The 71,917-nt window shown below is 49.0% G+C and overlaps 2 long non-coding RNA genes across 2 annotated transcripts; both read right to left on the reverse strand.

Annotated features, from left to right (window-relative positions):
• Positions 1 to 4,572: 4,572 nt before the first annotated feature.
• Positions 4,573 to 33,229, reverse strand: LOC105606453 (uncharacterized). The gene is made up of 3 exons (XR_001044015.4): positions 11,777 to 33,229; positions 11,086 to 11,143; positions 4,573 to 9,623 (listed from the first exon to the last, which is right to left on the reverse strand). It is a non-coding gene; the product is annotated as an uncharacterized LOC105606453 (long non-coding RNA).
• A 22,544-nt stretch (positions 33,230 to 55,773) lies between these two features.
• Positions 55,774 to 60,274, reverse strand: LOC132657468 (uncharacterized). Its single transcript, XR_009595691.1, has 2 exons — positions 59,706 to 60,274; positions 55,774 to 59,589 (listed from the first exon to the last, which is right to left on the reverse strand). It is a non-coding gene; the product is annotated as an uncharacterized LOC132657468 (long non-coding RNA).
• Positions 60,275 to 71,917: the final 11,643 nt, after the last annotated feature.

The following is a 71,917-nucleotide window of genomic DNA, read 5'->3' on the forward strand; positions in this document are numbered from 1 at the left end:
GTGGGCCGGAGTCCTCCACATGATGGATTGGAGACAAGGTACCACTTCTCTCCCTTCCGGAGCCTCTGGGGTCCCAGGTTGCCTCCTATCCCTCCTCCCATGACGAGACATGATACAGTGGGTTAAAGGCTATGAACAGTCCTGCAGACAAGACACTTGTTTACTTTTTACATCACCAACATTTCCCAGCCTCATTTCTAAATTTTGAAAGTGAAAAATACTACTCTAACTTCCCTAGTGGCACAGAAGGTAAAGTCTGCCTACAATGTGGGAGATCCGGGTTCAATCCCTGAGTCGGGAAGATCCCCTGGAGAAGGAAATGGCAACCCACTCCAGTATTCTTGCCTGGAAAATCCCATGGACAGAGGAGCCTGGCAGGTTACAGTCCATGGGATCACAAAGAGTCAGACACAACTCAGCAACTGAGCACCCATGAAGTATAAATAAAACCTAGCTATCCATCTAAATGGCAACCTGGATACGTGCAAGCTATGAGCCCTTTGCCAATCTGAGCCACCAGGAAATGGAGAGCATATGAGACTACCCAACACACAGGACTCGTTGATGGATTACACAGGGTGCTCTGTGTGTGTGTGTGTGTGTGTGTGTGTGTGTGTGTGTGTGTGTGTGTGTGTGTGTGTGTGACTTAGCTGGTGGTTTAGAAAACACAACTCCTCTGCCTCTTCCCCAAGGCTCCATGTCCCCAGGGAAGACCCCAAACTTCCATCCTAGTGATGTTATCAGAACTCTGTGACCTGCTGCCTTTCCTGGATCAGAAGGTTCAACTTGGCCATTTTTGCTGACAGCTGGAACCACCCAGAGCTCCGAGACAAAACTGGAGTTTCACCCCTTCCCTCATTCTCCAGAAGCCAGAAACACAGCTGTCACTCAGCCTCCAGCCCTGTGGACCAGTTCCCATCTCTGGTCTCTCACCCACTCCCAACAGTGTGGGCAGGAAGCTTGATTTCCACAGGCTCTCCTGGCTCAGTGCCCTGATTACGGCAGCCGCTGAAGATGGCCTGCTGACAGTTTGATTACCGGCGACCTTCGGAGCCAGCTGGGTTGGAAATATGATTTATAATCAAATTACAGGGAATTCTATTGCAAACAGCCTGGAGGACTGCAGCAGCCACCCTCCAAGGCAGTCTCCACCCCACTCCCACCATCTGTAGCTGGCTTCCCCAGCAGGGAAATGGGGGCATTGAGAGACTTGAAAGAGTTCAGACCAGCTCAGATTAAATCTGAGCTCTGGCTTTTACTGGCTGTGTGATCTTGGGCAAGGGACCTAACTCCTCTGAGCTCAACATTCCCATCTGTAAAATGGGAATGAAAATAGTACTACCTCAGACAGTTATGTGGGGATTATATGCAATCGTATGTGCAAAGTGCTTGGCACAGTGGAGTCACGCACTCAATAAATAGGATTTCTTATTAGTAGTAAGAGAAGCAGAGACCAGGGACAGTCGAGCTGCCCTAGTGTCAGGGTTTCCTGGGACTTAGGCCTGCTCCCACCTTATCTTTCTGCAGATGATTATTTATGGGCCTTGCAAGCAGAGGGTGGGGGACCAGAAAAGGTTGGCTATCCATCAAGCATGGAATCCATTCTGTATGGTTGGTACCAGGCCAAACTGCTTGTGAATTCTTTTAAATATCAGCTGTATCATGAGCCCAGGGGACAATGAGTCTTATAAACCCTGAGGTTAGCCACTGATGAAGTAGGTCTCCCCATCTCATGACAGAGGGGGCCTTGTGCCCCTCATCCTGGGTGGTTAAGTTCAGGCTTCTGGCTGGGTGTAAAATGGAGCACATCTGAGCAGGTGCTGAAATGAGTGGGTCACGGTGACCCCAATAACTGTCCTAAGCCAGGAATAAAAAGTCTTCTTGAGTAAGGGCAGAAAAACCCCAGGAGCTGAACAGGAAGGCTATCTCACCTGGCCCTGAGAGCACCCTTGTGCACAGGACCCAGTTAGGGAGCTTAGGGGTTCCCCATCTGGGAATGGACTGGGGTGGGGGAGGAGGCAGGGAGCACGGGATGGGGAGGTGCTCCAAGGGCCGCTGTTAGTGCATCTCATGGCAGCCACGCTGCTGCCTGGAGCACCCGGACTTGATGGTGGGAAAGCAGGTGGGGTGGGGGTGCCAGGCACACACACAGAAACACACGCATACACACATACACACACACCTCCCCCATACCCGTGCACACCCTGTCACACCTATCAATATACACACCCACACCCCAAACATCCATACACACACAACACACACATTCATGCACAGTCCCTCCACATACACACCCATCTTTACACACATTGACACACTACACCACAAAACTCTTACACACACACACTGACACACACCCCCACTTACACACATTCACACACACACATTCAGAGAGGTGTTGATTGGCCAAGAATACCTTAAAAAGGTCACCAAGACTTTTCTGGTTGGTGTGATAATTAATAAAGATAACCCTCGGTCAGTTGTATCTCAATAAATTATAGTTACTATTAAACATGAACTAAAGAGGCTTATCACAATAATATATATGTATATATTTACAATCTTTTCCCAAATTCAAAAAGTATGGTGTTCATTATCTAATATCTAATTGGTCCTCTTTAAATTTTATAGAAAGCCAGGTAGGGCATGTATAAATAAATATGCATATCCATCACAAATGTCAATTTCCCTTTGGAAATATTATTTCTGTTCCATGAGTTCAGTGGTGAAAGGCTGGTTTAGCAGTCCTTTTAAATCTCCAGCTTGACCCTGGTATACCCAACAGCTTTTCCAGCCTCCTCTCCAGCCCCCTGCCTGCCCTCACAGGCAGCCAGTGACCTCCATTCCTGCTCACAATTCCTTCTTCCCGGAGGATGAGACCTCTGGCTCTCACCCCAGATTTTATGCTTAGCCCAACCTCAGCTCATCAAATCAAATTAACAACTTCATTGTGAGCACTCCTTTGGGTCAGGCTTTTATTTCTCTCTCACCACCTTGTTCCTAGCCTTCCTCCTGATCCCAGGGAAGACAGTCTTCCTCCACCAGCACTCCTCATCTGCTTCCTTTGCAAGCCCCTCTTTTGTCACCAATCCTCCTTGTAACTGGAAGCTTCCCACCAAAGCTGAGCCCTCCACACACACTCCCTTTTTATCTTTCAGTGGTCAGCCAGCCCCCTAGCTCTTTTTTCCCTGGCTGCACTAGGTCTTCGTTGCTGCATGCAGGCTTTTCTCTAGATGCGATGAGTGAGGGATACTCCCCAGTTGTCATGCTCGGGCTCAGTAGATGTGGTGTAGGGGCTTGGTTGCCCTGCAGCATGTGGAATCTTCCTGGACCAGGTCTCAAAACCAAGTCGCCTGCATTGGCAGGTGGATTCCTAACCACTGGACCACCAGGGAAGTCCCTTCTAGCTTTTTAAGCCTCGTAAAAAAAATTTTTTTTTAAACACTACATTTTAAAGATATGAGATAAATCATTCCAAATGGTAGAAGTGACTTAAGCAGAAGCACACAGCAAATTGATGGCAAAACATAAGTTACCTAACAATCCCCCTCCTAGGTATAGACCCAAAAGAAGAAAAAAGGGACTCAAGAGATACTTGGATATTCACAGCTACATTATTCACAATAGCCAAGGGGTGGGGCGGGGGGACAACCAAGTGTCCATCAACAGATAAATAGGTAAACAAAATGTGGTATCACCATATGATAGAATATTATTCAGTCATGAAAAAAGTTCTGACACATGCTACAATGTGAATAAACCTTGAAAACGTTAAGGTAAGTGAAATAGGCCGGATACCTAGACACAAAAGGACAAATACAGCGTGACTCCACTTATTTGAAATACTTAGAGACAAATATCTCTATTTGAAATCCATAGAGACAAGGTAAAATAGAGGTTCTCAGTGTCGTGGAGGGAACGAATGGGCAGTCATTGTTTGATGGGTACAGAGCTTCTGTCTGGGGTCGTGAAGTTCTGGAAATGAATAGTGATGATGGTCGCACAATCATGTGAATGTACTTAATGCTACTAAAGTATCCACTTAAGAATAATTAAAAAGCTAATTTTTATATTACATGTTTTACCATAATAAAAAAATTTTTTAACAACATAGTTAGATGACCTGGATACAATTACTACTCTGCCATTAAGTAGATCATAAGTCACCTGCTTCCAGACTGAAGTGCATAAGAAATGCCAGTCACTGACTATTGATTCCCAGACCCTTGCGTCCAGACCTCAGTAGCCACATTTCACCTTGCATCATCAGGTAATCCCAGGCTCAGCTCAAAGAAGGTTATGCTCAATCTCTTTAAACTTGGAGCTCAAGTTCCCTTCTGCTCTTTCAGTAGGTTCATGTCCTCATTCTTTTAAATACCTGCCCTATTCACCCCATTTCTCTCGTTATTACCTCCTCCTACTCCAGCTCACATAACTTCTGCTTCAGCCCCTCAGTTGTTTCTCCACCCCCATCTACAGCTGCTATGGGCACCGTTGTCAACCCAATCAGCAAATCTCAGAGCTAGACAGAATCTTTCCCTTGTTAACCAACAACAATAAAATAGCCAGTAATTTTACCAGCAAAAAATGGTTTATTTGGGAGCAGTAAAGAATTGCAATTTAAGGCATGCAGCTATAGTGAACCACGTGCAAGCTGTTAGGCACTGGAGAGGAAATTCTTTTATAGAGGAGGAGGGGAGATGAGGAGGGACTGTTATAAACAAAAAGTCCATTGGAAGCTAATTACTTTACAATATTGTATTGGTTTTGCCATACATCAGCATGAATCCGCCACAGGTATACACATGTTCCCCATTCTGAACCCCCCTCCCACCTCCCACCCCGTATCATTCCTCTGGGTCGTCCCAGTGCACCAGCCCCAAGCATCCTGTATCCTGCATAGAACCTGGCCTGGCGATTCGTTTCTTATATGATATTAAACATGTTTCAATGCCATTCTCCCAAATCATCCCACCCTCTCCCTCTCCCAGTTAAAAAAAAAAAAAAAAAGACACTACCAACCCCCTCCCCCGAAAAAAGTCCATTGGAGGAAATTGGGAGTTTGACCTATAGTGTCTTTTCATTGGCTGAATTGTGACTGTCTTTCCTTGGCTGAGTTTTCAACAGGCAAGGGGAAATTTTTCCTTCTCCTGCTGGTACTTAGTAGAGTCACTTTCTGCTGGAAACCCAAATTACTTGTCATCCTGTTGGGATCTGTATTGACCTCGAATGGTGCTTGCATGATAGCTCCCCTTTCTGGCCTTCTGATTGCATTTTAGTGAGGTTTCCCCTTATTAATTTTCATATTTCCCCCTTTTGATCAAGATATTTCTCCAAAAGCATCAATAGTGAAGAGCCAGGATTTTTTGTCTCGTTTTTTGCTTTGTTTTGTTTGTTACCAGCGTTCAGTGGCCTTTTGTCCCTCATGGTCTCTGAATTTACAAATATTGACCAAACGTTTGGTTCTAAACAGTTTCTGAAACTGTTGAAACATTGGAACATTTGTCCCTGGCCTTTTGTGCCAGGAAGGACCATTCCTGGGCTCCATGTCCCACATCAGAAGGAACAAATGCAGACTGGAAAGCTATGGTGGTCACATTTGGGTAACAAGAAGGGATGGAAGAGAGACATCTCAGGCATTTCCCATCTAAAGTCTGTATCTTAAAAAAAGTGACTACAGCAAAGTGAAGTGAAGTCGCTCAGTCGTGTCCGACTCTTTGTGACCCCATGGACTGTAGCCTACCAGGCTCCTCTGTCCATGGGATTTTCCAGGCAATACTACTGGAGTGGATTTCTACAGCAAGGGCACACTTAAAACTGAAGGAATTAAGTCTTTATGAAGACACACTATAGGAATAAACAAGAAGTAATTAAACAGTTTGTTATCTCAAAAGAAACTGTTTAGAACCAAATGTTTTGTCAATATTTGTAAATTCAGAGACCATGAATTTGGATAGAAATCCAGAGTTTATTTACAGTCTACATGAAAGAAAGAGACTTCTGTGAATTCTAAACCTTCTCGCAGGCCTTGTCCAGACATCTTGGGAAAGCTATCTTATCAGATGTCTGCTTCAGTTCTGGGAAATCCTTACCTTCAAGTCACCAGATGGTATATAAGCCCAGTCTCAGGGTCTGGTGCTTTTTTTAGATGTTTCGTGTGCATCCAGGAATCTATCCCTGCAGTTTGTTGGCACAAGGGTAGGTTCTCAGTGCCTGATAGGGGCCATTTCAGTGAGTTTAAAGAGAGTCCTTCTGGAGGTGTCTTTTCCAATAGATGAAATCTCCAGGTTGAAAAGTGTGATGCTTAAGGTTCTCCTCTCCTGAGAGTGCACTGTGAAAAGATTGCTCTTTTAATGCACGGCTATTTTGAATTAAAGCAATTAAGCCTTTACAATATTGAGTTTTATCTTCTTTTATCAGCTGTATATCAAAAGAGGCAGGGGCCAGGATCATTGGGTGATCTGTGACTAAAAGGTGAGCGTTCCAAAGGGGATGGGTTTGAGATTGAGAAGGACTAACAGCAACACTTTGGGCCAGGGTATTTGGAGGATCTTTATACATTTTGCCAATCGGGTCTTAACAGTGAGATGAGTACATTCGGCTAACCCTGAGAATTGAAGATAGTAAGCACAGTAAAAAAAATTTATAAAACCAGACAAACAGCACAGACTTGTTGAAGCATCTGACCAGTAAAATAAGTTCCACGATCAGTGTAAAGTTCAAGATGGTTTCCCACGGTAGGGATAATCTTTTCTAAAAGATTGCCTCTTCCAAAACTGTAGCCACAGAAGAAGCAATGGCCTGTCTGCAAGGAAGGCTTCAGTCCAGTGAGAAAATATACAGACCATGACTAAAACATATTTATATCCATGAGATGGAGACAGCTATATGAATTCCATCTGCCAAACCTCAAATGGCTCATTAAGCAATTCAAGATGTCTGGGAGGAGTGCAAACAGGTTTCTCTGGCTTATATTTTGGACAGATGGGACAAGAGGGCAAATACTTGTTACGGTCTTATTAGTATTTTCCCACCAGTATTGGTTCATGGATGCTGTCTTTTTGATAGTGTCAGGCAGTGCTGGGGTGTTTTGTAGTGAAGGAGGGGAGAAGAGGAGCAGGGCTGAAGTTAGCAAATGTGAAAGGCTTATGTGAGGAGCAGTTAGCAAAAGGATTTCGTACGAGGTGAGGCAACTGACTGAAAAGCGTTGGGTGAATGAGAATTCAGGAGGGCTTCCATCCCTTTGTATACCCCATGTATACCTCTCTGTATACATGGGGTACAAAGGTGGTTGAATGGAATCCCATGATTATCTCTTCAGTGGCCTTAACCAGAGGGCAGTAGCAGGAAAGGCTCTGAGGCAAGAGAGATCCCTGTGCCATAGGGTTCAGCTGTTGGCTATAATACCCTACAGGTTGATGATGGTCCCCATGTTTTGGGGTGAGTGCTCTGAGGACATTCCCTTTCTTCTCATATACAAAGAGGCAAAAGGGAAGCTGGTAATTAGGATGTCCAAGGGCAGGTGGTCTCATTAAGTTTTTCTTTAGGTCTTCAAAGTCTGTGTCATCTTGCTCTCCTTAATTAATGGGGTTGAGTTTTCTGGGTTTTTAATAAGCATATAGGGGTGACCATAAGAGTGAAATTTGGAGTCCCATTTCAACAGTAGCCAGATAGTCTGAGACAATTTCATAATTGGCGCTTAGCCTTCGTTTTGCTTTCTCAGTGTGTGAGCTCCACTTTTTGTGGATTCATTCATTCATTCATTCATTCTTCTCTCATTTTTGACTGTGCTGGGTCTTTGTCGCTGCACAGGCTTCTCTCGAGTTTGGCAAGTGGGGACTGCTCTCTTGTTGTGGTGTGCGTGCTCCTCACTGTTGTGGCTTTTCTTGTTGGGGAGCACTCTGGAGCGAGTGCTTCAGTGCTTGCGGCATGTGAGATCAGTAACTCTGGCTCCCAGGCTCCAGAGCACAGGCTCAGTAGTTGTGGCGCGTGGGCTTAGTTGCTCCACGGCTTGTGGGATCATCCCAGACCAGGGATCGAATCCGTGTCTCCTGCAGTAGCAGGCAGATTCTTTACCACGGAGCCACGAGGGAAGCCTGGTGCTTAGTTTTTGATTTGGGGAAGTTCAGGATGCTAGGAAGCCTATCTGGGTCCGAACTCAGTCCCTGTTCTGAGATCAGGTGCCCCATATACCAAACCTGAATTTAAGCAAACCAAAATTTTCTTTGGAGATTTTAGGTCCCTTTAAGGCCAAATTCTTAGCAGGTAGATGCTGTCTTCTGTGAGGAGGTCTGAGAAGCAGAGCATAGGAGCAAATCATCTATATATTGTAAGAAAGTAGAACCTGTAGAAAACTTTACATCAGCCTAATCAGCTTTCAAGATTTGAGAAAAGTAAGGACTTGCTGTGAAACCCTGGGGCATCACTGTACAAGTGTATTGTCTGTCCCAGGTGAAGGCAAAAAGATATTGGCTAACCTTATCAAGTAGAATACTGAAAAATACACTGCATAGATTAACTACAGTGAAAATTTTAGCTTCCAGTGGGAACAGATGTCAGTAGCATGTGGGCATTAGGAACAACAGGGTGTCAGAGGATGCATGTTAAGTCGCTTTAGTCGTGTCCAACTCTTAGCAACCCTGTGGATTACAGCCCACCAGGCTTCTCTGTCCATGGGATTCTCCAGCAAGAATACTGGAGTGGGTTGCCATGCTCTCCTTCAGGGGATCTTCCCGACCCAGAGATCGAACCTGCATCTCTTAAGTCGCCTGCATTGGCAGGCAGGTTTCTTACCACTGGCGTCACCTGGGAACCCTGTCACAAGATAAGAGTGCTTTTATTGCTCGGAGGTCATCCCTTGGGTTTTCTCATAGGTAAAACAGGGGTATTAGAGGGATTCAGTTCAGTTCAGTCACTCAGTCGTGTCCAGCTCTTTGCGACCCCATGAACCGCAGCACGCCAGGCCTCCCTATCTATCACCAACTTCCAGAGTCTACCCAAACCCATGTCCATTGAGTCGGTGATGCCATCCAACCATCTCATCCTCTGTCGTCCCTTTCTTCTCCTGCCCTCAATCTTTACCAGCATCAGGGTCTTTTCAAATGAGTTAGCTCTTCATATCAGGTGGCCGAAGTACTGGAGTTTCAGCTGCAACATCAGTCCTTCCATTGAACACCCAGGACTGATCTCCTTTAGGATGGACTGGTTGGATCTCCTTGCAGTCCAAGGGACTCTCAAGAGTCTTCTCCACACCACAGTTAGTGCAAGGGATAATGAGGCCATGAGCCTTGAGATCCTCTCTCATAGGCTTTATACATTGAAGGAACTCCTTTACTTACTGTTGTTGTTGTTTAGTCACTAAGTCATGTCCAACTCTTTATGACCCCATTGACCGTAGCCTGCCAGGTTCCTCTGTCCATGGGACTTCCCAGGCAAGAATACTGGAGTGGGTTGATAGGAAATTGATTAATTCTTGGGAGGGGTTTGAAGTGATCTATTTGAAACTTGATGGAAGGTGCACTGTGGATTTCACCAATACCAGTTGGAGATTTTTGCCAGCTGAGGAGTGTGATAGCTGATTCAACAGGGACAAATAATCAGTGTTTCAAGAATCAGCTCCAGGACTGTTGGAAACAGAAAAAAAGATGTCAAAAGATCATTTAATTCACCTGCCTGGGTATTTTGATGGGTACTATCAAATTTAAAATTATTTCCCCCTTTTGGGAGAAAGAAATTCTTGCATAACACTCTTCCAAGAAGACTTAACCTAATAATGAATGGAGGCAAAGGAGCTAAGGAAAAAGGGTGTGTATTTCTCAAAGGGCCCAAACAAAAGGGAGAAGGCTGAGAGACAGGAGCCTGTTGAGGGTTATTAGAGATCCCCTATCTGAACTGTATTAGTTCTCTGCAGTGGGATTGAGCACCGAGAGTGTGGCTCTGCTCTCAGTAAAGACAGAAGTTCCTTCCTAATTTGGAGAGATGTTTCTTCTAGCTGATTAAGAGAGAAAATTGTGAAAAGCCTCATAGTTCCTTGGAGCCCCCTCATTGGGCCTTAGGAGGACATTGGAAAAGCTGATGAAAGGGCTGAATGTTTGAATTTGTAGCAGTCTTTTTTCCAATGCCCTGGCTCTTTGCAACAGTGGAAACTAGAAGGTTTTTTACTTTGTTTGCTAAGTCGCTTCAGTCATGTCCGACTCCGTCCGACCCCATAGATGGCAGCCTACCAGGCTCCCCCATCCCTGAGATTCTCCAGGCAAAAATACTTGAGTGGGGAGCCATTTCCCTCTCCAATGCATGAAAGTGAAAAGTGAAAGTGAAGTCGCTCAGTCGTGTCCGACTCAGCGACCCCATGGACTGCAGCCTACCAAGCTCCCGCCATCCATGGGAATTTCCAGGCAAGAGTACTGGAGTGGGGTGCCATTGCCTTCTCCTTTTACTTTGTTTAGGGACCTTCATTTGCTGGAGATGAAGATTAAGAATTTTAGTGGTCTTTCTCTTTGGTGACTTTTTGGTGCAAGTGAGCTGACTTGCCAAATTTACTAAATCTGGAATGGACATAGTTCCCCATTCCATCCAGGCCCTTTTAACAAAAGATCCCAGTTCTGTATGTTAATAAACATAGAGGTAACAGTTACCCTAATGGACTCAACATCTGAAGGAAGATCAAAGTTTTCTTCAAAAATAACCTGAAGTTGATTAGAAAAGGGTCATCAGATTTTGGTGTGCAAGGCTGAATTTCGTTCTGATCAACAGGCTTAGGAAAGGCTACTGGAATTGCCTGGTGGAGGTTTCATCGAGTGTTCCCACCTCTTGCCAAAAGTCAGGGATTTGCACTTCTAAATCCCCTCCAGGATGTTCCCACGGGGCTAGTTTCATCCAGTGTTTGCTTGACTCTCACCAACAAGCACATAAACTATTTGATATAAATCTGAGAAACCAGACTGGCTGGTTTGAACAACTATGTGAAAATCTTCAGCAAACCCATGAGGGTCCTCGGTAACTTTAAGAAATTCCTTAACTGTGGTTCACAATTCATCCAGGGAATATAGGTAACCTGGGCTTTACTTGGATGCTCTGAAGATTTACCTTTGAAGGGTCAGGTTCTGATAGGCCCAGAGGAGTAAGATGACACTAGGGCTGGAGCCTGAAACAAAGAAAAGGAAAGATGAACACGAGGCTTTGGATACCATTTTGTTTTTCTTTAATCATTTGTTTCCCTCTTAATTTAATTATTGTGTTTTTCAAAGAGGTCATATTAGGCTCCTGATAAAGTTTGGAAGCTTCAAAATACCAATTAAAATAGGTGTCCAATTCCGTTTTGATGATTTCAGAGCCATGACTGTTTAATAGAATTTTGAGAAATATAAGTTTGGGGAATTCAAAAGTTCCCTATAATGGCCATCAATTTTTTAAATTACTTTTGATTAGTCAGTCCATTTAGTTAGAAATACACATGAGGAAGGACGTTGGTTTTTAAACATAAAATCACCTAGCATTCCTGAAAGGAAGGTGCCCCAAAAACATTTGGATAACTGGGTCCCATTTTTCAGAGGTTTTTCTCAAGAGCAAAAGAATCATTCCTAAAAAGCACGCAAGTCAAATATCCGCAGAGTTTCAGTAGGAAAAGTCTGATTTCAAAAGTCTGAGGCCAAAATTCCAACTGAGTGCTCATAGACAAAACAAAAAAAGGACAAAGCCTTTAAATAGATGCCAAATAAAGCCTGGAAAGGTTCAGAATGCAAAAAGAGTGGAGCTCAGATTCAGGAGGAAAACTTACCCTTAAACTCCGGGATCAGCTAGAAAGCAGTGAACTCAGTGGGCTCCGTGGGTACCAGGATGTTTGCTCACCAGCCTCAGAGTTGTCCAGCTGGGGAGGGGGTTGGGGGGCGATCTTCTCCACATTTTAATGGAACCTCCGTGTAATATCAACCTAAAACAATGAAACTGCCAGCTATTTTACCATCAGGATGGGTTTATTTGGGAGCAGCAAAGAATTGCAGCTCAAGACATGCAACTACAGTGAATCACTTGCAAATCCTGTTAAGTAAAGGAGAGGGAACTCTTTCACAGAGAAGGGAAAAGCTGGGTGGGGCTGTTATAAGCAAAAAGTCCTTAGGAGGAAACTGGGAGTTTGAAGTATACTGTCTTTCCATTAGCTAAACTGTGATAGTCTCTCATTGGCTGAGCTGTTTCCAGGCAAGGAGAAAATCTCTTCCTCCTTCTAGTTTCATTCCTGCCAGAAATGCAAGGTACATCTTCCTGTAGGGATATATATTGACTTTGATTGGTACAAGCCTGAGAGCTCCCATTCTGGCCTCTTGACTCCATTTCAGTAAGGTTTCCCCTTATTAATCTGCATAACTTCTGCCCTCTTCTGATGCATAAATACTCTTAACACAATCTTAGGAAAGTGCCTGTAGTGTCAGCTCAAACACTTCCAGGATTAGGCAATCGACTCCTCCCCATGACCTGTAGGTGGAGTCCAAGCTCCTTAGCTTGGCATTCGGGGATCAGACCATTACCCCCTCCTCCAGCTGACCTCCAGACAGTTCCTCCACACACATTATGTTTCAACCAACCTGGATAACCCACAAAGTCCAGCAGCCACCATGCATTTAAACCTCCCTGCTTTTCCTTGGTTGTTCTCTCTGCTAGGGATTGCCTTCTAAATCAGAGTAAATCAGAGATTTTCTCTACTCTTCCTTCAAGTCCCAACTATTTATCTCCTCTGTGAAACCCCTAATGCACCTCCCTGACAGCCGAATAAATGATTCATCTTTGTGCCCCACTGCTCTCTATACCTTGCTCACCCTTTAGCTACTTCCATCATAATCTTGGTGTCTAAGAGAGGGTGAAATGCCTTATTTCTAGGTCCCAAAACATAACCAGTGCTGGCATTTAACAATTAACTCACTTATATTTAACAGGATGTTACTGTTATTGATCAGTATACTGTGAGAACAAAAAAGATACATTCCCTGCCCTCACAGAGCTGAATGTCTAGCAAGGGGGATAGAAAACCACCATAGAAAAAGACACATATAAACAACAGTTATTGATAACTGCTAAGGGGAAGATAGGGATATCATGAGAAAAAATAATGCGGAAACCAAATATCTATGTTTGATGAATTAACAAGTCAAAGAACGAATTAATTAAATCATCCAATCAAAGAATGGTGAAGAACTCTGATTTTATAAGGACTAGTGTGTGTGTGGTGGTTGCAAGCGTGTACGTTGGAGCCAGGCTGCTCGAGTTTATATCTTAGATCGGCCACAAACTAGCTGTGTGACCTTGGACAAGTACTTAAGCTCTCTGTGTCTCACTTCCTTCACTGATAAAATGTGAGATAATAATATTATCTCAATTAACTGCTTATTAGTTTTGGCTGCATAACAAACAATCCCAAAATCTCAATGGCTTACAATCTCTACATTCCCTTTCTTTGTCATGGGTTTTTTCAGTCAGCTGAAGTTCTGCTGAGTTGGGTGATGATCAGCAAGTCTTGGCTGAGGCTGCAGATTGTGGGTTGAGTTCAGGTTGGTTCTGTGTTTTTTCTCCTTCTCCATGGACCAGCAGTTTTCCAGGTTTATCTCTCTCATAAGGAGTCATAGGCACATAGGCAGGCAAGCCAAGTCCTCCAAACACACGAAAGCCATACTAAAGAGGCAAACTGCTGACATATCACTGGCCAAGGTCAGTCACTCTCACCAGAGTGATGTTATTAGTCTGCTTGGGCTGCCGTAACAAAACAGCACAAGCTGGATGGCTTAATGACAGAACTCTATTTTCTTGCATTCTGGTGGCTGGAAATTCAGCTCAAGGTGTTAGCAGGATGGGTTTCTGGTGAGATTTCTCTTCCTGGCCTGCAGACGGCCACCTTCTCCCTGTGTCCTCACATGGCCTTTCCTCTGTGTGCATTCCCCTGCTAGCTCTTCCTCTTTCTATAAAGACACCAGTCCTGTTGGATTAGGCCCCCACCCATATGGCTTCATTTAACTTTATCCCCTGAAAGGCTTTATCTCCAAGAACAGTCACATTGGGGGTCAGTGCTTCAAGACAAGGATTTGGACGGACACAGTTCAGTCCATAATAGGTGGAAAATATACTCCCCTTATTCTAGAGGGAGCCCCTGTCATATCACACAGCAAAGGGCATAGGGGCATAATTCTATAACAAGGAATAAAGAAATGGCAGCAGTAATCTGATCTACCACAAACTGTTGCAAGGGTTAAATATGTTTATTCATGTAAAGTGTTTAAGATAATGTTTGGCATTTCGTAAACTCTAAATACGGAGAAGGCAATGGCACCCCACTCCAGTACTCTTCCCTGGAAAATCCCATGGACGGAGGAGACTGGTGGGCTGCAGCCCATGGGGTCGCTAAAAGTTGCACACGACTGAGCGACTTCACTTTCACTTTTCACTTTCATGCATTGGAGAAGGAAATGGCAACCCACTCCAGTGTTTTTGCCTGGAGAATCCCAGGGACAGGGGAGCCTGGTGGGCTGCTGTCTGTGGGGTCGCCCAGAGTCAGACATGACTGAAGTGACTTAAAGACTTAAAAAAAAAACTCTAAATAAGCTTGGCTATTTGTTACTTTATGGTTCATATCTATCATGTGATGGTTTCACAAATATATACAAATGTTAGACTTGTCCAAGGGATGACAGAGAGTGAGATGGTTGGATGGCATCACTAACTCAATGGACATGAGTTTGAATAAACTCCGGGAGTTGGTGATGGACAGGGAGGCCTGGCATGCTGTAGTCCATTGGGTCGCAAAGAGTTGAACATGACTGAGCGACTGAACTGAATATTTTATATGCACTAATTCACCATATATCAATTTTACCTCAATGTATCTATAGGTAGTTGGATGACTGATAGATGAGTAGATGGATAGATAGATTTATTTATTAAAAATCAAGTATTTTCTTGGAACAGAAAAAGGACATCAGTGGAAAGACAGATGAAATCCAAATAAAGTCCAAAAGATTAGTTAACAGATTGTACCAGGCTTAATTTGTTAACTTTAATAAATGTACTATAATTAGGTAAAATTATCATTAGAGGAACAGGGTGAAGTGTGTACGGGAACTCTCTGTATCATCTTTATAACTTCTCTGTAAATCTAAAATTACCCCCCAAAATTAAAAAACAAACAGTAAGCCCCATGACTTCCTTTTGCCTGCCAGGGGTGAGGAATTTCTGACCTTGAGACCTTGCCTTCCAGATCTATGGGCTAACTACCAAGATCCCACCACAGCTCCAAAGTAAGGAACACATAATAGCATTTTAGGGCAAATGAGAAACTGAGCTGAAATGAAGACACTGAAATCACCCAAGCTTTTGCAGGCAGCAAGCTGCTTTCCTGCACAAGGGAGGGATCAAGAGCTACACTGTCCAGCCCAATGATCACCAGCTATGTGTGGCTACTGAGCCCTTGAAATGTGGCTGGTCCAAATGGGCATGTCCTGTGAGAGTGAAGACTTAGTATGAAAATAGAATATAAAACGTTCATGCATGCATGCTAAGTCGCTTCAGTCGTGTCTGACTCTGTGTGACTCTATGGACTATAGCTTGTCAGGCTCCTCTGTCCACGGGATTCTCCAGGCAAGAATACTTGAGTGGGTTGCCATGCCCTCCTCCAGGGGATCTTCCTGACCCAGGGATTGAACCTGTGTCTCTTATGTCTCTTGCATTGGCAGGTGGGTTCTTTACCATTAGCACCACCTAGGAAGCCTAGAATATAAAATATCTCATTAATAATCTGTACATCAATTATATGTTGAAATAATAATAATTTAGATACACTGTATTAAATAAAATAATTTTAAATTAATTTAATCTGTTTCTTTTTATATTATTTTAATATGGCTGCTAGAAAATTTGAAATTGCCACATGGCTCATATTATGTTGCCACTGGACAGTGCTGGTCTAGAAGAGGGAGTTGCTCTAAGGCCAGAGGAGGGTCCTGCCATGAAGTCGGGAGAGCAGGGTGGAGGTCAGGCTCAGGCCCAGTGGAAGAGAAGAGACCAGGCAGCTTAACACCCTGTGTTTCAACCAGTCCCCAACTTGTGACGTCAGAGGCGAGGAATGGTAATGGAAAAGCAGTGGGATTTACACAGGCCTCTTCATGCAAATCTAACCTTTGTACCTGCAAAGCAGTCGGGCTTTGTTTATGATGGCCAGGCTGCCTAAATTAGAACAGGCAGCCAATCATTATGGCATATTGAAAAGGCCAGAGGAGGCTGCCCCAACAGAGTCTCCAGACAGGAGTTCAGGGTCCTAGCTGGGTTCATCCTGAAGTGACAAACCACCATACAGCTGGAAGTTTGTTCCCCCAGGAGCTTGTTCCCCTTTCCCTTCTGTCTGGGTGGCCACTTCACCTGGAAAGACATGGCCACTGGACCTCAGGGATCACCCTCCAATCCAAAGTCTGGGCTGGAAGGAAAGGCTTCTCTTTCTCCAAGCGTCCATGTGTACAGTCTCAGGGAAGGATTCTGATTGGCCCAGCTTGAGTCATGTGCCCATTCCTGAGCCAATCACTGTGGCTGGATCATGTGGTCACAAGGTAATGTGATTGGCAGCCCCTTCAGAAGCACATGGAGTGAGGAAGGAGTGAGGAGGCACCAATTCTCCCAAAGGAGAGGGCATTGTCACAGTAAGGGGAGAAGCAGGACAGACACAAAAACTGCAGACAAACCCTCTACCCTCCCAGTGGCACCTGCGCCTTTACAACCCCAACACCAGCTTAGGTTGCATTTTCCCTATGGGTCAAGGTCAACTGAGTATTAGCCCTTTAAGAGATCATTATCCCAGAGCTGGTGAAGGGATCCAGGGGTTACATCCCCAGGGATGTTTCTGGGCATCCCTGGACTTGCCCATGTAGGTGACCAGGCAGGAAGCCTTTCTAGGTCCTGCACACATCCTGACTCCTGCCCCCTCCAAGCATTTGTTTTCTCCACAACATATATTTCCTGAGCCCCATGTTGTGTTCTGGGCAGGACACTGGGAACCAAGAAATGTACAATCAGGGTCCCTTTTCTCAGGAACTCACAGCCTAGGGGAGGAGAGTAGGGAGTGGAGAAAGGTGTCTGTGAGACTGGCATCAGTACAGGGAGCTCTAGATCCCGTTCCTCTAAGGTTGCACTCCTCCCAGCATGACTCGATAAGCAGGGCACAGCAGCCTCTGTAGCTTTGGGACTCAGGGCTGCATCCCCAGAGCCTAACTCGGGTGGTAGCTACAGCTGCAAACGATGGTTCTGTGAGGACTCAGGTGCCTCGGCTGGCAGCCTCCTGTCTTCATGCACTGCAGATCAAAGACCTTTTCAGGCAAATGCTGCCCAGAAATAAGGGGAGCAGACACCCCCAGCGCAACCGGCAGCCAATGGGGAGGGAGCCAATGGATGAATGCTGGGACCCCCTCTCCCTCAGGCGGGCATTCTGGGAGATGTTCTGCCTTCTTCTGAAGTCCTGTGGAATAAGCATCTATTAGGCATAGCAGCAACCTCCACATGCGCCTTGTGTGGCTTTCCCTCCCTCCATGACTCTCCTCCCCACTCACTCCTGCTTCCCAATGAAATTGCCTGCACCCAGGAATTCCCTGGTAGTCCATTGGTTAGGACTCTGAGCTTCCATGGGCCTGTACTCGATCTCTAGTAAGGGAACTAAGATCCTGCACGCTGCTTGGCTTGATCAAAACTTTTTTAATTAAAAAAAAAACAAAAAAACAAAAAACACCTGCACCCAAGACCTTGCTTCAGGCTCTGCTTCCTGTAGGGGCCAATCCCAACTAAGATAAACAGGTACTCACCGATCCCACAAGAATGCGGGGATGAAATAGGCCATCATCGTCTGCTCTTGACACATCAATTTAGTAACCTGAAGAAAGATCCTACGGCACAGGACACAGGACAGCCAAGGCCATGTCAAGGAGCTTCCAGGGAGAGGCTAGAGGACAGCCCTCGGGCCACTGAGCCCTAAGCCCCCACCCCAGAGGGATTCCCTATCCAAAGCCATACCACCTGGTCCTCACCACAGCCCTGCAGAAGCCCCAGGGAATGGCAGCAGCTCAGTCACCGGAGCCAAACACACAGAGAAAAAGTAATTTTCCATTCTTGACTAATTGCTTTTCAGAGTCTGGCCTGTCCCTCCCACCGCCCCTCCTTCTCCTCCTCCCCCTCTCCTTTCCCCACCTTCCAAGGACAAGGACACAGAGATACGGCTCCCCTGGGCCCAGCTTGTCTCTCTCAAAATGAGTTTCTGAAATGTAATCCCAGAAGTGGCAGGTAGACTGTAGCCAGCACAGCCCCCAGGGGAGGGATGGCTCTGTGTGGCTACCAGGACCTTGGGGCTCTGGCCTGGCCTGAGAGGGCTCCCAGGCTGGGACACCAGCGCTCACTCACACCCTCTGCTTGCTCGTTCATTCATTCACTCCTTGCTTCATTCACTTCTTCACTTGGATGTTCTATCCCTCCCTCTCCCCTCACTCAGTCACTGCGGCAGCGGTGTTTGCAGAACCCACCAAAAACCTACCTTCTCCTCCAATTTACCACACTCTGTGGCTTGTTCTGGCCACAGGGGTATAAGAGAAAGTCACATGATTCTCTCCCAGGCTGAAACATTTAAGAGTCAGTGTGTGATCTTCACTTCTCTCATCCCCTGAGATGGCACCCATGGCGATCTCACTTCCAAATATTGCACCTCAAGATGGTGGCACCTCCATCAGTCTGGGTCCTTGAGTGACTGTACTGGGCAGAGCATTCCCCCATCCCCTCTAAACCACAATGGACATATAAAGTGAGAAATAAACCTTTCTTGTGCTAAGCCCAAGGTTTGGAGGTTCATTTGTTACGCAGCATAACCTGCACTGTGCTAATACACATGATTACTATGCAATCTTCTTGCTTCTCTTCCTCCCCTCTATTACCTCCTCCTGTACCCACCAGAGAGTGAAAGCCTGAACTCCTTCCCTTAGATGTACTGAGTGGTCACAGTGGGCTGATCGATGCAAATGTTTTCTGGAACACCTACAAGATACACAGAGACTGAGGGCAGTGGCTGGACACACAAATGCAGACAGAATAGCCTTCCTGTAGCTTGATAGACTTATTAAAAGAATCTATTACTGATCCAGTAGTTGCCATGAGGTAACAATTTCCCAGGATATCACTGGTGGCCAAGGAGGAAAAACAGAACAGGGCATGTAGATAAGCTGACACTATGTCAGCATGGAGTGGGGCTCCCACAGAGTATCCTGCTTCAAAGAACCTCACCCTGTCTCACAGATGAGGAAACTGTGGCCAGACAGGTTTGCAGACTTAGCCAAGCTCCCATGCTCCCAGAGCCCCCAATTCCCACAAGAACACCTACCTCTTAGGGTGTCCTGAGGATATTTTGGGGGAGTGTGAATGCCAAAGGTACATTTTCTGAAAATCCAAGTCCCATTTATTAAGCACTTCCTCTGTGGAGAGCCTAAATAAGCTATTTTAATAAAAACAAAAGGACTTCCCTGGTGGTCCAGCGGTTGAGAATCTGCCTTGCAATGCAGGGGATGCAGGTTCAATTCCTGGTTGGGGATCTAAGATCCCACATGCTGGGGGCAACTAAACCCACGTGCTGCAACTACTGAGCCTGTGCGCAATCTGGAGCCTGTGTGCCACAACTGGAGAGCCTGTGCATCGTGACAAAAGATCCCATAAAATGCAACGAAGGTCCCACGTGCTGCAACTAAGACCCGAAGCAACCAAACAAATAAATATGATTTTTAAAAGATAAATTAAAAATATAAGGAACAGAAGGCCCGACACTATTCAACCAGCCAACTTAGGGGAGCTGAGGATAAATACCCGCAAATAAGGGACAGCAACAGAACAGCCACATTTTGTCATAACAAGTATAAGGGATCAAATCAAAGTGCGTACCTGGTGGTGGCATTTCCTTTCCTTCCCTCTTCCCGGCCTTGTTCCCTCCCTGCTGAAGCCCAGAGAAGTTACCAAGATCCCTTAGAGAAGGGAATGGCAACCCACTCCAGGATTTGTGCCTGGAAAATCCCATGGGCAGAGGAACCCAGCAGGCTACCATCCACGGAGTGCAAAGAATTAGACATGACTGAGTGACTGAGCATGCACCCACATCTTTATGTGACACAGAGCTCAGGCCTCTGGATCCACCACAGACAGCCTCTCCCCTCCACTCTCAAGTGCTCTCAGGAGAGTTTCCATGATACTCACACCCCAAGTGGCAGCTGAGAAAACCACGTGCCAGGGACACCTCACTGTACCTTTACCCAGGCCCCACCTTTGACTGAAACACCACCCATCACCCAACCCGTTTGCTAAGTGGGCTCCTATTAAAGCTTCAATGTCCACCTGTGAAATCACCTCTTTCAGGAAGCTTTCCCTGCCCTCCACAAGGCTGGCCTTCAACAATGCTTGGTGGTCCCTGACAACATTCCAGCACAGGCCTCATTCAGGCTTGGCTGCATTTTGTTTGCCTGTTATTAAGTCTTCTTTCTCCAGCTAAGAGCAAGTTCTACGATGCTGAGCAGGGACTAGGTTTCGTTCATTTCTGATCCTCCGTGCCTGACGCAGAACTTGGTACTTCAGAGCGGCTCAATAGGTGTCTGTTGAAAGCATTCATGTATGCAAGGGGGCTTGAATGTGTGAATAAACCACAAAGGAATGAGTCTCTGATGGTGAAATTCCAGGTATCATGAGCTAAGTTGGGAGTGGGTTTAGGGCGGGGGCGGGGGCGCTGTTGTTGGTGGGGGCCCATGTCATTCAGCCCCTTTGGCCACACCACATGAATACAACCCTCTACGTGTGTGTTTGCAATTTTCACCTGAACTTCTTGTCCTATTGCCAAATCATGCACTCAACCATGTGTTCGGGTTTAGGGTTCATAAACTTCACTCCCTGGATTTGTAGGTAATTGAGCCGGCTCGTGGCAGTGGACCAAAGCCTTCAAAACATTTCAGAAGCCAGGACATCATGTAGGAGGTGGAGGGAAGAAAGCAGTCTTTGGGGGACCCCTGCGTCTCCTCATCAGTCTTGACCTGAGAAGACATCGGCGGCTCTGGGACTGGCAGTACACCTGCTCCTGGCATGTGAGGCCACACGGCACTGTAACCATGGGAGCGGAAATTAGCTGCTCGCATAATAACCTTTGTTCCCCAAAGGTATCCTTGGAACAGGTGGAGTAGAGAGGCCAAGAAGGCGAGGCAGGTTTGGCCCCATACTTCCCAGAAGGGAAGGCTTCCCAGCTCAGAGGAACCTCTGAACCCTCACCTTTTTTTTAATCAAAGTATATTTGTTTTATTTATTTTTTTATTGAAGTATAGTTGATTTGCAGCGGTGTTAGTTTCAGGTGTCCAGCACAGTAATTCAGTTTTATATATATATCGATCTATTATATTCTTTTTCAGATTCTTTTCCCTTACAGGTTATTATAAAATATTGAGTATAGTTTCCTGTGCTATACAATAGCACAGGAATAGTTACCTATTTTATGTGTGTGTGTGTGTGTGTGTGTATTTAGTCACTCAGTCGTGTCTGACTCTCTGCGACCCCGGAGGCTACAGCCCACTGGGTTCCTCTGCACTTTGGATTTTTTCAGGCAGTACTGAAAAATACAGAATACTGGAGTGGATTGCCACTTCCTCCTCCAGGGGATCTTCCTGAGGCAGGGATAGAAACCAGATTTCCTACGCCTCCTGCATTACAAGCAGATTCTTCACCCGCTGCGCCACTGGGGAAGTCCATTTTACACTAGCAGCGTGTGTATGTTAATCCCAAGCTTCTAATTTCTCTCTCCCCTGCTTCCCCTTTCGTAACCCCAGCCCTCACTTTCGGGGTCAGCTGTCTAGCCCCAGACCCTCCTCTGTAAGTAAGATTGCCCGGTCCTCCTTGGTCGTATCCCTGGCCAGGAGCTCTGCTCTAACCTCTCTCACAGCTCTACCTTATTTGACTGTGCGTCTGTGGGCCTGTTTCCCTCACTGGTGTGCAAAGCCCCTTGTTGTAGGAACTGTTCCCTAATCATTCTAGATGTCTGGCAATCAAAGTCTGATGGGTTCACTGATGGGTGGATGGATGGATGGACAGACAGAAAGAGATCTGCTCAGGAGACACTCTGTGATACTAGCCACCATTTTTGAATTTTGTGCAAAGAGCTGTACTAAGTCCTTTAGACGTGCATTTTTCTCATTTAATTCTTACAGCAACCATGTGAGTTAAGTAATCATAAGCCCATTTATGACAAGAAGACCAGGGTTGAGGGTGTGTGTGCACATGATGTCCCACAGTCAGGAAATACCAAGCTGAGCAGTGTGAGTGACTCCGGAATCCATACTCTTAACCTCTTTGGCTTTCAGCCTCCTTGTGGATATATGGCTACTTCTCTGAGCCTTGGTTTATTCATCCATAAGATGGGAATGATAGTACCCACTTCACAGGTTGCACATGTAAGGGTCAGGCTGGGTCCATTGTAGCTGCCAGCTTCCTGGGGATTTGGGGTTTCTGAGTTCTGCAGCTTAATGCCCATGGGGACCCCTATCCACAAATCCCTTTCTGGGTCACTCCCCTCTCCCACAGTGTCTCCTTGACTTTGTCGCCCATCGCCCTGGTCTTGTGCAATGATGCAGATTAAGCACAAGTCGTATTTTCTTTAGCTAGGGGTTGGGATGCTTGCTCACCTCCTGAGGATGAAGCATACCTGTGTTTGTGTGGAACCAATCAAAATGCTGCATTGACTCCTATTCCCAAACTTGCCAGGGCAATTGAGGTCCCTTTCGGCATCCCTCCCTGACTGCCTTTTCTCTGCTTTCCACCTCTCCCCCTTTAATCCACCAGGCCATAAAGACGGAACATATCAATCTCACTTTTCTGCAAGGAGTAGGAGAACCTTCCCAACCACTGTGGAAGAGGCCTGATGGCTCCACTCATGCACCTGAGCACTTGAGGCCTCACAATGAGCTAAGTGCTCTCAGAATCTGAGAGACCCAGGATCAAGGCAAAACCCAAAGGCACCAACACTGGAGGCCACCTTCCACACTGCTTTTTAAATGCTTATTTTTGGCTCCCCAGGAGATTTCTCTAGTTGCAGTGCACAGGCTTCTCATTGCAGTGGCTTCTCTTATTGCAGAGCATGGGCTCTAGGCACTTGGGCCTAGCAGTTGTGACGCATGGGTTTAGTTGTTCTGCAGCATGTGGGATATTTCTGGACCAGGGATCGAACCTGTGTCCAAATCCGGGTGGATTCTCAACCACTGGACCACCAGGGAAGTCCCAAATTTCACATTTCTGATGATTTTGGAGGGTGGATTCTTCCAGTTTTTCTGGTTGATAAACCAGAGGATAAACTGACAAGGAGGCTTCCTAGAAGTATGGTTGAACGGGAAGCAAGTGAAAATTCTTCACTGGCCTAACCCAATTCTATCAGGTGGACTTCTTGGAAGAGGAGGGATTCAAACTAACTGAGAGTAGGAATGGTGAGGAAGTCTGGCTGGGGGAGAAGTGGAGAAAATGAAGAATTCTACTGGAAAGGAGAGAAGGAGATGGTTAGGGAAGGAGGAGCTAGACCAAGGGTATTTTCTCAGCTGTGGAAGAGGGGAGGGGCCTGTGAGGGTCACCTGGATGCAGATGAGTCACAACAGGAACCAAAGGCAAGGATGGAAGGGGCAGAGAGTGGAGGTGGGGAGAAGGGACCTCAGGCAGTTGACAGAGGCACTAGCCTTGTGCCTAGAGAATGGCACTCTCCAAAATGAAACAGCCAAGACCTGGGGAATGAATGGCCTTGCTAATTGGCCATTTTGTTTTTTATGCATTTTCATTAGCAAGATAAAATAACAACTAATCATGTAACTGTCTCCTCGTCTGGGAAATAAATGCTCATTAACTACCTGAGTGTTCTCAGCTGGCGAATGAGTCACAGCTTCTCAGCCCAGAGTGTGATGGGGGACGGGGCACCGGGGCAAGGGGCGAGGAGGTGACCAGTCAGACTCCTGACTCCGTACCCCAGGCAAATGCCATGAGTGACATTTCTAGAAGAATCGAGAAGAGAATGGTGACCATAGGTCCACCTTCTTCTATGGTCAGAAGAAGAGTCCTAATTATTTCTCTCCTTACCCAGTAGACTCCTCATCCTTTGCTGGATGAGGATCTCACCCAGACACCCTTCCCAATAGCCATCTCGAGACAGGTGCTCTGGAAAGGGGCAGAGGCAGCCAAGCCAGGTCTTCATGGTGACCCTGTCCACTCACCCTCTCAGCACTAACTGGGGGGAAGGGCTGAGGAGCTTTAGCTGGTGGGGAAGTGGGGCAAGAGAGCCTGGTTACCCAGGCAACTCCCTGGAGGTCCCAGCCAAGGGCTCCACTCCCACAGGTGGGGGTTGATGTTGTCATGGAAACTCCTTGGCAGCATTGCCAAGGCTGGAGGCCTGGTTCCCTTCTCAACCCAAGGGGCACAGGGCATAGGAGGCAAAGGGATCAGAAGCCTCTTAGAATAATGTGACTATCGGAATGGCAGTTTGCTGGGGAAAAAAGTTCCAGAAGACACTTAGTTTCTCCCTACTGGCGCGCACACGCGCACACACACACACACACACACACACACACACACACACACACCCTGCCCCTGTTCTCGATCTGCCTCTAGAAATTTGCTGGCCCCCAGATCTTACTCTGTAGCATGTCCTCCTCTCTCTCCCTCTCTTGGCCCTCTTTTTCAATGACGTTGATCATTTCAAGCAAAGAGCCTACCCCAGGGTCGCCATGACGACTAAACAAACCTTTGGTCTCCATGGCGACAAGCCCTCAAAGTTATTTTTATTTATTTATTGGAAATTTCAAAGAACTTTCCATTCCCCTGCCCAGGCCTAGCATTTAAGAGACTGAGTTGAACCATCCTTCTCCCCTGGGCCTGGAAAAGGAGAATAAACGTGACAGCTGAGATGAGGCTGTTGTTCAGGCACTACGTCGTGTCCAACTCTTTGTGACCCCATGGACTGCAGCACGCCAGGCTCCTCTGTCCTTCACTGTCTCCTAGAGTTCATGTCCACTGAATCAGTGATACTATCTAACCATCTCATCCTCTGCCAGCTCCTTCTTCTTTTGCCTTTAATCTTTCCCAGCATTAGGGTCTTTTCCAATGAGTTGGCTCTTCACATGAGGTAGCCAAAGTATTGGAGCTTCAGCTTCAGCGTTGGTTCTTCTAATGAATATTCAGGGTTGATTTCCTTTAGGACTGATTGGTTTGATCTCCTTGCTGTCCAAGGGACTCTTAACAGTCTTCTCCAGCACCACAGTTCAAAAACATCAGTTAAGGAGGCCAATAAATACCTCCTTGAAGCTGCAGAGAGAGCGATCTTGTGGGCTCCTCCTCAGTCTGCCAGATGCCTGGGGCAGACTCTCAAAAGCCACCTGGCAGCCCCCATCCTCAGGGAAGTTCCGGCGCAGCTTCAGGTGGGGAATGGGCTGATTGAGATACATCCTGCTTCACACTAAAGCACGACTCACAGGATTTACAGACGTGTACAGAGCCTAACAGAATAAATGCAAATAGATGAGGGACACAGGGTAAAGGGAAAATAAGATAGTGCCTGGCTGAGGGGAGAACACAACCATGCATCTGCAAGGTCCTAACCAGGAGCGAGGTGTGCCACAAATCCAGCTCCAAGCTTCCTGGGGGCCACAGCAAAGAAGGAAACAAGAGCCCATAAAGAAAAAAAATAGAGATGATTCAGGAGAAGTGCTGGATGTTGGGAGAATTCTATGAGGTTACAACTCTAGGCTACCTGGAGTCCTCCCCACTCAGCACCTGACACTTTGCCTTCACTTTTTCGCTTTATGACCCTTTTTTGTTAGTTTTCTCTTTCTCCAATAAAGCCTAGTCCTTAACCATGCCATGTGATATTGTTTTGTTGTTGTTCTGACTCTGCGGCCCCATGGACTACAGCACAGCAGGCTCCTCTGTCCTCCACTATATCCTGGAGTTTGCTCAAGGAGATATTGTTTAATTTATCCCAAACCTGGTGCATCTCTATTCTCCCAAACAGAAAACCCAGATGAGGCCCACCTACTGAATACACAGAGACTTGGAAGGGGCCCCTCTTACACAATAGCTATCATCATCTAAAATCACAGCCATTGAGATGTTTTTGGTTGCAAATCACAACAGACCTGATGCAAAATAGTTCCACAAATACGGGATTTGTTATTTCATAGAATCATTCTGATGTTGACTGACTCCACTGGTGAATTCTGAGCTTCACTATGTTGACTTAAAATATAGTCACAACCTAAAATGTGGGTGTTATGTTTTATCAGGACTTCAAGCCCAGGAGACAGCAGCTCAAGTAACCTTAAAAGAACTGCTTCGAGGAGGCAGGGGACGGCGAAGAGTCAGTTTATATAGAAGTTCGCAACAAAAGGCAAGTTGTCTGACCATCAAAAGTGTTTTTGTGAATCAAAGAAAACCAGAAATCTCAAGTTAAGAATTCAGCACTTTTCTGTGTATGGGAAGATGCAGGAGTCTGGGCTCATTGAAATCATTCTTTTCATATGCATCTCAGCTACGGGGGAGTTGGGGGGCAGTATCTTGTGTTTTTCACTTTCTGAGTTCTGCAGCACTCACCAGCCAGATCCCACAGGTATTCTCCTTCCTGGATGCCCTGGAGGGCTGACATCTCTGATATCTGTGACAAGCTTGTTTACTGACACAGCAGGAGATACTCCATTTCTCAGCCAGCATCATCCAGGACCACGGTGCCCTTCACCTATGAGCTGGGCCATCCTCTGAGTGTCACTTTAGCTCCCTCCACGCAGCCATGAAGGCTCCAGCACCACATATAATATGAACAGTAGGGAAGTGGGTTCTCTGCTGTGCCTCATTGTAGGGAAACCATTTCTAGAAGCCCCTGATGGATATCCCATCAAGTGTCCTTGGCCACATCTGGGTCATCTTCTCCCTGTTAACCCACTCCAGAGCAAGGCAGTAAAAGTGAGTATGACTAGTCACACTAACCAGTATTCATCTGACTCACATGGAGAGAGGAAAGAACCTGGAACAAAACTGAAAGTCAGACCCTCTCAAAAAGGAAGGGTTTCAGGTCGGTGTCTTAAGTGAGGCCCCCAGAAGCAAGATCTGAGATGAAGTCTGTGTGCTGGTGGGTGATGCAAGAAAGTGCTCCTAGAAGAAACTGTCAAGGGAGCAGGAAAGCAGACAGAGAAGCTCTTCGGGGACCTCTGGAGCAGAAATTGCATCTCAAAGGTTGTCTCAACTCCAGGCAAAGAAATGAGACTTAAATTCTCCAACTCTCATCAGTCCTTGGCTAAGGGCCACCTCTGGGGAAAATGCTGGTTCTCTGCACACGTACACACAGCAGCTCAGGTAGCCCAACGGCGGACTTCTGCAGAGACTCACAGAGGCAGTAGAAGCAAAGCACACAGAAGCTGAGAGCTGCACACACAGAAGCTGTCACCGGGATCCCAGGGGCATTTGGTCAACCAACAGCCATCTACTCCAAAAATGACCTCTTCCCCTGCTGGAATGCCAGCACCATGAGGACAGGGAACTGGACTGTCTTATTTACTGTTTCCTCAACCCCAACACAATGCCTGCAGATGCCACACTCAGTACATATGTGTCAAATAAATGAATGAATGTTCCAAGATCTGGAGCTTAGAAGGAGCTGTGGCTGGGCCTTGGGGCAGGTCTTTCCAGCCTGAAGCCCCTTGTGCCAGGGGGCAGCTCCGAGGCCCAGCCCACACTGGGATTTTCCGGGGTAACTGCTATCTCCATAGAGTTGAGGGCAGCTCCTTGGAGAGTCCCAGCAAGCCACACTGACCAGGTAAAACCTTGATGGAGAGGCACGGAAGGTGGGGGCCATGCTTGGGAACTAAATGTACCTGTGATAAACAACTCTGTGCTGTTATTATTTAAAAAAGTGTAAATGAATTCATAGCAAAGGCTTCTACAGACATTACCTCACGCATCTCTCACAACCGCCCTGTGTGTCAGGTGCTACTGTGTCACCATCATCACCCCCAAAGGAAGTGGGAGGAAACTGAGGCACAGAGAAATGAATCCCCTTGTTCACAATCAAAGCGCCCCAAGGGGTCACCCCTGGAAGCCAGATCCCACATCACCCTGCCTCCCACGCATTCCAAGAAGACCTCTCTCCTGGCACTGAGCCCCCTGGATCACCATCGACTGTGCATCTGCCTCATCCCCTTGCCCTCTGCTCTAGACCATGATTTCACGAAGAGAGAAGCCCACCCCTCTTTCTTTGTTATCTTCCAGGCCTGATGCAGCACCTGTGAGACCATCATCAGGGATGGTCACAAATATTCCTTTGTCCCCTCCTTCAGGGCATGTGGTAAGGTGATCCTTTCCTACCCACTTGAGTTTCTATGTGGCCATGTGACTTGCTTTGGCCCATGAAACAGAAGTGACATCTGTCATTTCTGAAGCTTTAGGAGGAGACAGAGCATGGAACCCACTCTGGTATTCTTACCTGGAGAATCTCATGGACAGAGGAGCCTGACAAGCTGCAGTCCATAGGGTCGCACAGAGTCAGACACAGCTGAAGCAACTTAGCAGGCACATGTGTGACAGTAATGTTCAACAGAGTGGCTGCTCCACCATCCTGTGGAGAAGGAAATGGCAACCCACTCCAGTATTCTTTCGTGGAGAATCCCAAGGACAGAAGAGCCTGGTGGGCTGCCATCTATGGGGTCACACAGAGCCGGGCACGACTGGAGCGACTTAGCAGCAGCAGCAGCCACCATCCTGATTCCTAGATTGAAGATCACATAAAGCAGAACCCAGGGATGGCCTGTGGCGACAAGGAACTTGCATGAGAAACGTGTCTGGTGATCACTGAAATTAGGGGATGTTTGCTACTTCCTACCACTACCCTACCGCTTCCTGACTGATAGGACACATATTAGTAAAGACTTCATAAATGCGTATAGAGGAAATAAGGAAGAGGGAGGAAGGGAGGGAGAGGGGAAAGGAAGAAAGGAAGATGGCAGGGATGTGAACAAGAGCCTGCAGTGCCCTCTGAGCAGAAGTTGAGACAGATCCATCAGACTCCAGCTGTATCCTCCGGGAGTAGATTAGGTAAGCGGGTTCCTGCAGCTCAGACACCCTTCTCTGCCCTCCTCACTGCGCTCCAGGACTCTGAGGTCCAGAGGTAGCCAAGAGGAAGCTGGATCTTCCAGGGCTAGTATGGAGAGGGCATCCCAAAGCTAGAGCGTAAAGAGGCTATTTCCCCCTCCAGCTGAAGACTTCTTCAGCCAAATGAATAATTCACTGTAAATGACTTTGAGATGAGCCGAGTCTCCAAGTTGCCACCCGATTATGGGTACCATAAAAGGCAATGACAGTAATTTATCTCCTTTCTCTCGAGGGGTGGGTCGTGAAGATGGAGGGCGGGAATACTTGGTGCCTGGCATGGGGTTATGAATCATTCCTCTTAGCAGTTCACCTACAAGCTGCTGACACTTTTACTGATTTGGCATTAAATAATGCCAGCCTTGGTCTGGAAACAGAGAGGGTCTGACTTCCTTTCCTGAGGGAGTGCCTAGGGGAGTGAGAGAATTAAGGCAAGGGGTCGTCCAGTGGGGAGGAGGGCAAGAATAGAGGTGGGGGTGTGTACAATTCGGCCTCATCAGTTCTTTTCTCTAAGATACAGGGACAGAGGCTGGACCCTGAGCTCTGCGTGACAAGCTCACATCCGAACAGTGTCTGCTGTGTGGGCTGCAGAGGAGGACAGGTAGCAGTGACCAACTGTTCCTGGACGCACTCATCCTTTCCAGCTCACAGGCAGCTAAGAGACAAAAACTCATCACCCTCCTTCAGCTGATCCCTGGTTTCTTTGCTGGAGGAACCCCAAGAATCTCATAGCCACAACTGCTTTCTTCTATCTTAGATAGCTACAGGAGTGAATCACCGTTCCCAATTTGCAGATGGACAAACAGAGTCTGCAGTGAGGCCATGATGAGCTCAAACAGTCAATCCTAAAGGAACTCAACCCTGAATATTCATTGGAAGGACTGATGCTGAAGCTCCAGTCCTTTGGCCACCAGATGCAAAGAGCTGACTCACTGGAAAAGAGCCTGATGCTAGGAAAGATTGAAGGCAAAAGGAAAGGGGCAGCAGGGAATGTGATGGTTAGAAATATCACAGACTCAATGGACATGAATTTGAGCAAACTCCAGGAGATAGTGGAGGACAGGGAAGCCTGGTGTTAGTCCATGGCATTGCAAAGAGTCGGACATAACTTCACGACTGAACAACCACAAGATAAAAGGTATAGTCCAAACAGAGAGAGTGGTGGGACACACATTCTCCAAAATCCAGACCAGAACATTCTCCCCAACCCATCCCTACTCTATTCATATACAAACAACATAGAAGTAATCCCAGAAAAATCTGAAGTAGCACAGACAGCTTTACACAACCCTAGGCCCCCTAGACCTACCATCATTGAGTCAGAACCTCCAAGGGAGGGGTCTGTTTGGCTGAGTTTTTTTCAAAAGCTCTCCAATAACAGCTGTAATTGTAATATCCCCAAACTATAAACCACCCAGATATACCTCAATGGGTGAATGGTTACAAAAAAACTTGTGGTCCATCCATACCATGGAATATTGCCCAGCAAGAAAAAGAATGAACTAGTGATATAGGCAACAACTAGGATGAATTTTCAGGAAATATATGCTAAGTGAAAAAAGTCAATCCCAAGAGATTTTATACTGTACAATTCTGCTTATTTAATATTCTCAAGATGATAAAATTATAGAGATGGAGAACAGATCAGTGGTTGCCAGGGGTAAGAGATGAGGTTGGGGTGTGGAGGTGATGAGCCTGGGGTAGATGTGGTTATAAACAGGAGGAATCTCATGCTGATGGAACATCTTGACAAGATATAGACACACAAATTCTACACATGTGATACAATTATATAAACACACACACACAAACTAGTCTGTATAAAACCGATGAAATCTGAGTAATACTGGTAGATTACACTCATGTCAATTTCCTGGCATGATATTATACTATAGTTTCGAAAGATGTTTACACTTGGGAGAAACAGAGAGAAGAACACATAGGGTCTCTCAATCTTATTTCTTACAACTGCCCATGAGTCTACAATTATGTCATAATCTACAATTCTATTAAAAGTTCGATTTTAAAAATTCTTGAAAGCTCCCTGTAATGATCCTGTTCAACCAGGGATAAGGAAGCTTGTCATATTTAACTTCTCTTTTATTCAACGTTTATGTAATATGAAGGATTCAATGTCCTAATCAGTAGAGTCCACACACTTTCATCTTTCAGTGGTCAGAGAGAAAACATGTACCGCTTCAAGATGTGGGTGTCTACCCAGGGCAGACCCAACAGCCAAAGAATCTCTTTTTTCATTTATAAATTGGAGGATAATTGCTCTGCAATGTTCTATTAGTTTCCGCTGTGCAACAATGTAGATCACCTATGTGTATACATACATCCCCTCCCTCTTGAGCTTCCTCTCACCCCATCCGAATCCCACCCCTCTAGGTCATCACAGAGCACAACAGACTGTTTCTTAATTGCAAAGCAGTGGAGAAAAGGGGACTTCTGGACAGGCCAAGGCTCTGCTACTCACAGCTCTGCAACTTTGGGCAAATTATTTAACCTCAGGCTTCCCTGATAGCTCAGTTGGTAAAGAATCTGCCTGCAATGCAGGAGATCCTGGTTTGATCCCTGGGTTGGGAAGATGCCCTGGAGAAGGGAAAGGCTACCCACTCCAGCATTCTGGCCTGGAGAATTCCATGGACTGTATAGTCCCTGGGGTCGCAAAGAGTCGGACACGACTAAGCGACTTTCACACAGCATCTTTGCAAAGTGGCTTACACTAATCACAGCTGCTGTAGCAGTGGCTAAAAGGTTGGCAACAGGGCAATGAGAAGCTTGGAAAACAGAAGACATTTGGGGTCAAAACTGTTGTCAACGGTTTGCTTGGTGGTTAGGAAGTGGGTCTAGGTCTTTGCTTCCACTGGGAGGGTGGGGGCTTCCACTTGGTGTGGGTACATCTGCGTACTTGCCACACCTCCACCCCAAAGACGCAGAAGCAGCCTGCATTGTACAGAGTCTAGAGGCCAAGGTGAATGGAAGGATTCACCTCTGTAAAGGATTCATCTCTGTAAAGAGCAGCTGGGTATCCAAAGGGGTCACAGGGGGAAGCACTTCATGAAAACAGTCTCCCCTCCTGAATCAGACACTGGGACACTGGTACAACAGCCCCAGAGATGAGACTGGAACTGAACTGAGCGAGGTGTGTCTGATGTTTTCCCAGCTCGTGCATAAGATAAAGCAAGGCTTTTTGTCTCTGTCTGTTGGAGCCTTTGATAGAGTCTGCAGTGTAGACAACCTGCCCAGCCCTGTGTGTGCACACCCCCTTCCCCATGTGTGCAAGTGAGAACACACGTGTGCACACACATGCCTCCTGCCCAGAAGGACTAGATTCTGATGTGAGAGGGGAGTCTGGGGACGCAGACACCGTCCCCACGGGAATGCCGATCTACCACAGAGCTGTCTCCTCCTCACCTGGTCCGGGCGGAGGGAAGCGGAGGATGCAGCTGGGACGCCGGCGCTTTCATTATTTATGAAGCTTTCGTTCTTACCCGTATAAATAATCGATGACTGCAAAGTGCGGCGGGCACCGACGCCGAATATTCATGAGCCTCCTTCGCGGGGATTTCAGCTGCCGCCGCCTCGGCCCCAGATGTGCACCGCACTCACGCAGACACGCACGCCCCCAAATAAAAATCATCATAATAAAGATTTCATCTGTCAGGCTGGGGCCTTGTCTACAAGACTGAGGCAGCCGGTGCGTTCTCGAACTCAAAGGGTTTGCCGCCCGGTGAGGGCTGGAGCCAAGTGCCCAGCCAGCTCGGGGCTGGGAGGACTGGGGCAGGGGTGGGGGGTGCCTGGTAATCCTGATACTCCACCGACGGATCCACTTCTCACCCCAGCCTCGCGAGCCCCTGGAGTTTAATCAGTATGCCCACTCAAAGATCAATAATCCTTTTTTCCATGCGTGCCCACTGAGAGCCCTGCCTGCTTGGCCCAGGAAGGGGCGAGCTATGCAGACTCGGATTCCTGTGCATTTGGAAAATATCCTTGAATTACCTCTCTGCTTGCGCCATCTGACCTCCTCCCAACCGTGGGATTTCACAGAGGGAACGGGGGTGGAGGAGCCAAAGAGAAACAGCAGGCGCCCCCTGGAGGCTGGCCCTTAACTTACCTCTCTGGCTCCACTCTGGCTCCCACGCCAGGGCGCAGCTCATCTCTGTCTTCCTGACTTTTAATGCTCTCTCTGTCCTCCCGGCCTTTGTGCCTGCTGTTTATGCTGTTGCCTTTGCTTGAAATGCTTTTCCTTTCCCCAACAACTCATGTGTGTGTGTGTGTGTGTGTGTGTGTGTGTGTGTGTGTGTGTGCACGCGCGTGTGCTCAGCCCTGTCGGCCCCATTGACTATAACTTGTCAGGTTCCTCTGTTCATGGAATTTTCCAGTCAAGAATCCTGGAGTGCGGTGCCATTTCATATTCCAGGGGAATCTTCCCAACCCAGGGATCAAACCCGAGTCTCCTGCATCTCCTGCTCTGGCAGCAGATTCTTTACACTAGCACCACCTGGGAAGCCCCCACCGATGCCTGGCTAGTGCCTACTCACCTCTCAGCAGGCGACAGGTCTGCCCCTCCTCTGGGCCATCTTCTCCAAACCCCTAAGGTGTGCTAGGCCCTTCCTCTGGACTTTAGGGACCTAGACACCCCAGGTCTGGCATTTATTCCATCATTTTCTAGCAATAGTTATTGTTGATGTCTCTCTCTGCCAAACACAGGGCTTCCCAAGTGGCTCAGTGGTAAAGAATATGCCTGCCAATGAAGGAGACGTGGGTTTGATCTCCGGGTCAGGAAGATCCCCTGGGGGAGGACATGGCAACCCACTCCAGAATTCTTGCCTGGAGAACCCCATGGACAGAGGAGCCTGGTGGGCTACAGCCCATGGGGTCACAAAAAGTTGGACACAACTGAGCAACTGAGCACAAGCACCCCCAAAAACACATACTGGATCATAAACGTGTAAGGACAGCAGACTCTGGCACACAGCAGACCTCAGCTGGAATCCAAGTTCTGCCGCTTACTAGCTGTGTGTCCTTAGGCAAGTTATTCACCCTCTCTGTGCCTGGATTTCCTCTTCTATTAAAGTTGGAATGATAAAAATAGAATCAACCTCACAGGGCTCTTATGAGGATTTAATATATTAATCGAATGTTTGGCTCAATGCCAGCACAGAGCTTGGTAAGGGGACAGTCTCCCATCCCTTCTCCACAATTCTAGCAGCACCAAAGCTCTGAAAACCAAAAAGCTTTTTAAAACTCATTTGGCAGCAAAACCTGAATTGAACTGACCTCAGAGGTATTTACGGTCTTTATTTATCCTGTTTGCTGGAACTATTCATATGTATTTTGCTACAGAAATATGAGTATATTTGACTGTTCCATAATTTATAGAACATTACATTTCTAAAATCTGGAAAAATTTCAGACTCGGAAGTGCATCTAGCCCCAAAGGTTTCTATGAGGAATCCTGAATCAACAGCATTCTTATGCTTTCTATGATCGATAGTGTAATAATATTACATGCCCCACAGCCAGCACTGTGCCTGGCACAGAGCATCCATACGTAAACACTGGGTGATGGTCAGGAAAAGGAAGGAGTTTGTCCTGCTTCGCTGACCTTCTGCGAGACTGTGTCCTGCCATAAATCCTCTCAAAGCCTCAAGCCCCAGGTCCTGACTTCCCCAAGGTCACCCCTTGCTGTTGGTGACAGAAGCAGGGTTAAATTATAAACGTCTCCTGACCGGGGTTTTCCTGGTGGCTCAGTGGTAAAGAATCCACCTGCCAGTGCAGGAGATTGGGGTTCCATCCCTGGTCCAGGAAGATCCCACATGCCGCAGAGCAGCTAAGCCCATAGGCCACAATGACTAAGCCTGTGCTCTAGAGCCAGTGAGCCACAAGTACTGAGCCCACGTGCAGCAACTCCTGAAGCCCACACATCCTAGAGCCTGGGCTCCATAACAAGAGAAGCCACGGCAATGAGGAGCCCACACACCACAATTAGAGTAACCCCCGCTCTTCACAGCTAGAGAAAAACCCATGCACAGCAAAGAAGACCCAGTACAGCCATAGATAAGTGAATAAATATTAGTTTTAAAAACCTCCTGACTTCTCTGAGGTTTTGCACAGAAAGCCAATTTCATGTACCAAATCATAGCTGAGGAGCCCAGAGCTGCCCCCATGGTGATAACTGGCCCTTTTCCTCCAGGAAAGCAGAGGACTGCCCCAGGCCCTCCCCAGCCCCTCCCCACTATAGCACCAGAGGAAGTGTCTGGAAGGGAAGGAACTGTCAAGTGAAATTAGACTGAGTTCCAATCTGTGCGGGGCCCTAGGATGTGTGGTATAGACAGTTGGAATGAAGACAGCAGTAGGGGGTATATGTATAGATAGGGATACAGATGGCTATAGAATTCCAGCACTTTCTTCATTCTTACACCAAAGCCATGGGGTGGATACTGTTAAGGTTTAATGGATTCCAGTAAAGAATCTCACTGTCTCAACACCGGAGTTCAGATCCAGTTGAGACAGAAAGGCACTGGAACCCCATAAACAAAGGTTAAATGCCAGCATTAGCATATGCCCAAAGCTCAGTTGTAGACTGTGACAGTGTGAGGGAAGGCTGGAAGCATTATATCCCTCCTTGTGAAGATGCCCATTTTGTAGATGAGGAGACTGAGGCAAGCGAGTGGAGGACAAAGATTTGAACTGAGGTCTGTCTTCCCCACATTATTCTGCCTCGGTTGTTGCTTTCAACAAATCCCACAAACAAGGGCTCAGAACCTCCAGGAGCCTGTGATAAAATGAATCCAGTGTGAAAAGACCTTAGGAGTTGGGGAGCCTGCAGCAGAGCCGTGGGATCTGGCCAAAGGCTGGTCTACAATTCCCCCCTCTTTCCACCCCTCCTGCTCCCGTCCTCTCCCTTCTTCCCTCCCCTCTCTCCCCAGCCTCATTCTTCTCTGTCAGATTACCATCACTCCTCTCCCTCTGGTTACCATGCTTGGCAAGGAAGTTCTCTGATCCGCACCTGACGCAAGGGAAGGACTTGCTTTCGGGACCAACTTCCATCTCCAGTTCATTTAGCAGCAGGTACTCTTGTCTGGGTTCACCAGTCACAAGCTTGATCCATTTCTGGCAGATGGAACAAATCCCACAGGAGATTCAAACAGTCTCAGTCACTCTGAATACCATTGGGAGGGCAGAGAACCCAGTGGCTGGAAAACCAAATATCAGGGCAGCACCCTGGAGACTGCCCTGATTCTCTCTCATATATTAGAGATGTTGTCAGTTTACCCATCAGGCAAGGAAAGTTCCCAAATCCAGAGATTCGGCTATCCTGTCCCCACCCCCAGGACAGCCTGCCCCTGCAGCAGAAATGGCAAAATATGTTTCCTTTTATAAACCAACCCTATGAGGCTTTGCAGAATTTAGAAGCTGCATCTGAGCTCAGTATGAAGGAGCCCTGTGATTGATTAGGGATGTCTGCCATGGCTGCAGCCTGGGACACAGTGGTATTCGGGTCATGTGTTCACTTTCTCAGCATTGATGATGGTTTTCACAATAGATGGCCTTTAGGGAACAGACCCAGTGATTGTGTCACTCTGGGCTTGAGAGTTCCCTGTGTGTGTGCATGTCTGTAATTTGGAAAGATACACGTTGACAACAATGATCGTAAATCAGTGGTCAATGAAATCCCTTTCTTCCACACCATATGGCTTCTACCTATGACCTCCAGCAAACACAGAAACTTCTGAAGCCTCATTGCCACATTTACAAAACAAAGATGATGCTGCAAGTTGGGACAAAGCTGGATGCATTAAATTCTTCCCTCCACTTTGGCAAAATGGATTTGCATTTTTAAAATTATTATTAAAAAGCCAGACATTCCATAGACCAGAAACAGACTGTGGTTAGCAAGGCATGGAGCCTCACACTTGCTGGTCTCCAGGTCCTGAACAGGTAGGGGCACCAGGAAGTTCAGTTCCCTCCAGGATATTGCAACCAAAGAACCTCCTGGCGCAGGTGAATTCCACTGTGAAAATCCTGTAAGAGCGTCGTGTTTCCTTGGGGCAACGGATGAAACCCTTATGGGCTGGAGTGCGCAGGAGGTAAAGAATCTGCCTGCCAATGTGGAAGACACAGAGACTAGGGTTCGATCCCTGGCTTGGGAAGATCCCCTGGAGGAGGTAATGGCAACCCACTCCAGTGTTCTTGCCTGGAAAATTTCATGGACAGAGGAGCCTGGCGGGCGGCCGTCCATGGGGCTGCAAAGAGCTGGACACGACTGAGCACGTGAACACACATGCGTGCGTGCACACACACACACACACACACACACACAACTTGAGCTCTGTTTTCTCCTCAGCGGCCTCTCCCACTGCTCTTCCCTCCTTTACTCCAGATACCTCCTCGCTGCTCCTCAAACTCACCAAGCACACTCCTGCCCCAGGACTCTTGCACCTGCTGTTCCCACTGCCTGCAGACGTCTTTGCAGCTCTCTCTCTCTCGATTCCTGTAGCTCTCTGTTTCAAATGTTACCTCATCAGAGCTGCCTGTCCTGACCAATCACCTTCTATGAAATAGCGCCTCTCCCTCCGCATCATTCTCTATCACCGTTATCCTGTCTCATTTTCTTATAGTACATATGTTTGTCTTTTGTCTGTCAACCCAACCCCCAATCCGAATGTGAGCTCCACAAGGTTAGGAATGCTGCCCTGTTGTGTGAATTGTTACATCTCCAGTGCCGAGTGCTGAGCTGGCACATAGGACTCAGTGGGTGGATGTTGAATGGGTGAGTGAGGGCTAAGCATCCGATTTTATGGAGGAACTGAGGCTTAGAAAAGTGGAGTGAAGGACTTCCCTCACTGACTCCAGAGGTCAAGATCCCACGCCTCCACTGCAGGGGCCCAGGTTCCATCCCTGGTTGGAGAACTAAGATCCTGCATGCCGTGTTGCATGAAAAAAAAAAAAAAAAAAAACAGAAAAAAAAAAATGTGGAGTGACCTGCCCAACAATTACAGCTGTGTTTTCTCTGTCGAGTACTACACACAGCCATTTACACACCTCATCCTTTAAACCTCACAGTAGCTCTACAAAGAGGAACTATCTCCACGTTACAAATGGAGACCAGCCAGGTTGAGGGACTTGGCCAAGAGCACACAGCAGGTCAGAGGGGCAGCTAGGACCTGATGCCAGGCTGCACGCCTCCTGGGCACTCACTGGTTACTTCTTGGCTCCACGACCTCCAGAGCCTGGAATCAGTCTGACCCTCAGTGTCCCCTCAAACAAAGTGAACACTCTGTGTTGAGTGGATCATTTAGTCCGCTCTCCTGTCTCCAGGCAGCACTGTATCTAAACCACCAGACAGAATCTATCTAAAATTGATAAGCTCCTTGCCAAGAGATTTCACCTTTTCCCAAGTCTCCTCTTTCTAATGATAATCCTCACCACAGTAAGTTCTTCTTTCGGTCTAACCTAAATCCCCCTTGCTTTATATTCAAACTATTTCTTCTTGTCCACCTTCCACGGAGCTGGACAAGGCCCAGCTCCCAACACAGGCACCATAACCAGGTTGCTTTGTTAGCAGAGAGAGAAGCCAGGGGGCTCTGCACCCCAGCAGTTCACTGCAAACCTGAGAACCTCAACTCCAAGGCTGGTGCTCAGTCAGCACTTGCCTCCCACTCCTCTCCCCGGCCCCGCCTGCCACAGTGATTTATGGGCCCTGTCAGCTTGAAGGCTGAGCTGTGGAGACAGCTGCAAGAAGCAGGAATCAGGAACAGCCATCCGTCTAGCCAAGCAGGGATGGGATGGGAGAGGGAGGCCCAGAGGGCGGCTAAGGGTTCATCGGGAGAGGGTTGCTGGGGCGAGAGGCCAAGGAGGTGAGGGAGCCGGACCCCCCAGATGACAGTGGAACAAAGACCTGGATGGACACCAGCACAGCAGGTCAGAGAGGACGGCGCCAGGGCCAGTAGCTGGGGGACAGACACGCACAGAACGGAGAACAATGAAACAAGAGGGCGGGAGGGAGGGAGAAAGGACCAAAGTCAGCAGCACAGAAATCCACCTGAGGAGTTTCTAATTCTCTTTCTTCTGAAGACAAAAGAGAAATGAAGACGACAGTGAGAGATGTTTAGTGGGGTTTGTTTTTCTGCAGGCACTCCGGAGGACCAGGTTGAAATGCACGCCTGCCACCAGGGATAGGGCAGGGGGTGGGGGCAGAGGAAGGGGAAGGGTGGGGGGGAGTGGAGGGGACTCAGCATCACCTGCGCCACCCAGCCCAGCCCTGCAGGGGCAGCTTGGCCTCCTCGGTCTCTCCCATCCGGGTTTTATGCCTCCTGGTCCCTGCGGTGTTTCTGGCCTTGTCACCTTAGATTTCTCTCGCTCAGTCCTTTGCGACCTGCCTCTCTCTCGGCGGGTCAGACTCCCCTGGAGTCACCTTCTCTACAAGCCTGTCTGCTTCGCTGTCTCATCTGTCTCGCTGCCCTGGGCATCTTCTACCCCTGTGTTGTCCCTCCATACTTGCCTCCCACCCTTCCCAGGTCTCAGTCTCATGCCGTCCTTGGTCCCCCATCTTTCAACTGACAATTGGTCTGTCTCTCATGTCTTAAGGCCACAGGTGCCCTGCTCTGAGCCCAGGCAGTGGGTCCAGGTGGCCTCAGAGTGGGAAGGTGGAGCCTCTTGGGCAGGGGTTGCTGTGGGGAGAGGGAGCCAAGCTGCAGGCAGCTTGGCCCGAGGCGAGGTGGTGGCCGTCGTTAGGGAAACAGAACAGGCAGCCGGTGGCTCCCTTTTATCTGGAGAGGATTTGATATTCCCGGACACGCCCTGCTGAAAGCCCAGGCACGTGCACACGCATGCACACACACACAGGCAGGGACACAGCACAGTAGACACGCACTAAGCAGCCTCAGATGGCCTTGCAGTCACACTCCAAATCCAGTCTCTTCACAGGCATCCAGGAACGAAAGACCCCCACCTGCAACCCCCAAACACAGAGAGGTACCTCCACCCCCTGAGCAGCAGGAACCCTTTGACCGAGAGAGGGCTCTCTGTACACATCCACTACCCACAAGAGAAGGACAAACAGCCCCAGATTAAACCCACCTGCACCTCGGAGACCCCAGCCTCTCCCCCACGATGGAGGCAGCAGGAGGAGGAACAGCTTTCTGGACCAGGCTCTTCAGTCGGAAGAAGGAAAAGAAGATTCCTTTCCAGCACACCACGCCAGAACCCTGCCCCCTCCCCTGGGGCAGGAACTCAAGGCCACCCAAGCCCCTCTGCTGCCTGGCTTCCATGATCTCCTTTTTTCCCTCTCTCTTTGTATCCCGCTTGATTTATGAAACTAGAGGAGATGATCTCTTATTTAACTTACTTTGAAGTTGATTCAAGTTCTTTCGATAACAAATTAGTCTCATTAAAAAGCAGTTTCCACCTGCGTCCATGGGGCATGATGGTGGCTGCTCCCCTGATGGTTTGGGCAGGGAGGTGGTGCGCCCCCTAGCGGCCAGTGTGGAGAAGGCAATGCCATGTGTCCCTCCCTCCAACCCGGAGTCGGCGGTGGAGGTGGGGAGGGAGCATTACCATTGAGCACTACGCCTGCGTGCTAAGTCGCTTCAGTCGTGTCTGACTCTTTGCAGCCCCATGGACTGTAACCTGCCAGGCTCCTCATTCCATGGGATTCTCCAGGCAAAATACTGGAATGGGTTGTCATTCCCTTCTCCAGGGGATCTTTCCCACCCAGGGACTGGACCCGTGTGCTGATAACATATACACTGCCTGTGCACTCCATGTACACCGTGTACAGTATGTATGCACTGTATGTGCACTGCACACACACAATACATACATTACATATGTCCTATATGCACATTATATGCTATAGGCCAAATGTGTCCCTCCAGGATTCACACATTGAACCTAATCTCCAAGTTGATGGTATTAGGGGGTGGAGCCTTTGGGACATGATTAGGCCATGACCAAGGAGGTTATGGTGTCTGAGCCCACAGTCAGACACATCTCTGACTCGCACCCAGGTGCGGCGGCTCTGCCACCTGGAAATACCCATTCGGGGTCTCCCGATCACGGCTCTGCCAGTGTTTAGCTCTATGGCCACATGAAAGTAGCTTGACATCTCTAAACCACTGCTTCCTGGGCTAATGATGGGGATAATATTAGGTACCCTCTTGAGAGTCATGAGGATTATTCCAGGGTCAAGTGAAGACATGGGAGCCAGTGGAGGGGCTCCAAGCAGAAATCTCAACTGAAAGGAGAGCTAAAAATGATGCCTAAGGCCACACAGGGACACCCCTAGACATGCACACCTTCAACCCAGCAGAAGGAGGCTACAGAGAAAGGTGGCAAGGGGGCTCCCGGGGGCTGAGACATTTCACAGCTACATGGGGGTCTCCAGAGTGTGACATTTCTCTGGCATGGTGCACAGGCTTTCCCGACAGCTGGGGAAGTGTGGCCCAGTTAGGAACCTGCTAATGACATTCACTGTCGGCTCAGGACTGAGTGAGCAAGCCTGCAGGCCTCCCTGCCAACTGCGGGTCTCACCCGAGAGCGGAAGTCATGGTGGTGGGCGTCGGGGGAGGCCTGTTTGGGCCATGGGACACAGGATGGGGGATCAGGGCTCAGAGAGGGGTCAAGGCTGGTTTTAGCAGGACCCAGTAAGACGGAGGGACTGGGTGTCAAGACAGACAGCAAGCTGGGGTCAAGCCTAGTGAGGAGGAGGTGGGTGGGGGATCCAGACCAGGCCGTGAACTGGGAACAGGACAGCCACAGAGCTGGGCCACCGAGGGGTCCTGTTGAGGCCTCTGGGTCGAGGGGAGAGGCTAGAGCCTCCACGTGGAGGCAGGGCTGTCTGCAGCACCCCCACTTGGCAGCTACTGGGAGCTGCTTGTCTGCTGCAGACAGAAGCTCTCCGGGAGGTGACAGGGCGCTGTGTTTCCCCTAAAAATAAGACGGACGGGAATTCGTCTTCTTGTCAGGGGAGAGAACAGCTCAACTCCGCTTCTGTCGACAGCTCTGCTGGGTCTTCAAAGCCCCCCCACACAAACCAGGGCTAAGCTGGGTGTCAGGTGGGGTCTGAATCAGGCCTTTCTGCCCTGGCCTGACTGCCACCAAGCAGCCTGCACCCTTTCTGTCTCCCCCACCCTCTCCTCCCTCCCAGTCAGCTTTATTTTTGCCTCTCAAACCCCTCTCCCTTCCCCCAGCAAGGCAGAAAGAAGTCCACCCTCCACCATCCCCCGGGCCCAGGCTCTTCCCTTCCAGCAGTGTATGGCCTCTCTTGGGCCAGCCACAGCCAGAGATGGGGAGGGAATATCCCTCTGCCTCTCCCTGGCTGGCTTGTGGGGTCCACCCACATAGAGGGGCCATCCACATGGAGGCCCCAGGATCAGCCACAAACCCATTCACAAGGCAGCCCTAATGAAAAATTACATTCTAGAAAACAGGGTCCCATTTCCCCATTTGGCTCTGGCCTATCTTGGAGGGGAAGATGGGGGAGGGGTGTGGAGGGTTGGGGTAGGGGGAGTACATTATTCCATCTCTGAGACAGCTGCCTCCTTCCCCAACACCTCCTGGCACGTGCTGCGTGTGTGCTTAGTCACTCGGTCGTGTCTGACTCTTTGCAACCCTATGGGCTGTAGCCCACCAGGCTCCTCTGGCCATGGAATTCTCCAGGCAAGAATACTAGAGTGGGTTGCTGTTGTAGCCACACGTTCTGGGAAACAAACTCACTCAGAGGGACAATGCAGATGTGGAGTGCAGTTTATTACACCGGCAGGCCCAAGGCAGATTCTCCTCTTAGCCAAGGACCCTGACTAGTTTTTGTGAAAACCTTACATACCCTAAGTGTAAGTGCTCAAACCCACCTCCCCAAATTCTCTGAAACTAGTCTGAACAAAGGAAAACAAAGATACAATCAAAGTTAATCTGTGATTCTATACCTTAAGCCTAGGTAGTTAACAGTGGACAATTATCAATAGGCCTGCGGTCACACCCCCATAAGCATAATAGAATGTATGATTCTACTTGGTTACACAGATAATTAAGGTATTCTTTTAGGCAATGGAGAGTCTAGGTACGAGCCCCGGGGCTCTTCCATCCTGGGGTCTGGTTTTCCAGTTGGCTAGTCGTTTCCATAGATACTGGGCATCTAGCTCAGAGTCCACAGTCCGGCCCAAGATGGAGTCCTGCTTTCAGGATGGAGCCTGTTCTGTCTGTTTCCTCCTTCATTGCCATCTCCTCCTCCAGGGAATCTTCCCCACCCAAGGATCAAACCTGAGCTTCCTGTGTCTCCTGCATTGCAAGTGGATTGTTTACCCCCGGAGCCATGATGGAAGCCCCAGCAAGCGCCTTTTTTTTTTGGAAAGTCGCTCAGTCATGCCTGACTCTTTGCGACCCCAGGGACTATACAGTCCATGGAGTTCTCCAGGCCAGAATACTGGAGTGGGTAGCCATTCCCTTCTCCAGGGGACCTTTCCAACCCAGGGATCGAAGCAGGGTCCAGGTGTCCATCTGCTGCCTGTGCCTCCACCTTGCTCTCTCTCGGGGCGCTCAGCCTCCACTAGCCAGCACCTGGCTGGGCGCTCCAGGCCCACCCCCACTTCCCTCCCCACCTCTCCCACTTTCCAGTACTGGCATTTCAAGTCCTGGAGCAGGAGGGAACAGAGCTGCCCACCAGGGATGCCCAAAGGAGTCCCCTTCCAGAAGTGAAAATTTGTTCATTCATTCAACAAACATTTATTGAGTACCTACTATGAGGCATTCAGTGGTCTATGGTCCAGGTTGAGAGCAGGGTTTAACAGACATCGTCACTATGCTCATGGAGCTCACACAGGTTGTAGTGAGGCAGACAGACATGAAACGAATAAGCCACGACTGAATGAGGCCAGGTTAGACTTTAAACTTGCAGTGTTAAGTGAGAAAAGAAGACTCTTGAGAGTCCCTTGGACTGCAAGGAGATCAAACCAGTCAATCCTAAAGGAAATCAACCTTGAATCACTGGAAAGACTAATGCTGAAGCTGAAGCTCCAATACTTTGGCCACCTGATATGAAGAGCCAATTCATTGGAAAAGACCCTGATGCTGGGAAAGATTGAGGGCAGGAGGAGAAGGGAGAGAATGAGATGGTTGGATGGGATCACCAACTCAATGGACATGAATCTGAGCAAACTCCAGAAGTGAAGGACAGGGGAGCCTGCAGTCCATGGGGTCTCAAAGAGTTGGACACAACTTAGCAACTGAAAAACAACAGCAATGAAACAGGAAGAGCAGCTAAGGAATGCCTGGGATCTGGAGAGACCTGTCTCGGAGATGCTGAGACCTACAGGATGAGAGGGGCCCAGCCTTGAGAGGATTCGAGGAAGAAGAGAATGGCAGGGCGAAGGTACACAGTGGGGCGGAGCTCTGGCAGGCCAGGGCCAGAGAGGACCAGGGTGGCAGGAGGCTGAGGGGGTCATGGGTGGAAGGAAGCTGAGCAAGGCACAGGGGCTAGATTAGGCGGAGGGCGCAAAGAGGACTTGGGATTTTTTGGTAACTAGAATGAAGAGCCACTGAAAGTTTTAATCAAGTTTGGTAAGAACGAATTGAAGAGAGCAGCATGGAAACATATACATTCAGTTCAGTTCAGTTGCTCAGTCATGTCTGACTCTTTGCGACCCCATGAATTGCAGCACGCCAGGCCTCCCTGTCCATCACCAACTCCCGGAGTTCACTCAGACTCACATCCATTGAGTCGGTGATGCCATCCAGCCATCTCATCCTCTGTCGTCCCCTTCTCCTCCTGCCCCCAATCCCTCCCAGCACCAGGGTCTTTTCCAACGAGTCAACTCTTCACATGAGGTGGCCGAAGTACTGGAGTTTCAGCTTTAGCGTCACTCCTTCCAAAGAACATCCAGGACTGATCTCCTTCAGAATGGACTGGTTGGATCTCCTTGCAGTCCAAGGGACTCTCAAGAGTCTTCTCCAACACCACAGTTTAAGCATCAATTCTTAAGCGCTCAGCTTTCTTCACAGTCCAACTCTCACATCCATACATGACCACAGGAAAAACCATAGCCTTGACTAGACGGACCTTTTTTGGCAAAGTAATGTCTCTGCTTTTGAATATGCTATCTAGGTTGGTCATAACTTTTCTTCCAAGGAGTAAGCGTCTTTTAATTTCATGGCTGCAATCACATTCTGCAGTGATTTTGGAGCCCCCAAAAATAAAGTCTGAAACTGTTTCCCCATCTATTTGCCATGAAGTGATGGGACCAGATGCCATGATCTTAATTTTCTAAATGTTGAGCTTTAAGCCAACTTTTTCACTCTCCACTTGCACCTTCATCAAGAGGCTTTTGAGTTCCTCTTCACTTTCTGCCATAAGGGTTGTATCGTCTGCATATCTGAGGTTATTGATATTTCCCCCAGCAATCCCAAGTGTAAAATAGGTAGCCAGTGGGAATTTGCTACATGACACTGGGAGCTCAAACCGGTGCTCTGTGATGACCTAGAAGGGTGAGATGGGGTGGGAGGCAGGAGCAAGGTTCAAGAGGGAGGGGACATATGTACACCTATGGCTGATTCCTGTTGATGTATGGCAGAAATCAATACAATATTGTAAAGCATTTATCTCCCAATTAAAAATAAATAAATTTTTTAAAGTATGAATCAAGTTTGTCTTCTGTGATCACTGTGGCTCCTGAATGGAGAGTGGCCTGCAGGGGTCAGGGAGGAGGGGAGGCTCCCTGGTATTTGCCAGGGCCAGGTGATGGGAGCTGACGCGGGTGTGTTTCCCAGGTTGAGCTGCAGCACTGGTCCATACACTAAGCTTCTCCTGCTACCTCGTCTCCCAGCAGGGATGAGGAGTGTGGCCTTTATTTCCACAGCCACCAGTCTGGGGGCTTGTCCTTCACTGTCCCAGCCAGGTTATAAATCCATGTCTATAGTTACCTGGAGGGAAGAAGAAGGAGACCTCAGACCAGAAAGGTCGCCCAGTGGCCAGGCTCCAGCTCAGAGGAGAATCCAGCTCCACTCCCAGCACCACTGAGAAGCCCAACCCATTTTGCAGGAGGGTGTGTGAAGGCTCTAGGGTTCAGGTTATTCTCAGCCTCTGTGCTGGGCCTGGGATTCAAGCTCCTCCCAGTACCAGGGGAACAAGTAAGAGCAGTAAGAGCAGAGACTGTACATGTGCAACCTGGGCGAGAACGCCAGGTCCACCAGATCCACTCTGTGTGACCCTGAGAAAATGACTTAACCTCTCTGAGCCTATTCACGTGATTAAGTCCTGCATTTATTCAACAAATATTTAATGAGTATCTACAGTGTTCCAGGTCTTATTTACCACGGATGCTAAGAATGTTACAGCAAACGAAAGAATTTATAGCCTCGAAAGGAAGACAGGCAACAAGGCGACAGTTAATACGACTTACAATCTCTGCTAAGAAGTGAAAAATAGGGGTATAGGGACTTCCCTGGTGGTCCAGTGGCTAAGATTCCACACTCCCAATGCAGGGATCCTGGGTTCAATCCCTGGTCAGGGAACTAGATCCCACATGCCACAACTAAGAGGTTCGCGTGCCTCAGTAGAAGACCTGGCACCGCCAAAGAAAGAAAGAAAAATATTTTTTTAAAAAAGAGGGGTGCAATGGGAGATAATAATTAGGATAAAGAGGTCTCTTTAGATAGGGTGAGATGTAATGAGATCATACACGTATATCCCTCAACACACAGCTGGGTACACGCTAAGTGCCAGCACCCATTAGCCACTATTGCTAGGAAAATGGAGGGGAAGATGAGGGCGTCCGAACTGGCCTTCAACTCCAAGCCCAGAGCTGGAGGCAGGAGGGGCCCCAGACAGCTGAGCTTGCCATTTCCTTCACCACGGATCAGACCCAGGCCTGGACCCTCTTACAGGTGGGCAGGAAGAGCCCAACTCCTGACTCCAGGTGTTCACTCCACTTCCAGGCGTGGCAGGAGAGGAGATCCCAGCCCCTCCTCTGATGATCTGCCCACTGGGTCCAGACGGTGGGACACCAGGGGTGGCAGGTCCTCATAGTGCTGCCCGTTGGCGATCCAGCCTTCCTGGGCTACAGACAGAATTTTCAAAACCTCTGCTGCCCCAATCACGCAGGGCTGGAAGCCCCTCTGAGATCCTTCCCAGGGACAGTCAGAGAGACACGGGCCCCTTCTAAGTGGTCTTCAGCCCTGGGTCCTGCCTTTCTTCTCTTCCTCTAGCTGTAGTCATCAAGATGGTTTATAACCTCCCAATGAGGAGGAAGCTCCAGGGCTCTAGAGCTGGGCATGGGATCTGCTCTGACCTTCTCCCGGACCAGAAGGGAGGAGCCAGCATCTTTGAGGGGTTCAGAGTTGGGATGAGAAAGGACAGCAGGAAATCAGTCTGAAATGGTCCTTCTCTGCCCACGGCCCAAGGAACAGACCATATAGATGGGTCCAGGCTCCGTTAAGAAACCCCCTCCACTCCCTGGGGACACCCAGTCCCCGCCTAGACCCACTGCTACCCTCCTCATCTCTCCCAGCATCTGCTGCTCCCCTCCTTTCTTCATCCTGGGGCAGGGGAGAGGCACATGGGCCCTTTGAAAGTCATCCCAGATCTCCAGGGGGACCCTCTGATCTTTTCTAGGCATCTCCATTTCCTGGGGTCTCCTTTGAGTTTCTCTTTAATTAATAGACTTTACTTTTGGAGCAGTTTGGAGTTTATGGAAATGTTGAGACGGCATTACAGAGACTTCCCATGCATCCCTTTCCACTGCACACAGTTTTCCATTATTAACATCTTGCATCAGTGTGGTCCTTTTCCTTTTCCAGTTCTCCATTTTGAGCACCCACGTTCTGCCCTGGTTGTGCTTCCCCCTCCCTGCTGTCCAATCTAGGGCTCACCACATGCCTGATGTGCCAGGTAGCCAATTTCATCGGGTATCTAATGCACCAGGTAACCGATGCCCCAGTTAATTAATGCACTAGGCAACCAAAGCACCAGGTAACTGATGCACCAGGTGACTGATGTGGGCGTTGCCCTCCCTGGCGCTTGCCCCTGCTCCCTGCTGTGCCTAGCTCATATCACCAAGTCTCCCAGGCTCCATCCCCCTAGAAAGACTGATTTATGAGAGGGAAGGAGGGGCGTGGGGTTGGGACACCCCAACATCTTTGATCTCCAAGGTCCCCAGTCACCTTCTCCTCCGAGGACCTCAGCCAGGTAACAGGTAAGAGACCCAGGTGAGCACTGGGATTGCGGGGACAGAGCAAACACTGGCCTCCCTCTGGTCCCTCTGACTTCTCTTAAGAAGTTAATAAAACTGCAGGCAAGGATGACCCAGAGGACATGATTTACTCAGGCTAGGGAAAAGCTTTCAATAAGGTCCCTCCATAAAAGGCCATTAAGGGAGTGGAATAACCACAGGCTAAGGGGCAAGTGTTATGGATTCCAGAGTGGTTTAAGCGGAGGAATTAAAGAGGCATTCGGAGCTGAGAGATGTTATTAATAACCGCACTGGGCCCTTGGAAAGGCTTTTCATCTCCTTGAGCTTCCCAGGCACTGATTCCTCAGCACTTGGGTCTTGGTGGATACAGAAGGAGCAAGCGAGTGGAGGGACAGGCTCACCCCACTTTCAAAATTTTATTTATTTTATTTTTGGATGTGCTGGGTCTTCATTGCCGCGCACAGGCTTTCTCTAGTTGCAGCAAGCTGGGGCTGCCCTCTAGTTGCGGTGCACAGACTTCTCATTGCAGTTCCTTCCCTTGTGCAGAGCATGGGCTCCAGGCATGCAGGCTCAGCAGTCACAGCACATGGGCTTTGTTGCTCCATGGGATGTGGAATCTTCCCAGACCGGGGATCAAACCCGTGTCCCCTGCATTGGCGGGCGGATTCTTAACCACTGGACCACCAGGGAAATCCTCACCCTTACTGAGCAGGACAAGTGGATGGGATGGGATGGGGTCTTAGAGTTCAGGGTTCCCTGGAAAACCCTGCGTGACACCCTTTCTAATGCTGAGAGATGAGACTCTGGAAGGAAGGGCCTGCCCTTCTGGGAAGCATGGGGGTGAGGGCCACGTCCAGCCTCCAGTATTTCTGCCAGGGCCAAGGATACCACGGGGAACTTACAGCGTGTGAAAGCAGAGAATCCACGTGTCCCATTTGGAGGCTCCAGGAGACGGAGTGCTGCCCTGAGGGAGAAGACGCTACCTCCCCCGGCCTCCTTTGAGCTTGCGCACAGGGACCCTTCTAGAGCCTGGACACAGGCCTGAGGAAACCTGGGTCTCACCTGTCTGTGGGCACCGCATCCTACCAGGATCTCCTGGACCAAAAGTCCACCGTCCATAAGGTTTCACCCCTTCCTCCCAACCCATCTTTCAAGGCTCAGTTCAAGTGGCACCTCCTCCATGACGTCTTCCCAGCCTGCACCCTGACTTTGCCCCTCTGAGTTGCACCCCCTCCACTGCCTACTCTCCATAATACACCCAAGGGCCCCCTACTACCACACTGTTCCAGTCCAGCAAGGCTCCAAACCTAGGTCCAGGGTCACCGCAGCCAACCCAGTGTCTGCTTTGGGTGTCCCTCAGGATCTTGTTCAGTTGCTCAGTCATGCCCGACTCTTTGCAGTCCGATGGACTGCAGCCCACCAAGCTTCCCTGTCCTTTACAATCTCCCAGAGCTTGCTCAAACTCATGTCCATTGAGTAGGTGATGCCATCCAACCATCTCATCCTGCGTTGCCCCGTTAGAGGCCTGTGCTCCTGGAAACAGTGGGCACAGCAAGGCCCCCAGAGGATCTCCTCATGGGGCTAAATTCTGAGCAGGCCCTCCTGGTACCTCCATCCCAGCACAGCCTTTCTGTGAATGTTCTCCTTCCCAGAATTTATCTCTCCCACTAAAATTAGCATTCCTTTTAAAAGTTTTCACACTCTCAAATCGTTCCTTAAATGTGCATATTAACTGGGGAAAAGACGAGCCTTAGCTACTTCACCCAGCCTCACATTAATCTTCCTACAACCCCATTACAGGTAACAAGCCTGGTTCCCTTGGCTCAGCATCATAAACTCAGGGTGACTTCAGAGCAGTCTTCCGTGCCCAAGGCTGACAGCTGCAGAGGGCAATGCCACGTGGAGGGCTCTGCCTGCTGGCTTTGTCGTCCGCAGGCAGAGACCGTTCCCTTCTGGCTTCCTCATGGTACCAGCACCTTCACCTGGGGCCAGTGACCTCCTCGTTTTGTACAAGGGGAAGCTGAGTGAGTGAGAAGCCAAGCCAGTTGCCCAAGTTTTGAAGCAGGATTTGAACTTAGGGCACCTGGGCTCCACCCCCTTGACCGCCACACTGCACTTCCCAGGAAGTGGTTTGCACGGGGACTTCCCTGGTGGTCCTCCTGCTCCCAATGCAGGAGGCCCGGGTTCAGTACTTGGTCAGGGAACTAGATCCCAGATGCCGCCAACTAAAGAGTTCACAGGCCACAGCTAAGACCCGGTACAGCCGATTAAACAAATAAAATTTTTAAAGCGGCTTGTGGAAAGATGGTGATGGGCAGAAGGTAGTCATGTCCTGTGAGCTGGCCACCTATTGACTGTGTGACCTAGGTCAGGGCAATTAGGAGATAAGGGCAGATTTTAATTTATAACTGTTCATGTATAATACATTAATCCTTATCACAATCCTATGAAGTAGATTCCATTACTACTGTTGTTGTTCAATCGCTAAGTTGTGTCCAACTCTTTGCAACCCTACAGACTGTAGCACACCAGGCTTCCCTGCCCCCCACCATCCTCTGGAGTTTGCTCAAACTCATGCCCATTGAGTTGGTGATGCCATCCAACCACCTCATACTCTGTTGCTCCCTTCTATTCCTGCCCTCAGACATTCCTAGCACCAGGGTCTTTTCCAATGAGTCGGCTCTTCACATCAGGTGGTCAAAGTATTGGACTTCAGTATTAATAAGGCTTCAGTATTAGTCCTTCCAATGAATATTCAGGGTTGATTTCCCTTAGGATTGACTGGTTTGATCTCTTTGCCGTCCAAGGGACTCTCAAGAGTCTTCTACAGCACCACAGTTTGAAAGCTTCAATTCTTTGGTGCTCAGCCTTCTTTATGGTCCAACTCTCACACCCATACATGACTACTGGAAAAGCCATAGCTTTGACTATATGGACCTTTGTTGAAAAGGTGATGTCTCTACATTTTAATATGCTGTCTAGGTTTGTCATAGCTTTTCTTCCAAGGAGCAAGCATCTTTTAATTTCATGGCTGCATTACTACTGTTCCCACTGTTCTATGTAAGGACATTGACGCACAGAGAGGTTAAGTAACTCACCTAAGGACAGCTCATACACAGCAGAGTCAGGACGCAAAGCTGAGGAGACTGTCCTCACCCTACAACCCCGTTACAGGTAACAAGCCCCCTCAGCACACCATCACTCCACTCCACTGGCAGCCTCCCAGCCATCAACAGCTGGAAACTTCTTGTCCTGATTTCAGGGTAACTTTCAGATCAGACCGCACCTCTGGAGTCTGTACAACCTCTCATTTGGACCAAGCAAAGATGTCAAAGGGAGCAGGGTCCTACTCCCTGGCTCTGCCTTGCACCCACCCAGCCAGCCACTACTTGGTGACAGTCCCAGGGGTGACGACCATCTAGCACCTGAGTGTATTTTGGGTGTGCTGAGTCTTCACTGCTGCAAGTGGGCTTTCCCCAGTTGCCTTGCTCTGGGGTTTCCCTTGTTGCAGTGCCAGGACTTCTGTACTTGCAGCATGCTGGCTTAGGTGTCCATGGTGTGTGGGATTCTAGCTCCCCAACCAGGGACTGTCATGCCATGATCTTTTCCTGCATCCCCTGCACTGGAAGGCGGATTCCTAACCACCTGATCACCAGGGAAGTCTCAATCCTGATAATTCCTCACTAGAATTTCTGGGCTTTTTCCACCAGGACTGGAACCTCCCCATGGGCAAGTCAGGACATGCTCTCTGACACAGCCTGTGTCTGGGAGGCAGGTCAGGCAGAGTCTGGAGGATTCAAACACTGGGACTCCATCCCTACCATGAAGATGCCAACAGGATAGGTGACACAGAAACACCCCCCCCCCCAACCAGGTCCCACCACTGCTGGACAAATGTCCCGAAGCCCCCACCGTCAGGCTAGACTATAAGAGTGCCTCAGTGGAGGTCTGTCCTCCAGAATCCGGAGACTGTTCCACCTTCTGCCCCTGATGAGTGTCCTCAGCCAGTTTCAAGGGGCAGGGACATCAGATTCCTGAGTTTGCTCCAGCTTTGGAGGGAAGGAGAGAGAACAGAGAGAGAACAGAGAGAGATGGGCCCGCTGGTGGGTTGCCGGGTCAGGAACCTGGTCCTCGCTACCTTGCTGGGCAATAGCAGTCCCAGGGCCTCCCCGAGGTGATTTACCAGACAATGACAACCTTTAATGTCTGTTCTGCTATAATCTCCTTTATCTTAATACAATCTTTTGCTGTTGAACTCTCCAGAGCCCCAACTGCTATTTTCAATAGAGGGATTTTTTTTTTTTATTACGACTTGATACTGTGATTACTGTCGAACTCTCAGTCTTTGTGGAGGGGAAATTAATAAGTTTTTCTTAAGCGCTCTGCACAGGCACTGCATACTAATTAGGTCAGGCTGGCTCCCCCACGGCCGGAGTCGATTATCAATCTGGCCTCTTGCCTGCTGAGACCCAGTAGCTCTCACATCTTCAGGGAGCTGGTCTTGAGGTGTCGGCTCCTCCAGCAAGTACTGGCCATCCCCCAAGGGGTCAGGGGCCACCCTGCTCCATCCCTGCATGTGTCTAGGGGGCAGGGATTAGATACAGATGGGGAATCCCAGAACCAGAAGCAACCTTTGTTTTCAGCTCATACAGACCTCCCCCTGCTGCAGCGCAGATGGAGAAACTGAGGCCAAACGAGACGTGACCTGCCCGCTCACAGCCAGCCAGGGGCTAGCCTGGGGCTGTCACTCCTGGGTTAACACGCTGGGTCTCTCCCTCACTTCCTTTCCTGGAAGGTGTGTCTTCTCTTTCCTTGCCGTCTGACTGCAATCCCTCTTGCTGCACTGTTGCCTCCGTCCTGTTCTGCTTGGGCTGCAAGATTGACAAGTGAGTTTCTTGTCACTGCCAGGAGAGGAAATGGAAACACGGCCCTGTCCCCTGAACCCCACTCTCCTCCCAGCACCAGTCATGTTTGGCTTGATCAAGGGAAGGGCTCCCTTGGGCATCCTGCCAGCCGGGGCTGCCTGCTTGGGCAAGCATGGCAGTGAGCGAACAAAACAAATAGCACCCCCTTCTCCCTTGACTGTGGCCATCCACTCAGTCAAGCTTGTCACAGCTGCCCTGGGGAGGTGGGGGAGGTGGGGAGGGACTAAGCCGATGCTACAGCTCAAAGCTACAGCCGGCTTGGCAACAAGACGATTCTGGGGCCAGAAGGAAAGGGAGGAGCCTCCTGGTCTCAGGATTGGCCTGGAAAGTGGAAGAAAGCTCCAAGGTTGCCCCCGAGAAGACAGCCTGTCCTTACCCCCCAAGCCAACTACAATGATGAAGAGCAGTTACTGGGGGCAAAGGGAGGGAGTCAGATGAGACAGCAGAAGACTCCGATCACAAGGAAGTTTTGGCCCCCGACCCTGAACAGAAAAGAAAATGATCGCAATCAAAGGAAGCTCTATTTGGAGGCTTGAAACCATCCCCTAGAAATGGACACCTGGGCTTCAGTGAACGCTCTGGTCCTGATGTCCCCACTCTAGAGGACAACATGTTCAGCTCATCAGGCTTCGGCTCCTGCTCAGCCTCTGTGCTGCGTGATCTTGCATTTCTCAGGCAGCAGAATGAAGACACTGGGCCACTTGTCACCTATAGACATCACCTGGGAGGGGTGCTGAGGAGGGATTGGGGGAAGGAAAACACCAGATCCAAGTCATCTTGTTACAAAGACTGAGGCTCATGCAATGGGGGAGTAAGACCCTTATGTAGTCATTCATTTGTTTGGCAAATGGAGCACCTGAGAGGGTCCCTGTCCTCAAAGGCCCGCGTGCTCTGGAGCCAGAGGGTGGTCATGAAACAGGAAACCACATAAAATGACTTTAGCTAGGGTGAATGCTCCCCAGGGATAAGAGAGAGCTGGGGACAGGGGGATCAACTAGAGACCAGAGGTTCTCTGGGCCCTGTGCAGAGGTGACATGGAGGGCTGGGGAGGACTCAACCAGCTATGTCCCCAGAGAGACTGTGGCCCCTCTACAGTGGAGAGAGGTAAGGATTCTCCTCCCCTTGCCACCAGGGGGCAGCAGACAGGTCCCACGCTGACACAATGGGCAGGCCGGTAGCTGGACTCCAAGAGAGCCCGGGCCACCAGTGGGGAGGCTGTAAGAACCTGGGTGGCCACCTGTTGAAGGAGAGAGGAGGGAGCAGACCCTGGGACCGAGCTCTGACAGCAGAGTGACAGCACATTACTCTTATTAAGTAAATTAAAGCCATTAATCACTGTAATTAGCAGAACTGTTCAGCAGGCCTTCAGCCAGGCTATTAATACATTGGCATAGGCTGCCCCCTCGACTGGGTGACCTCCACACAGTTGACCGGTGCAGGCAGGCTCAGGGGTCGGCTGCCAGGCTTGGCAGGAGGAGGATAGAGATTGGGGCCCAAGGGAACCTTAGCAGGGGAGAGGCCCCTGTCCCTTTCACATGTCTACCCATGTCATCAAGATTTCTTTGGGTTAAATGAATGGCTACGTCCCACTAGCATGTAAGTGCCATGAGGTATGGACATTGTTTGCCTGGGTCATGGCTACGGTCAGCTCCAACATCTAAAAGAGTGCTAGGTTCACAGTTGATGCTGGGAAAGTATTTGTTGAATGAATGAGTGAATACATACACGCATACTCTCTCACTTTCAGGCAAACTGATCACAAACTGATAACTCTGCTTGGATCACTTCACTTTGCCAAGCTAATTCCTCAGATCCTTCAGGTCTCAGCTACTAAGATATCATCTCTCCTCGGAGAAGCCTTCTGGTAGAGGTAGAAACCCCCAGGCAGAGGCTACGTACCTCCCTTTTGCACCTGGAGTCTCCTGTGCTTACGCCTGTACTAGAGCTTCACACGTAACATGACAATTGCTTGTTTATGTATCTCCCTCTCTCCCCACAAGACTGAACTCTCCCTGGCAGCAGGGGGATCATGGTCTCTCCAAGGATGAGCCCAGTGCTTGTACACAGTAGGTACTCACAAAATATTTGTTGAATAAAGGAGTCAGTGTCAATGAATGAGGAACTGGAAATCAGCTGTGGGCTGCTCTGAGTCTCCCCTGCTCTTCTCTGATTCCAAGTGGGCATGAGCAGCAGGCATGGACAGGGCAGAGGAGGCAGAACTGGAGTCCCCAGCCCTGGGTGCTGGGGCGCCTCTTCCAGTCACTTGCATCTCCCCAGGTTCACATTTTAATAATGGAGACATTCAATCTTTAAAAAAAAGAGTGAAATAATGCCACTTGCGGTAACACGGTTGAACCTAGAGATGTGATCTTACCTTAGAGCTTATGAAGTCAGATAAAGACAAATATTATATGATATTATTTATATGTGGAACCTAAAAATAGTACAAATGAACGTATTTATGACGCTGACACAGATTCACAGGTGTGGAAAACAGTTTTATGGTTACCAAAGGTGGGGGGATGAATTAGGAGGATTGGCTTGACAGATACACATCACCGTATACAAAATGGATAACAAGAATTTGCTTGTATAGCACAGGAAACTATATCTGAAATCTTATAAAAGAATTGGAAAAAAGAACACATATATATATAGGACATATATATAGAGAGAACATATATATAGAGAGAACATATATATAGAGAGAGAGGGGGAGGGGCAGGGATGCTTCCCAGGTGGCTAAGTGGTAAAGAATCCACCTGCCAATGCAGGAGGCACAGGTTCAGTCCCTAGGTCGGGAATATCCTCTGGAGAAGGACATGGCAACCCACTCCAGTATACCTGCCTGGGAAATCCCACAGACAGAAGAGCCTGGCGGGCTACAGACCATGGGGTCACAAAGAGTTGAACACGACCTAGTGATTAAACAACAACATATGTATAGAAGCAAGCACACATATGTATACAGAACCAAATCACTTTGTTGTATACCTAAAACCAGCACAGTATTGTATATCAGCTATACTTCAATGAAAGAAAAGAAGAGAAAGGAGATATTGATCTCACAGAGCAGAGCCTCCGGGTCTCCAGGAGGGGTGATCCTGTCCCCAGAAGACCCTTAGCAATGCATCCACAGGGCTGTTTCCTCTACCCAGGCCCCAGTTCTCAGCACCCTGAAAAGGAACAAGGCCACATTGGGAGCTTTCTCCAGTGGCAGACAAGCCCCTTGGTTCAGCTTGAGCTTGGCCTTCCTCCTGAAATGGGCAGGCGGGTGTCCTGGGACCATGAGGTGGCCTCAGGGATCAGATGTTCATCCTTTGAGAACAAAGGGAAGTGCTCAGGAAACTGCAAGATGCCGCCAGCTGCGAGTGGGAGCAGGGAGATGGTTCGAGCAGAGGCTAAAGGAGGGTTTCCTGGGTCTCTAGGAGTGGGTGGGCTGGAGAAGGGGAGCCCAGGGATCAAGATATTAAATTGAGTCCACATGAGGTTCCTCACTGGGCATGTGGGCGGGGGCTTGGGGATGCCTCTGTGACCTCAGGGCCCTGTGGGCTCAGTCAAGGGACCTTGGAAGTCAGCACACCTGAGTGAGCATTTTTCTTTTCCTGCTTTCTGAGCCTCAGTTTCTTCACCAACAAAAAGTGATAACACATACCTGATAGGTGTGGAGCTTAAATTAGACAAAGCAAGTGAAATAAACTATGGTGCTAGAAAAGACTCTTGAGAGTCCCTTGGACTGGAAGGAGATCAAACCAATCAATCCTAATCAGTCCTGAATATTCTTTGGAAGGACTGATGCTGAAGCTGAAGCTTTAGTACTTTGGCCACCTGATGTGAAGAACTGACTCATTAAAAAAAACCCTGATGCCAGAAAAGATTGAAGGGAGGAGGAGAAGGAGACGACAGAGGAGGAGATGGTAGGATGGCATCACCGACTTGATGGATGCATGTTTGAGGAGGCTCTGGGAGCTGGTGATGGACAGGGAAGCCAGGCGTGCTGCAGTCCATGGAGTCTCAAACAGTAGGACACAACTGAGCGACTGAAGTGAACTGAAGTGAAGCTCCTGGCACGTAACAAGTACTCAGTAAATATGGCATACAAGCCTTCCACCAACAACGGGACCAGGAGCCCCACTCAGTACCTGCTCCCTGACATGCACACCCCTGACACTCCCCGATGCCCCATCAATTTTCTTCTTCCTCAAACTGAAGGTCAGACTGCTTTGATACTGAGTAAACAGTCCTGACCCCTGACCTTCCTGAACAGGACCAATGACTAAACCCTTAGGGACATTCTGATCCACTCCTCTCAGAGTATGGGAGGCCAGCCATCACCTACGGCAGATGGAAAGGTGACTGGTCAAGGAAGAGGAAATTTTCCTAGGAACGTTTTTTCCCAGGAAAAGGAAATTCAATCCTAGGACTATAATTTTCCCACAGTTGGGTGAATGTCAGTTATTTCTACAGCCTAGTCCTCCTATTTCCTCTGAGAAAATACCCCCATTCCAGGTGGTACTGGTGAGACTGCCAATCAAGTGCCAATCTCCCCCAAAGGGATGGGCACCTGGCTCCACTGTATCCACTCATTCTTTTGGGCAAAAGTGATTGGTTCAAGTGTGGTTACATGACCCAAGCTAAGCCAATCGGATCCTTCCCTGGTGGTTCAGACAGTAAAGAACCCACCTGTGCCACTGGAAGAGACCCAAGAGACCCAGGTTTGATCCCTGGGTTGGGAAGATCCCCTAGAAAAGGAAATGGCAACCTACCCCAGTATTCTTGCCTGGAGAATCCCATGAACTGAGGAGCCTGATGGGTTACAGTCGATGGAGTCACAGAGTCGGACATGACTGGGCGACAAAGCATACACACAAAATATATGCTGCAAGAGGGCAGGGAAGTACCTGAGTCCTGTGACAGGGGTTCCATAAATATTCCCTGAGTGGATGCGGTGGGGCCAGGGTAAGCTGTAACACATAGCGCATCTTACATGTATTAGGAATAAGCGAGTCTTCCTAGCAAATGACTTGGGGAAAGTGCCCCAACACTGCCTTGTACCAGGGCACAGAGCTTGGCAAGCAGAGCTTTGAATGTATGTCGGCTCCCACTCAGCCCCTTAGCAGGGGACTTGAGCAGTTCCTAAACTGCCAATATATGCGGCCCCCACTCTCCCTGCCCTGAGGACAGAAGAAAGCAGCTGGTGAATGAACTCAAGAGAAAGTCAGACAGAGCCATGATGACATCATATGATCCCTAGACTCACCCCTGTTTCACTGGACTCCTGTTTCACTGGAACCAATAAAGTTCCTTTATTCTAAGCTACGTAAGTTGGATTTCTATAGCTTGCCACTTAAATAGCCTGATCACAACACACAATCAAGTCTTGGCCTTACAGTTCCTGGGATCCTTAGGTATATGGGGTACCATCCCCCCAAAGTCCATCCCTCCTATGGGCATCAAGCCAAGAATAAGCATGGCTTTTAGGAACTGGGCATGAGTCGGACGGAGAAGGCGATGGCACCCCACTCCAGTACTCTTGCCTGGAAAATCCCATAGACGGAGGAGCCTGGTAGGCTGCAGTTCATGGGGTCGCTAAGAGTCGGACACGACTGAGCGACTTCACTTTTACTTTTCACTTTCATGCATTGGAGAAGGAAATGGCAACCCACTCCAATGTTCTTGCCTGGAGAATCCCAGGGACAGGGGAACCTGGTGGGCTGCCGTCTGTGGGGTCGCACAGAGTTGGACATGACTGAAGCGACTTAGCAGCAGCAGCAGCAGCATGAGTCGGAAGAACTGGACCCAATTTCTAGCTCTGGTGCCAGCTAGCCTAGATTTGGATCCCAGCCCCATTACTTTCAACCCCTGTAACCTGGAGCAGTTACTTAACCTCACTGGGCCTCAGTTTCCTCAGCTGTAAAATGGGCATAATCAGTTCAGTTCAGTTCAGTTGCTCAGTTGTGTCCGACTCTTTGCGACCCCATGAATTGCAGCATGCCAGGCCTCCCTGTCCATCACCAAATCCCGGAGTTCACTCAGACTCAACGTCCATCGAGTCAGTGATGCCATCCAGCCATCTCATCCTCTGTCGTCCCCTTCTCCTGCCCCCAATCCCTCCCAGCATCAAAGTCTTTTCCAATGAGTCAACTCTTCGCATGAGGTGGCCAAAGTACTGGAGTTTCAGCTGTAGCATCATTCCTTCCAAAGAAATCCCAGGGTTGATCTCCTTCAGAATGGACTGGTTGGATCTCCTTGCAGTCTAAGGGACTCTCAAGAGTCTTCTCCAACACCAGTATCTATATCATAGGGTTGTCAGAGAATTAAGTGAGCTCGGTGAATACAACTGACACATGGCAAGTATGTGCAATAAAGAAATGTCAGCTGGTGGCGTTATTACCAATTTTGGACTCACCTTCCCCATCTGTAGAATGCGAACACAACTCAGAAAGCTGTTAGAAAGGCTAAACAGGACAGAGCGGTCAAAGCCCTGGGCAGAGGATGTCACGCAGTCAATGCTCAGTGAACACTGGTTGAATCTGAATCTTTGGCTGCTTCACTGAAATCTTTGAGCCGAGTTCTCCTCCTGCCGGAAACCAGCGGAAACAAGCCTGCACTTCAGCGGGAAGCCCAGCAAGGAGGAAATAAATCCTCATGCAGATTATTCCTGAGTAAAAGTTCTCCTGGGACACTTCTTGCTAGGAGCCGTCTCATTCCACAGCCAGACGCAGCAAACACTGCGGCAGTTCACCTCCGGCTCCGCGCTCGCGAGCTCACCCTCCAGGGGCAAGAGACAGGGAGAGAGGAGGAAATTGAAAAGTCTTTGGTTTGTCGAGCCGCCAGCGCTGCCTCCACCGCAGAACATCACTGAGTCCAGAGGCCCCGGCCGCCAAATCACCAGCCGGGTCTCTGCCAGCGCTTCTCCTCTCTGTCTTGTAATTAACCTGTCTGAGCCTTTACGGCAGGCAGCCGGGCGGGGGCGGGGTGGGGAGCCGGGCGGGGCGGGGAGGGGGGGATGTGGAGAAGGGGTGGACCGGGCGGGGCACCGAGACTGAGGCTGCAAAGCAAAGCAGACAGCGGAGGGGGAGGCTGCTGAGAGGACCCCTGCCCAGAGGAAAGGGAGCAGTGAGGACTGTGCCCAGACATCCCGTCTGTGGAGACCCTACCTTCCAGAGTTCCTCTGTGCTGGCCAACGTGGAGAGTTGTCTCCGTGGCAGGCACTGTTCTAAGCACTGTTGTGGTCACTACTGTTCTCCTTAGCAGGCAAAAGGCTTTATCTTGCACCTGCTGCTATAAAAAAAAAAAAGGATGTGTGTGTGTGTGTAGGTGTGTGTATAACTGAATCAGGGCTTCCCAGGTGGCGCTAGTGGTAAAGAACTCGCCTGCTAATGCAGGAGACGTAAGAGTCGCAGGTTCGATCCCTCGATCAGGGAAGATCCCCTGAAGCAGAGCGTGACAACCCACTCCAGTATTCTTGCCTGAAGAATCCCATGGACAGAGAAGCCTGGTGGGCTACAGTCCATAGCGCGGCAAAGAGCTGGACACAACTGAACGACTTGAGCACACAGGCACTCATTGCATAGCTGAGTCATTTTGCTGTACAGCAGAAATTAATACAGCACTGTGAATCAACTGTACTTCAACAAAAAATAAAATAAGTCCAATGAGAAAAAATAATAATGCTTATGCTTATAGCCAAAGGCCAAGTCAAGTCTGAATTAAATGTTCGAATGTGGGGAGAAAAAGGCTTTGTCTGCTCTCATTTCTGGTGAGAGCTGAATTGTAAAGTTCCTCCCTGTGTGCTCTCCTCCTGCTGCTCCAGTTTCTTCCTCTCACAGAAGCACCTTCCAGGGAGAGCTGTTTCCTTGAGCCCTCTTCAGGTAACCCCACGGCCCAGACACAAGATTGCAGCCCGCAGGTTTGGTGGTGCCCAGCAAATGGCAGGGGCATTTGGTTCCCTTTCTAATCCCTCCTTGGAGCCTCCGACTGTGTTTTCTGTCCAAGGACATGAGGCTGGAAATTCAACATCAGCTCAGAAAGGGAGTAAGACACAGCAGGGGAAAGGGAAGGTGGGACAAATCGAGAGAGTAGAATTAACATATATACACTGCATGCTAAGTCACTTTAGTTGTATCCGACTCTTTGTGACCCCATGGACTGTAGCCTGCCAGGCTCCTCTGTCCATGGGATTCTCCAGGCAAGAATACTGCAGTGGGTTGCCATGCCCTCCTCCAGGGGATCTTCCTGACCCAGGGATTGAACCCGTGTCTCTTCTGTCTCCTGCACTGGCAGGCGGGTTCTTTACCACTACTGCCACCTGGGAAGCCTGTGAAAGTTGCTCAGTCGTGTCTGACTCTTTGTGACCCCATGGACTATACAGTCCATGAAATTCTCCAGGCCAGAATACTAGAGTGGGTAGCCTTTCCCTTCTCCAGGGGATCTTCCTAGCCCAGGGATCAAACCAGGGTCTCCTGCATTGCAGGTGGATTCTTTACCAACTGAGCTATCAGGGAAGCCCATATATATATATATATATATACACACACACGATCATATAAATAGATAGCTAGTGGGAAGCTGCTGCATAGCACAGAGACCTCAGCTTGTGCTCTGTGGTGACCTAGAGAAGTGTGATGGGAGTGGGGGGTAGAAGGGAGGCTCAAGAGGGAGGAAATATATGTATACATCACATGACTCACGTTGTTGTACAGCAGAGACTAACATTTACAACATAGTATAGCAATCACTTTTCAATTAAAACTTAAATTTTTTTTTCTAATTAAAAAAAAGGGGGGGGGGGATTAGAAAGCAAAGCTTCCCAAGTGAGCTGCTGGGAAATCCTATAAAAAGGCTCCCTCCACTTCCCTAATGTTCGGAGATGATGATTTATGGAGACGGCTGTCTTGCCAGCCTAAATCTACTTCTAGAACTTGAGCCGTCATCGATGGAAAACTAATGAAAGGTTTATGAATTACTGAGCTCCAGGTACTATTGATAAACTCCCTTTCATGCCGTCGTTCTAGCTCATCGTCTGCACAGCCGTTCTGGGCCTTTGCAGCAGACAGTGAACCTCAGCGGTGGATCACTGCAAACCTCCCTCCCCTCGGAAGTGGAAAGCCTGCTTGTGCGGCCTGCCATCCCTGCCAGCAGGAGGGAGGGGGTCAGGACTGGCGGGAGAACGGGGGTCAGCAGAGGCCTCGAGATGGCAGGAAAGTTCTGGACGTGCTGAATGGTGACTGTTGTGCAGCCTGTGTGTGTGCTCAGTGCCCCCAACTGTGCTCTTCAAAATGTTTATAAAATGGGAAATTTATCTTATGTGTATTTTGCGAAAAACTGAAAGTGTTAGTCACTCAGTCATGTCTGACTCTTTTCGACCCCATGTAGCCCACCAGGGTCCTCTGTCCATGGAATTCTCCAGGCAGGAATACTGGAATGGGCTGCCATTCCCTTCTCCAGGGGATCTTCCCCACCCAGGGATCGAACCCAGGTCACCTGCATTGCAGGTGAATTCTTTACCATCTGAGCCACAGGCAATTAAAATTTTTTTTTTTCTTTTTAAAGCCGTAGCCCTTTGACTTGGCTGCTGCTCCAGTGCTCACTGCAGTTCAGAAGACCCCATTTCCTTAACGTATGCAGGGACAGAGCTGCTCTGAGGCCTCACAGCTTGTGGTCTGGAGGGTCTTCCAGGTGTCCGAGCTCCATTTTTCTTGCTGTGCTGCAAACCCTCATCTCTGTCTGATGAACTGTAGCTTCCTTAAAAAGGGAACGTTGCCTCATATCACAGATGCACTATATGTGAGGTTAGCAGAGTGGGCTCTGCAGGCAGATTCTAGCTCTGGGCTGTGTGGCTTTGGGCAAGCCACTTACCCTCTCTGTGCCTCAGTTTACCTACCCATTGAGAGGCTATAAGTAGCACTTTAACCATGCTCGATATGAACTTAACACATAGTAAGTACTCCATAAAAGTGGGCTACTATCGTTCCCACTTCCCTGAGACCTCCAGTCGGTAAAAGCATCTGCCTACAATGTGGGACACCCAGGTTCAATCCCTGGGTTGGGAAGATCCCCTGGAGAAGGAAATGGCACCCCACTCCAGTATTCTTGCCTGGAAAATCCCATGGACAGAGGAGCCTGGCGGGCTGCAGTCCATGGGGTCGCAGAGTCGGACACGACTGAGCGACTTCACTTCACTTCACTTCACTTCACTTCACTATTGTTCCCAGCTTTCCTCATGCTCCAGTCACTGCTAAGAGCATCGTCTTTGGATATGAAAGATGTGGCAATTGACGGGAGGATGGCAGCAAGTAGAAGGTAGAAATGGGTGGAGGGCATGGGATGGCAACAGACTGGGAATGGGCATGCAGCAAAGGTCTGCCTTCCCAGACTGTGGTCACTCACATCATGATTTCTGAAAAGGAGTCATAGGGACACTGATATCCCAACCTGTAGGGACCAGCCACTCTGGAGGAAGACACAGTCACCACAGGGACCCCAGGCAGCCATGCTGTCAGCAGTGGTTGTCTGGAATGCAGGAGAAGCTGGAAACAGTAACTGCCGGCCTTTATGACTGTTTGTGACTTCTGGGGCCAGTGCATTGAAAAAAAACAAAATGACAGCTTCTATTTTGTTCCCTCATGTCGCTCACTCTGAGGAAGACACAGCCATTTGGGAAACTAAGGCCTCCTGCCAGCAACCAGCCCCATGGGAGTGAAGCATTGGGGAGTAGGTCCTCCAGCCCTGGTCAAGCCTTCAGATGACCACAGCCCTGGCTGACATCTTGACTGCAACCTCAAGAGAGATCCAGAGTGAACTTGCTCCTGAGTACCAGACCCGCAGAAACAGAAAGAAATAATATATATAGATGTTCGTTATCGCTTTAAATTATTAAGTTTGGGGAGTGATTTGTTACGCAGCACTAGATAACTGATACAGACGGGGAGGGAGACAGGTGGGCAGGGTCAGGGGTATCTCACCCAGGGTGTGGAGCTGATAAAATAAAGACATTCCCATGTGTCTCCCCTTCACTTCACCCTGATTTTTAGCCAAGTGAATTCCACTTCTATGTTTTGCCGCTTGCCAAACACACCCTGCCTTTCCTACCTCCATGCCCCAAAATGCTGCTTTCTCCATGACTTAAGGCTGGGGTCAGGGACTCAGTCCTTCTTACCGCTTCAGCTGGCAGCCAGCTGGCTGTCTAATAGAGAGATCACAGCACCGCTTGCAGGAGAGGCTCTGCAGAGCATGGGGAGCCCTGTAGATTTTAATCCTTTCTCTCTTTAATCATTCCTCTGCCTCTTCTGGTTCATAGGTTTCCACAGGCACTGCAGTTTCCAAAGCCACGCCCCACCTCCCCCAGACATGGCAAACCACCCTTCTCTGCTCCAGAGGGAGTGGAATTCAGCTGAGCAGGAAATCCCAGGATCTCCGTTTGCCTTCTGGGAGCTTGAGGGGCCAATGGGTGTTAGGGACCCAGGACCCTCCAGCACAGGCTGTCATTATCTTTGGCCTCTGACTCAGTCCTACTGAAAACACATGAGACCCCTGGATGGGCTGGGAGCTGGGGATGGGGGTGGGAGGGGATGGGAGGGAGCTGCACGATTCCAGGAGTAGCTGGGTCAGGCTGAGACAGTGGTTTCAGAGAAGTGGTCTTTGAAGTCAGACAGGCCTGGGAGCAAATCTCAGCTCTGCCACTTCCTGCCATGGGACCTCAGACAAATGATTTCTTTCTCTGGGACTTGATTTTGCTACACACTCAGTAAATAAAAGTAGTGGGGGTGGGGGAGCTGGGGAGGGATTGAGTAGGAGTTTGGGGTCAGCAAATGTAAACTGTTATATACAGAATGAATAAACAGCAAGATCCTACTATATAGCACAGGCTTCCCCGGTGTCACTAGTGGTAAAGAACTCACCTGTCAATGCAAGGGACACGGGTTTGATCCCTGGGTCAGGAAGATCCCCTGGAGGAGGGTGTGGCAACCCACTCCAGTATTCTTGCTTGAGAATCCCATGGACAGAGGGGCCTGGCAGGCTATAGTCCATGGCATCGCAAAGAGTCAGACATAACTGAAGCAACTTAGCACGTACTATATAGAACAGAGAACTAGATTCACTTTCCTGTGATAAACCATAGTAGAAGCCTGGCATGCTGCGGTTTATAGTAGAAGAGTCGGACATGACTTAGCAACTGAAAAACAACAATACATGTATAACTGAATTACTTTGCTGTACAGAAGTAGTTCATGCAACACTGTAAATCAACTATAGTTCAATTTAAAAAAAAGATATAGGGACTTCCCTGGTGGTCCAGTGGTTGAGACATTGCCTTCCAATACAGAGGATGCTGGTATGATTCCTGGTTGGGGAGCTAAGCTCCCACATGCCTTGTGGCCAAAAAACCAACAAAAGGTGAAACAGAAGCAGGATTGTAACAAATTCAATACAGACTTAAAACATTTAAAAAGAAAAGAAACAAGCTTTGCTTACAATGGGAATAAATCAATAAATAGGAGTGGCCAGCAGTAGGGCTAGAGTCTGCAGATGTCGCCTCCCTGACCTCAGCCCCCCTCAGCCTTCCTTTCAGTCAAATGGCACGCAAGGCAGTTCTCCCGACTCTGAGCACCAGCCAGGCTGGGACGCCGGGTGACATAAGGACGTTAAGCAAGCTTTCAGGCCAAAGAATCCCCACACAACAAATTCATTCTGTGCTGTAAAGAACTTGGCTGCACCCCTGCTCGGGCATTTGAGCTCTAAATTGCTGCCCTGGCACTTTGGAGACAGAGAAAGGAGAGATGAGCTCAGAGATTCTGGGAAGAGACCTTTAAACCTGCTTCAGAAATCAGATTTGTCTGGCCACCGCTCACCTGCCCTCTAGGTTTGTATGAAAGGAAGGGACTCTGGAGGGCTGCCTCTGGGGCAAGGAAAACAGAGAGCCAGGAAGGGCAGGGGTCAGGAAAGGGTTGTGAATGGGACATACAGACATGGGAGCCTCCCGAGTAGAGACCCCCTTCTCCTGACTCCGGGAAGCTCTGGGGCAGCCAGAAGTAAGAGCTCTCTCACTCGTGTCGGGATGAGCAGACGTGAAACTTACAGACACAATAACCAGCCTGCACTCCTTCCATTCGTTCAGGCCAAGCTCTGCCCTCCTACCCACAAGGCAGGTTTCATGTGGACCCTTTCTTCCTCCCCAAAGTGGTCTCGGATGCTTGTTCATTCATTCATTTATTCATTCAACACCCTTCTGTTGAGCATTGCCCTGGGTACCAGTGAACAGAGAAGGAGGGCAGAGTTGATTAATGAAATTCAAGTTCTAAACTCCAGCTAGAACTCTTGGCACCAGTCACTACAGCTCAACCTCCTCAGGTATCCACTGAAAAACAGGGTCTCCCCAGGGATGCCAAGAGGGTCTCTACAAGGGCCTCTCTTGTGGCTCAGCTGGTAAAAAAATCTGCCTGCGATGCGGGAGACCCGGGTTCAATCCCGGGGTTGGGAAGGTCCCCTGGAGAAGGGAAAGGCTACCCACTCCAGTACTGTGGCCTGGAGAATTCCATGGATAGTCCATGGGGTTGCAAAGAATCAGACATGACTGAGCCACTTTCACTTTCAGGGGTGCCAAAGAAGGTGACACAAATTGCCCAAGAAAGACTGGGAAGGCTTTCCCAGATGAGGGCCGATCTGAGCTGGGTCCTGATGGCTGAGAAGGAGTTCATCTCAGGAGGAGAAAGCATGAGAGGAGAAGAGGAGGTGCAGTGGGCAGCGGGGGGGCCGGGGGGAGGAGGCAAAAGAGCATTCTAGGCAGAGGAATAAGCATGTTTAGGCACAGAGGTGGGAAAGTTAGGGTATTTGGGGAATCAGCAAAATATAAAAGTGGGGACTTCTCTGGCAGTCCAGTGGTTAAGACTCCGAGCTTCCAATACAGGGAATGCAGGTTCAGTCCCTGGTCAGGGAACTAAGATCCCACATACCAGGCAGTGCTGCCAAACAACAACAACAACATAACAGTGGATTTCTGGATTTCACTCGAACTGTGCAGAGAAGGTACAGGGGGTGTCTTCCATTAGCCCCACATCCCCGGTGAAACATCCCTGGCCTTGCCCACCCATCTCCTTCCTCACCTGTATCATTTATCCAGTGCCATGTAACAAATTACCCCTAAAATTAGCAGCTTAAAACAACAACAAACATCTAAATCTATTATCCCTTTCTGTTTCTGCGAGACAGGAATTCAGGAGCAAGCTTGCTCTGGGTCTTTTTTGAGGTTGCAGTTAAGATGTCAGCCAGGACTGTGGTCATCGGAAGGCTTGACTGGGGCTGGAGGACCTACTTCCAGGATGCTACACTTTCATGTGGCTGGTTGCTGGCAGGAGGCCTCAGTTCCTCCCCACATGGTGGTAGCTTCCCCAGAATGAGTGATATGAGAGAACAAGGCAGAAGCTGCCTTTATGTATATGTATGCATGTATGAGTGCTAAGTCACCTCAGTCATGTCTGACTCTTTGAAACCCCATGGACTGTAGCCCACCAGGCTCCTCTGTCGATCGGATCCTCCAGGTAAGAGTATCAGAGTGGGTTACTATGCCCTCCTCCAGGGGATCTTCTCGACCCAGGGATTTAACCTGCATTTCTTGTGTCTCCTGAACTGGCAGGCAGATTCCTTACCACTGGTACCACCTTGGAAACCCTATGTATATGTATATTTGTGTATATATATATATATATATATATATATATATATATATATATACATATATATATATGAACTGGCCTTATTTTTAAAAAAAATTTTTTGGCCACATCATGCATGTGGAATCTTAGTTCCCTAACCAGGGATGGAACCCACACCTCCTGGATTGGGAAGGTGGAGTCTTAACTACTGGACCATCAGGGAAGTCTCTGAACTGGCCTCAGAAGTCACAGTAATTTCTATAATATCTTACTGAACCCTCAGATCAGCCCTATTCAGTATGAAAGAAGACCATATAAGGGTGTGAATATCAGGAATTGGGGGCTTTTGGGGATACCTCCCTGATAGCCCTAGTGGAAACAAGCCCTCCTACAGAATTTCAGGGAAGCAGACGCTCAGACTCTGAGGCAGTCTTTTCCATCAGTTTCCATGAGACTTTTCAAGGCACCTTCCAATAGTGACTGGTCCATGGCTGTGGTGTCAGACAGACTAGTGTTGACTGTCCCTGGGGCCAGAGGGCTAGGACCAGAAGGACCATCTGTGTCTGTCAAATCATGCCAACACATAAGACAGAACCCATCCCTGGTTGTGGTCCAGCTGGCCACATGGCTTCTGGAGTGGTTCTCTTCAAAGCAGGCTCGTAAATGTGCCCTCCAGCACATCCTTATGACATTGCCAGCTGGATGGCCCACACCAGGCAGGGACCAGTCATGTCAATGAGACCCATGCCAGGCCTTGGACCCACTGAGAGGTTAGTGTGGTAGTTGGGGCATCTGAGTAAGTCTCCACAAGCCTGGCCCAGGTCCTCGACAGCTCAGACCTGCTGGCCCCTCAGGCTGTGCAGGCCTTATGTAATTGGAATGCCAGGCAGCACCTGCAGACAATTTTATCACACTCTGTATAATGTGTAAATACCATTAAGTTAGACAGATTTTCTCATTAATTCTCGGTCCCAGTGACAGACCAGGAATTAACACAATTGATTTTCCAGTCCCTACTCATTATCAATCATCCCCCTAGAACTTAGTCACATTTCATCTGTTCCACCTGGGCCCCAGCATCCATTTGGAGGCTTCAACATATATTAAACTAATAAAGAGCAATGGGCACTGCCGTGTCTGCCCTGGAAACCAGTGGGGAGGCACAAAGAAAGAAATCTTGGGCAAAGAGTTGCTTCTGGGGCCTGTGGATGGAAGAATGGACAGCCCTAGAGGGCGCAGTCTCGTCCCCGGGATGCTGGCATTGGCCAGCAGGTGCTCAGCTGGGGGCATTAGCGACGGCATCCATTATGAATTGCCATGTGACAAACCACCCCAAAATTTAGTGACTTGGAACAACAACGGAGGTGTTTGCTCATGATTCTGTGGGTAGATGACTTGGGCCAGTCTTTTCTGGGTTTGTGTGCAGTCAGCTGGTGGCTGGGAAGAACAGAGGGTCTAAAACTGGCCTCGAACTTCCCTGGTGGTCCAGTGGTTAAGAACCTGCCTGGCAAAGCAGGGAATGTGGGTTCAATGCCTGGTCCCGGAAGATTCCACATGCCATGGGGTAACTGAGCCTGTGCACCCCAACTACTGAAGCTGGTGCACCTAGAACCCATGCTCCACGACAAGAGAAGCCACCACAGTGAGAAGCCCGAGCACCTCAACTAGAGAGTAGCCCTCGCTTGCTGCAACTAGAGAAAGCTGTGCATAGCGAGGGAGACCCAGCACAGTCAGAAATAAACAAATAAAAAATTTACATAAAACTGGCCTCACCAGCACGTCTGGTGGTTGGTGCAGGCTGCCAGCTGGATGGTCTGGGGACCGCAGCTTGGACGGTTCCTCTCTGCTTCATGCGGCCTCTCTCCCTTCAGGAGGCCGGACCTGCCTCCTTCAGGTGGCTATCTGCCCAGAGGGAGGAGAACAGAAGCTGAAGACCTGTTGAGGTCTGAGCTGGGACAGTGTACAGCTTCCTTTCTAGCATCCTCTATTGGTCAAAGTAAGTCAAGGATCGACTCAGATTTAAGGGACTGGGTGGAAGGCTCTGCATCATGATGAGAAGAGTGGGGCAAAAGCACCCTACGAAGGGGACCTGCCACAGGAAGGGGGCTTGTCCCAAACAGGGTGCCATAGTCACCAGTCTAGGATCAGGCTCTCAGGCCCTCCTCCAATGGACAGTTTCTTCCTTATCCTTCGTGCCAAGGGGAGGTGGCACTCACTCAACACCTGACTTTGGTACCCACCAAAGCAGGAACAAAATGTGCACTGCAGTGACATGAACAGTGACCACACCCAACGCTAAGGGAGGGGACAGCAGATGGGGCGAGGAGATGACCCTCGTCAAAGTCCTGTTTTTAAATTTTATTTTATTGGAGTGTAGTTAATTTACAATGTTGTGTTAGTTTCTACTGTACAGCAAAGTTAATCAGTTATTTCCTTCTCTAAGGGATCTTCCCAACCCAGGGATTGAGCCCGGGTTTCCCGCATTGGAGGCAGACGCTTTAACCTCTGAGCCACCAGGAAAGCCCCTAATCAGTTATACACATATACACTGTTGCTGCCGCTCAATCACCGTCTTGTCTGAGTCTTTGTGACCCCCTGGACTGACTGCAACATGCCAGGTTGCCCTGTCCTTCACTATCTCCTGGAGTTTGCTCAAACTCATGCCCATTGAGTCGATGATGCCTTCCGGCCATTTCATCCTCTGTGTACACAAATCCACTCTTTTTTTAAAATTAGTTAATCTATTTTGGCTGCGCTGGGTCTTTGTTGTGTGCACAGGCTTTCTCTAGTTGCAGCGAGTGGTGGCTGCTTTTCGTTGCTGTGTGAGGGCTTCTCATTGCAGTGGCTTCTTTTGTTGCAGGGCGCAGGCTCCAGGCACATGGGCTCAGTAGTTGTGGCTCAAGGGCTCTGGAGGGTGGGCTCAGTAGTTGTGGCTCAAGGGCTCTGGAGGGTGGGCTCAGTAGTTGTGGTGCACGGGCTTAGCTGCTCCACGGCATGTGGGATCATCCCAGACCGGGGATTGAATCCGTGTCCCCTGCACTGGCAGACCGATGCTTTACCACTGGACCACCAGGGAAGTCCTCATGTCAGAGTCTTAATCCTGCCTCCATTGGACTTCAGGGCCCCAGGGGATGCTTCTGGGCCATCTCACCAGCAGGGCTGAGTAGGATTACAATTAATTTTAATAGTAACAAAAGCACACACACAGAAGTAAATACAATGCAAACAAGTCCATGTTGTGTGTGAGGCGCTCATTCCAGTTCCAAATCCAAAATAATTGTGGATTATCCGCTGCTTTTGACTACCTGTTCCATTCCACCCTCACAGCGATTATTTCAATTATTTTATTTCAGGGATATAATTATGGTAGTATTAACAATCTCTACTTGACAAAGGGCTTTGGGGGTAAATATTTTATTGAGATGTAACGTCCATTCAGAGAACTCACAAATTGTAAGGGTATATATATCCTGGAGGAGGGAGGGCATGGCAACCCACTCCAGTATTCTTGCTTGGAGAATCCCATGGACAGAGGAGCTTGGCAGGCTAGAATCCATGGGGTCACAAAGAGTTGGACACGACTGACACGACTTAGCAGCGGCCACAGCAAGGGTATATATAGTTGAGTGACTCTTCCCAAAGTGAATGCACCTCTGTGGTCTGCACCAGGAAGCCCCCTCCGATCCATGCCTCTCCATAAAGGGCAACCATGCTCCTGACTTTGGCACCATAGATTTGCTTTTTTAATATTTATGTATTTATGTGGCTGCACTAGGTCTTAGTTGCAGCACATGGGATATTTTAGTTGCAGCATATGGGATCTAGTTCCCTGCCCAGGGATGGAACCCGAGTCCCCTGCATTGGGAGCATGGAGACTTCGCCATGCCAAGTGCACGGGCTTTCTCTAGTTGCAGTCAGTGGTGGCTACTTTTCGTTGCGGTGTGAGGGCTTCTCATTGCAGTGGCTT

This window comes from Ovis aries, chromosome 12 (genome assembly GCF_016772045.2).
Source record: "Ovis aries strain OAR_USU_Benz2616 breed Rambouillet chromosome 12, ARS-UI_Ramb_v3.0, whole genome shotgun sequence".
NCBI lineage: Eukaryota > Metazoa > Chordata > Mammalia > Artiodactyla > Bovidae > Ovis > Ovis aries.